Source organism: Melozone crissalis, unplaced genomic scaffold (assembly GCF_028551555.1).
Source record: "Melozone crissalis strain CALT ecotype California unplaced genomic scaffold, PUWL_Pcris_2 ptg000036l_1, whole genome shotgun sequence".
NCBI lineage: Eukaryota > Metazoa > Chordata > Aves > Passeriformes > Passerellidae > Melozone > Melozone crissalis.
The window spans coordinates 1,580,254-1,652,342 of NW_026535814.1; positions in this window are offsets into that span (position 1 = coordinate 1,580,254).

Here is a 72,089-nt window from a genome sequence, read left to right on the forward strand (position 1 = left end):
GACCTCTTCAGTCTCTCCAGCTGCTTAAAAGGAGGGTGTAGGTAGGTGAGGTCTGTTCTGCCAAGTAACAAGTGACAGGACAAGAGTTAATGGCTTCAGGTTGTGATAGGTGTGGTTTATCTGATCCACATTTTTCATGATTTTCATTATTTCAACCGCAGTAATAAACCCCTCTTGTTCATTGGTTGGGTGAACTTCATAGAGTAACCTTCTGTCAGAATATTCTGCTTTCTTTTCTCCTACAGGCAAATTATTATGGCACACAGATGAGTTAGTTCAACAAAATGCATACCAGACTTCTCTTCAGCCCAATAGTTGATACTCAAGACATTGTTGATGCTCTGCTATCATAGTTCAACCAAATCACCTGCAGGCAATGTCTTTCCGTCTCTGTCCCTGGAAGAAGAAAACAAAACCAAAAACCTTTTTTTTTACTATGCCAAGAAGTTTCTAAATCTTCAAATCTTGGACACAGCTCTCCTAGAAGAATAGCATCATATTTGTTGCTAATAAGTCAGAGTGAGCTATTTGTCCAGTGTTTAAAAATGCCACAGTGAAAATTATTGCAGTGGAAAAAAGGAGAAAATCCACCCTAAACCAAAGATCCGCTTAAGATAAATCGATCTGCTGAAGTCCTCTTTCAGATACGAGATGTTCAGCCTGAGGTGAGTGGCTATGTCATAGCTATTATAAATTTGGAGATCTGATACTCAAATGCAGTTTACTGATCTAAACTGGGAACAACAGGCGAAGTACAGGAAGCCTGAATTGCATACATTTAGATATTTAAACAAGATTTTGATTTTCAAAGTATTTTTGTAAAAAAAATTTCTACGTTTGAAGGCACCCAGATCTCCTACTGGCTCAATTTCTGGCAGTGCGTTTTGGTGTGACAAGACTAGGACATGCTCTTCTGGTTGTCAGGTATCACTCCAGGCAAGATCCAGATTTCCTTGAGTTTCTTCATTTAGTCATTATTTCAGTTCAGCTATTTACAGAAAACTTTCAGCAGGAAAGACAGCCTCTGCTCTGACCATCGGAGCATAACACAGTTATTTTATGCTCTCTCCATCACGCCACTGTTGATTGTACTGGGGTGGAGAGAGAAATACTCATTGGTCTTTACTTGATAAGCTTGTTGTTGATACCTTAAGCAATAGAGGCAAAAGTTACCATCTGCTGTTTGAGAATGAATCTGGCAACCTATCTCAATAACCATCAAGGGAATACAGAAGGGAAAAATGTGTAGTATATACAATTTATAGGGCCTCTCTCCATTAGCACTAGTCTTTTCCCTTTCCCTAAAACATGTAATTGCAAAAAATGGAGTCTTACTGCAACATTCAGGAACATGATTTTCACATGTACCTATGTAGGGTGTCCAGAATCAAGGTAGAATTTTGTAAATATCTTTCTATATATATTTTCTCTGCAGCTGACATAGTGCATAAGCTTTTGAAAGGATGGATAGTTGGTAGTATTTTTTTTTCTTATCTCCAATATGATACCTGAAGAGTGTATTTAAAATATGGGTTTCAATGTGAATGAGGAAGAAGAAGCTCAAAATCCTATACAGTCCTTAGATATAGCACATAGGGAACTCCAAGATACCCCTCCTTGTAGCTGGATTCAGTGTGTGCAATGAAACATCAAGTACTTAATATGTGTTAGGAACAGTTTAAGTTAATCATCCAGGGATGAAGGTCATGGGTTGGGACTTTGTCTCTGGACATTCAGTTCATTGTTTTCTCTGTCTGGAAATATACAGGAGTTCTCATGCACTGTTTTCCACTGGCTGATCTGAGCCTACTCAATCAAAATCTTCATGAGTGGTGTATGATGGGACTGTTATTTTTTGAATGGATTCCCATAACCACTTCAGAGCTGTGTTTTTTTCCAAAGAGCACAATTATCAGCCGATAATTCACTCAAACTCAACTGAAATGCAATTTTCACTAAACTTACTAAGAAACAAAGGGAGATATAATTCCTTGAAAATGAGGTAGTAGTTTACTTGGGACACACAGGACTGCAGAAACTTAATGTATATGGAAACGTGAATAATTTTTGCCTTTGCAATTCCATGCTTTCTATATTTAAGAAGGAACAAAATACTAGTCATCATCCTGCATCTCTGAGTAGCAAATGACTACAAAATTGTTTGAGGCCCCATAGGTAAAAGGCAACATAGAATCCCAACAAAATTATTGTGCCATTATTGTTTTATAGTGCATTATAGACAAGATAAGCGTTCATAATCTGAAGCTAACACAGAGTTATTATTTTTTTATAACTTAATAATGAGCATATGGCCAAAAAAGGAAATCAAAACAGTTTTCATGAAAACAAGGATCTGCAGATGCACAGAATAAAGTTAGTTGTAAAATGAAATGTGGGTCCCTGCAGTTTCTGAAGCACAAACTCCAGGATTCTATTTATTCATCTGGTGTTATTTACTCCTACTACATCAACCTGCTTTCACTCCTGCGTAAGGGTATGCCATTGCTATTGTATCTTCTGCATGGATGTTTAGTGTACAGAAATTCTGCAGATGAGACATTCGGCAAATATTTGTGTTTGGTCCTGAAAATGAGGTAAAAAGAAGCCTGATACCCCCTACAATATGCAACTATAGAAACAGAGTGCAGCTCAGGATTGAGATCTCCAATGTGACTGTTCTGTTTAGTAGATCACAAACTGCATCAGGCAGTGGCTCAACAGCACATCATCATGACAAGCAGTGCAACATGTCTTTCCAAAAAGTGAAAAACTCACCATGAATACTGTGTGACATGATCATGGTTGTCCTTAAGGAAACAGCCAATGAGATCCTTCATGACCTGATTCTGGCCTCCAAGGTCAAGGGTGTCTTCCCACTCTTCTTTCTCCTACTACTATATATTGAAAGAAAGTGGCAGCAGCCCTACAGTAGGTTCTTGCTGTGTTTAGAAATTCCTATTATGTTTTAGCCCTTAGAAGGATACATTTTGCTTGTAGTACAGGCTTGATACAGGCAGGCAGCTACTTACCCCTGAAAGATGGGAAAGACACCTACACTTAAATACATGGAGGAAGATTATGGTATTTCCATGAACTTTATATTTTGATATTTACAAATATTACAATGGCAGCTCCTTGCAGGCTTTTATTAGGTGTTATGTTCTTGCTGAAGCCTCTATAGGAGATTGTCATTTGGGAGGGTTACAGGCTGTTTTTTTCCCTATGTTTAACAGTATAATTGAAATTGTTCCATGTGTGTATGATTCTTTTAAAGGAGAAAAAATAGTTTGTTAGTATGGAGTGAAGATCTTTCTGGAAAAGCTTTTAAAGGTATGAAAAGACAACAGGTAAATGAAAGTGACCAAACATGCACCAGTTCCAGATATAAACTAATCACTTTCAAAGAATGGAGTTTTCAGAACTCATATTGGAGAAAACAGTTGCAGCCAACATTCTAACATCTGAACCTGGTGTTCATCATTGAGTGAGAGGAATGTTTCATTACCTGAGTAGTCCAAGCCTCAACACCAATGGGACCTGATGAAATTCAGTCTTTCTAGTGAGCTGTAGACTAGTTAGGATGGAATGTAATTTAGCCATCAGTGAGTGTTTAAACTATATAAGCTGCTCACATTTAACCACATGAGTGAGTTTGTGAGTTTTGAAATTTAAAAGAATAAGTACTTGAGTGATCCACCCAAACTATCTGGATACTCCTGATGTCATCATGATGGTGCCTGCTGCTGTGGACCCAGGAGAATTCTGTCTCTTTCTAAAAGATGTAAATATTTTTTGAGGAATGGAGAGAGAGATCTAGATACATGGGAGTGTACTGTATTTATACATTTACTACTTTTATGACAGGTTTGAAAACTATATGAAATGTCTGTGGAGAGATAATTTGCATTTTTTACTCCATTGCCACAGAAAAGAGAAAAAAGGATGAAGAGAAGAAAGAAGAAGAAGATCCCCTCTCCAGGCTGTTCTTTTTATCCTTCTATTTTCTTTTTAAATTCTAGATTAACTTCCAATTAAGGTAAGACTAGCTTTCCCTGTAGGAATAATTCATTAGTTTACAAAATCTATGTTATGCAGCAGCAGTTGAATTCTTCCATTTGTTTAAAAGGCTCTCAATGAACAAAAATGGATGCTCTTTGAATATTTGCTACTTTCAAAAGTTTAATTTATGTTATCTATGCATCACTTTCAAATCTGGCAAAATTGCTTCCTTTGTGAAAAGGAAGCAAGATTTCTCAATCTCTCTCACTTTTCTATATATTTATACCTCTGCATTTATCTAACTCCATTTTATTAAAAAATTATAAAAGTTTTAAACTTTGATACACATGTGCAGGCATTTGGACTGACTTCCTGCATGTCTGCAGTATTTGACTGCAGGGACTCTCCATTTGAAAATTCCTCTGATAGAAAATGTGTGGGTATGTGTAAGGGAAAGAAGAGAGGAGTTCTTTTGTTCTTTTTAATTGTACAAATGTGCTGGTTGATTAAAGCCAGGATGGAGCCTTAGTAATTTTAAAGCACACTTTTTCATAAAAAAAAAAAAGCCACAAAGAAAAATGTTGATTACTCAACAATTTAAACTACTTACTATTTAACATTAACGCAGTTTTAACTATTTACTGAAACATAAGTTTACGTCTATCTATATCTATCTACCTATCTAGTGTGTCTCTAACTGACTTTCTTAAACCTCAGATTTCCTACAATGTAAGCAAGGTATTATAACTGTACCTTATTTGGGCAAAGCAATGGTGATTTTGATTATTTCTTATGTATCTGATACAGCAACTTGACTAGTTACCTCTTATTCTCTTGATTCATGTCATGAAAGTGCATCTAATTTGGAGCTAATTCTCATTTTTCTCTTCATAAGTTAAATTCAGCAAATTGCCACAACCACAGATCTCATTCACTGGAATAATAACCAAGATAATCTTTTATTCTTAACATCTATAATTTAAAATATTATTTTCCCTTTTAATAATTTCTATGGATTTTTACTGAGGTTTGGATTTTGAAAAGACACTCTTGTGTTGCCCTGCAAATATACTAAGACATCATAAAATTCTCATCTCGAATTAAAATTTCTTGACTTCAAAGTTTGGTTAAAAACCTTAAATGTCTGTGGTAGTTAGCTGAGGTTCCATTGGATATCTTTATGAGCTCCTAAGCTTGACAGTTCCTTGATCTACCTTGATTAAAGATCTAAGGTATGATGGGCAGTGAGATCTGGCTGGATGTTCCTGACAGCCTCTTCAATCAAAATCTCACTTATCTGAGAGTGTCTCTGATATTCTTAATATTCTATATTATAAAATTTACAAAGATTCAAAGAGAGACATCTGGCTCATTAGAAGAGTGATGACTCTCAAGTGAACTGCAGCCAGAATCCTAAAAGGATCATGCTCTGTCAGCCCAGATGGCAAACGCCTGAAATCTTTGACTACAGGCCAGTCAAGTGAATAAACAGCTACCTCTGTATCCCTTCTGTATCACTAAACTGACAGTCCCACTCTCTGTTTTAGAACAAGACTTCAACGTACGAGCAATATGTGTGTCATATGCATGTGAGTTACTTCTCATCTACACCCACTCATACTTCCTTCCTAAAAGCAAGTTGTTCCAAAATACCATGTCAGCAGCCCCTTTCCTGCTGCTTCACAGGGGAAAAAAAAAATCCCTTGTCCATTAGTTCATTTTACCCTGTGAACTAAAAGTGTGTATTTTGCCCTTAACAAGGCTAGATCTTCTTCCTGATTGTGAGTGAAACACTCATCAGCACAATGTGATGTGACTTCATTCAGTAGTAGCAGCTGCAGAAGCAGTCAAGAATAGTTTTGGACACTCAGAGGACTGCAAAAATGTTTTGCTTTTGAGGTTTAGGAAGGGGAATTTTTTTTCTGGGAAAGTTTTAATTTTGGCATTATTTCATTTCTGTTCAGTTTTCTGCATCAAAGTAAATTTTAAATAACAGAAGAAAATATTTTGTCTCGGTTGAAAAAAAACCATAATTTGACTGACAGGTTACATTTTCTATTTTTAAATTTAAAGTAACTTAAAATGTAATTTAGTTACTTTTTATGGAAGTTCAAAGCAAAAACCTGATAGATGTAATTTTGAAAATATGCAGGTATCCTCAAATTCTGTTTTTTCTGTTTCATTCCATGAAATAAAAAATTGCTTATTCTTCAATACCACAGCAGTACTTCCATATACCACTGCATGATGCTATATAATGTTACATAATGTGAATTTTGAAACAAAACAATGGCATACTTTTAAAACTTGCAAAATTATACTATTCAAATAATGTACTGAATTAACATTCCAGTATTTTTATCCCGGGACTTCTTCACTTCAAATTCATCCTGTAATTACCCATTCTTTTCCTCTGCTTGCTTTCATGTATTTTTATTCTGAGCATATTTCTAATTCCTACTACCATTTCTAACTTAAATAACCCTATTATTCCTGTATCAACAAGTTAAACAACATATTCTGCCAAAATAACATTGTTTTTATTGGTTGCATCATGCTAGTATATCTGCCTCATCTGCCTAGAGTATATAGTCCTACTAATTAAACATACTTATGTGTTTAATCCTGTGACTTCAGTATGACTCAAATGCCTACATTCCTCAGTTCTTGTCTCTCAAGTTTTTGAATAAGGGTAATCTGAATGCCTTTAAAAATTCCTGCAGGAAAATTGCCTTCACTGGTCAAATGAAGAAAACAAATACTGAAATCTCATATTGGAAAAAGTTAGCTAATTTAGCCTTTCTTATAATCAGTAACATTGCACCATCATTCTTATTCAGACAACCTTGGCATCACATTGCTTCTGCCTAAATAAAACAAGCTTTATATTGTTCAAATAATGAAGTGAAACTAATATGTCAGGGGAAAAATAATTGTCATATTTATACCTTTTTCATAGGCTTACAGATTTTGCATACTGACCTTTTTCTGTATTTTTGCCATCCTGCATAAAAGCTTTGAAATTTCTACATTTTATGGGACAAAAAATAGCTCAATAAGTCACTGGGAAAGAGTCTGTTTCTAAAATTAAACTATCATGTAACTGAGCTTTTGTATTCTGGATATTTATTCAAAATCTGTTACAACCAATATGCTGAACAAGCATAGGTACAAAATTAAAGATAATTTTCTTCAAAAAGCTTTATAACAATGTTTAAAAAAGTCTATAAATCCACCTTGAATAAAAGAGCACAGCGTGGTCATATTCAGATATCCATGACTCTCATGACCAGTGCAATCCAACATCTGAGCTTCTGAGACACAGGGTCTCTCTCATTTTTGGTTGCACTACAGTTTCTCTCCTGGTGCCTGTGAGTTTTTAGCAGGCTGAGAAGCATCTGCTCTGATTGACTTTTTCCTCAGATGTATTCATCACATAATTGTAATCAGGAGAAACCAATTTGTGTTGTTCCTACTGAAGTAGAGCATTTACAGCATTGTAATTAAGAAGGCTTCATTGCTCATACACTGGGCATTTGTATTTTCTGCAGATTTAATGACATTTTGCAGCGTGATTGAGTTCAAGAAGATTATGGGACATCTCTCCAAAAACTTTAATACTTTTCTTCTTTAATATAAGGGGTTGTACATGCATGTTCCCGTGGCAAAATTTTGTGTCAGTTCTCTAATACAACCCTTTTCTTAAGCTACACAGTTTCAATAAGTTTTTACAGTCATCATGTCAAAAGCAAGATGTGTCATTTTCCTGTGTCACCTTCTTTGAAAGCACAAACACAGTTTTGCCAGCTAAATGTAAAAGTCCCTCTTCTACAAACTGACATTTTGAAAACTCCTTGCATCATAATTAATTTTATTAAGAGTAGAAAACTCTGGCAAGTACAGAATCAGGGGAAGGAGGGGGAAAATGAATTGTGAGCAGTGAGATCATTCATCTTGAACTTATTTTGTTTATTATTTTTCTATAATAACTTGTATTTCAAAAAAAGTTGCTCTAATTACTAAGAAAGTAATACTTGCTTTAAGAAAATAGTCTCTGAATCTTTTTGTGATATTTTTAATGGTTCTTCAATAGCATTTTAAACAGGAAATGTTGCTTGCCTGAAAACAGATTTATTTCAACAAGTTGTCAGTTTCCTTCCTCCCTAAAATTGTTAATTGAATGATGTTGCAAATGACCTTAGTTGTGCAATGTCTTTACATAAACAGGGAGAAACTTAAGGTTCCCTTACACTGAAAGGGAGCCCAGAGGTAGCTGGATGCTGGAGCTCCTGGTTGCACTGAAAAATGTTGCTGAGAGATTTAGCTTGCTGGCAGGATCACATACCAAGAATACAAAGGGTGACAAAATTGTCAATCAGATAAGTCAGATCCTGTTTAGAACTCAATTTCTTCACACTCTGCAGGGACATGTATGCATACAGCTGCAATAAATCTTTCTGTGTATACTTTCCGTCACATAGTAATGTCCCCAGAGAAGTTGAGCCATCTGAACCCAGGCTATTCAGGCATATTGACTACTTGATATTTGTCACTCCCACATAACTGCATAATTTCTAGGTGCTAAACTCATTTGTGAAGATAGAGGTATGGTGGAGATGACACCCACTAGAAGCAGCAAGTGGTAAAATCAAGAGCTTTCTTTTACTCATTTTACAGTGTGATGTATTGGGGTTATGTTAAGTTATTGATTGCCTCTTCTATTTTTAGAGTTGTTGAGGTTTTTTCCTCTGCTTCCATGTAGCTCGTTAGCCCTTCTCCAGACGATCTTTGTTCCTGTGACAAGCAAGTCAAGCAAACAGCGTAGTAAAAAAAGGCAGTTGGCACAAGTGCTGATTTCCTCCCACCTCCCTCAGCCTGAAGTTAAGTTCACTATGGGTCACCAAGGGAGTTCCAAGGAAAGGTGTTTGAGCAAAAATCAGCAGGCCTTGTGTGGCACTGGCTCATACTGCCATGTTCCCTCCGGAGTTACAAGTGGTCTTCAATTTAGGTAGAAATATGGTGTGTCCCACCTTGCAAAAATGAGACCCAGAATTTATTGCACCTGTTACTTGGTTTCAGCTTTCAGAGCTATATACAAAGCAAAAAAAAAAAAAAAAAAGCCAGAAGAAAAACATATAGGCAATCTGATATTTCTTTGTACTATAATTTTTTTTTAAATTATGTCACTTTATTTTACTGATACATTCTTGTCCAGAGTATCATGGGTGTTTGCTACTGATTGCTTGAGTTAAGCAGTAATTGCTAATAATTATACTATCTGCAATGAGCAGACCAGGGATTGAAGTAAAAATAAGGGATATTATATACAGAGGACTAGATTTAAGAAGAAATTATTTTGAAGTTTGATACAGCCAGAAGCACAGAGGGAAGTAGTGAGGAAAGTGAGTAGTACTTTTATAACAGCAGTGGTTATGAATTCACTACAGTTCATAACTCTGCTGTCATCTGATGTGATATAACTCGCTTTGTGTTCCCAAAATTCCTTGTTATAGGACCTTCTGCAACTCAAGACTATAGCACCCAACGACCATTTTTCTTCCGATTCACTATAGTGTGGAAACTTCCTGTATGCTTTGTAGATAAGGAATTCTGGTCAAAGCTTGGACTCAGTTATCTTAGAGGTCTTTTCTGACCTCATGGTTCTGTGATTATATGACTCCTGAATCACAGAGTACCTAAATGAAGCAAATGCACAAAAGGCAGTAAAAATTATCTTATCGTACCATTCTTAACATCACAACTTGGATACACAAACCTCCCACTCATCTTTGGGCAACTCACAAGGAATATAATCTTTTCTGACAGTAAAATCTGGGTATATTCACACCTGCCTAATGTTATGAACAAAAATTCAGTTGATTTTTTTCTGTGAGAAAAAGGTTACCACTACTGCTGGGCTGCTGGTTATGTTATGGTAATTACGGGTCGTTGTTGTTAATAGCTGTTTTTGTATCAGTAAAAGCCCTGGCTGGGGCGAGTTAATGGCCCTTCTCTCAGACAGTGAAGGGTGACACATCCCGAACAGTGAGGAGAAGAGACTTTGGAGGGGAGGGATATGCAAAATAAATCTAAGGACCAGCATGCTGTGTGGGACCCCTACTCCAAACGTGCAGGAAGAACCCCAAAAACAACGAGCCACCTAAGAGTTGAGAGACTGGAGTGATGTCTGCATGAGAGGAGCGGAGTGCTGGGCCTGCAGAGATGCTGAAAACCTTCGTTGTTCCTCACCCTGTCTTTGAGAGCCCCCGGGCCAGGTCTGGGAGGAAGCGAGAGTGAGACCAATTCAACATCGGATGGGATCACCACACCCTAAAGGCTCCCACGAGGACCTGATCCCCAGCTCTACCCCGGTGGACAAAGTTGCGCATATCCTCCTCCTCTGAGTTGCCCTGGGAGAAACAGTCTCCTGTCTGGAGCCCCGTCGAGCTGCCCAATCCTGAGCTGATCACTTATAATAAAGGCATTAAGAAGGAGAAGAAGTCTCCTTGCCCTGTGTATTTCACCTAATTCATAGTATTATTCAGCAACTGAAGATCCAACTCACTTCTCAACAAGAAATCTGTTTGGATATTTGTAGCGTTGTGTGTTTTATATAGGTTTTGTTGTAAAGTTGGTTATTTTTTATAAGTTAAGATTTTGGTTTGACCCTCGGTTCCCCCCATGTTCTCCCTCCCGCCAATTACCTAGCATTGTAACCAACCCCCTTTCATTTCGAGAAATTTCTATGTCAGTCTTCCCTTACTTAACATATGATTTGTCCCCTGAGCCTTCTCCCTCCCCTGTGCCATTCCTATTGGTTCAGTTGTGTCCCTCGCTCTTCCCCTGAGCTCTGTTCATTGGTTGCCTCGTGTCTCCTCATGTCACACCCTTCCCCTTTATCAGTGCCTCCCCTGCGGTTTTTCTTTGACACCGTTACTGGCCCCGCCCGGGTCAATAAAACGCCTTGGCACGCATACGTGTGTCCACTCCTTCCTTCACCTCAGCACTTCGCAGTCCTGCTCTTGCCTGCATCACTACGTCACAGATGGAGTCACTGCTCCGGGTTCTCGCAGTGAACCTGGGAGTGGCGGGATTCTTGGTCTCCACCGATCGCTCCGGGAGTGGCTAGCTGGCCCCCGTCAGCTCCAGTGGCCGCGGGACGAAACTACAGGTTTTTTTCTGGTTATCTCTCATGGTCCTATCCAATTAAAAGGTAGATAAACAATATCATTTTCTCAGTATGTTAGTGGTAAGATCATTCACCTACGTGAACTGGGGAGAAAAATAATAAAAATTGTAAAAAATTATAGAATTGTTACTTCTCTGGACATACTTTTTAAGAAAGGTCTGGGCCTGCCATGTTTTTTGAGGAGTAGGATCAAACCCAGAATTTTAATGAAAGACCACCACCTACTCATACTTAAAAAAGGAGCTAGTCCACTCTTCCAAAGTTTCTCTACTTGACACGCTCATTTTAGTAGAACTCATTCCTAGATACACTTCTACCAAAAGCATCTGATTCACTGTGGTAGCTTTCACCTTTCATCTAGACCAACTTCATTTTACAAATTGTCTTGCCCAAGGTTATGGAAGCCGGTTACAATGGATGTGAAAAATTAATGCAGCTCTTCCAAGTACAGTCCACCTTGAGCATCATCACTCTCTTTCTGCCTGAGTTAGAGCTGTGGTTACTTTGATTGCTCCAAGACAGCCTTAAGGATGATTTTGTCTTGGACTTTTCAGTGTAAAGAAATATGTTTTTAAAAGGCACAGGCAGGGCTTTAAGTATAGGCAGGAATTTTGAAATTTTGCCTGAAAAATGACATGAAACATGTCATTTTACTGGGAAAGGACACTGCCACTAAAATTTCTTAGTAAAACGGAAAAAAAATTTAAAAACTATTCCAGTGCAACAAAAAGCATTAGGACACAACAGCTAGTAAGTCAGTGGTTTTAATTATGTCAATGCTGTTACTGTTCAAAGTGTTTGTTGTTTTCAGAAAAAAATTCAGATTTTGAAAGACAAAAAATTTTTATTCGCAGTCACTTCTGGTTTGGACAAACACTGATGATCAGGTACATGTGTATTATACAACATGGGGGTTAACACAATCAAACCATAGATATGACTTTCAGAGATCTAAAAAACAAAGGTAAAAATGGAAAAGCATGTTGCAGGTTATCCTTATCTGCATGTATGTGGATGTATCTTGAAGCAGTTTTACAACAGGACTAGCAAAACACGAGATTCAAACCCCAAACCACTTTGGTTCTGAACAAAAGATATGAGATTCATGTAATTACATCACTTGTTGTATGCACAAATATGGTAGTTTCATATAATTCATATATATTTTAGCTTAATAAGATTTTGACTCCTTTAAAAGTTTTCAAGCTTTTTCATTTGATTGTTCCCTACTTTCCCATATTTGTAAACTGGCAAAAAGCAGATAAAAATTTGAGTCAATACTTTAACAGAATAAAGAGCTAGCCTTTGAGTACTTCTGTCAAATGCTAGAAATTCAGTTAAGGGCAGCAAAATTAACATGCTCCATGATGATGAATGAAGGCTTTGAAAAAAACCTTTTTTTCCAAAAAAGGAGAAGGCCATTTTCCAAGCTTTTTCTTTCCTTTTTTAACTTTTTTTTTCTATGAAAATAAGAGAGGTCATATCTTTCTAGTCTATATAGGCGTTTGTAGCAGTTATGATCTTGGCCATGAAATGGTTCTTGGGAAGTGTTTGTAAGCAAGAATGCTCACTCAGTTGCCATTGAAATGAGAATAGTTGAGCTTATGTTTGATATTTTGGTGTCCATCTTACTTCATATTTTTCATCTATCATGCCACATCACACCAATATGATAGAGTAGGCTCTCTGGGCACTTTTACTGTGCTATTGCAGTCTCTACACTCCACCACCCGCTCACTGGCAAACACTTTCTAGAGGTACCATAAGAAAGAAGTTTTTCAGATGTTGCTCATGATGCTATTTATAGAGAAAATTGTTAAAAAGCAGCTCTGGAGCTGAAACATTTCATAAATATTTTCTTCTCTAGGGTAGGAGATGACCTATCTCTCCCTGCATTGGTCTTGTAGTGAGCGGATCTAATGCTGGCCAAATTTCTATGCACCGACTAGAAATAATTTACTAATTTCCTAGTGTGAGATATGGACTAGGAGGCAGAGGAGGGCAAAATAGGCTCAAAACTTTAAAGGATACAAAGAAAACTTTAGTAACAGAAAAATGATAGAAAAATCAGCATAAACCTTACTGCCCCACACCCTCCCTTCCAACTGACAAAAGAGATTAAACCTGGAACTTTTGAGTCAGTTTACCACCCCTAAAATAATGTTCCTTCAGTCCACCTAGGGATAGCAGCCTCTCACTATGCCATAGAGACTTATCCACAGAAACAGTTCTCTTGTGACTTCAATGTCACAGCGAATCAGCTGTCTGGGAAAGGAAAATCTGTTGGCAGTGTGAAAAGTCCCTCTCATGCCTTGAAGCTTTCCAAAAACTTGGGCCATGTTAACTTATGGGTTATTACTTTAAGGATGAGCTGTTCTATCACAAAAACAAAAGTTTTCTTTTGTTTCTGGGAACAGGTTTTTCTTCTTCTACCCCTAGGGCAAAGCTTCTCACCGCTCTCTGACTCTGTTCAAGCTTCTCATTGGATTACAGCTTTTCAGCATCTACACCGTCCAGCACGAGTGACCCTTTCTCATAGGGTGTGGGTGAATGCTGCATTCTCCCATGCATGTCATGAATTACAGGGAAAAAGTGAAGTCTGATAGATCAAAAATATATCTCCATCATAGCTTCACAAAAGAATTTCAAGACTAAGGCATTTCCTCAATCCCCTCCCATCTAGAATCTGACTCCTTCTTTACCGGCCTCAGTGTCCACATTGTTTTCTCCACGTGTCTTCACCCTTTTTCTGACTCAGGAGAGAAGTAGTGTTTGTAGGATCATTTCTTCTCAAGCTTTATCAAACAGTTTTATAGAGTTCTGCAATGTTTAAAGGCTGATCTTGTCCAGGCTCCACAATCAAGGAATCCCTGTGTCTCTCACTGCTGATAACGTGGTCCCTGCTGGCACCATGAGAGTCACACTGGCTGCCAGCAACACTCCTGGGCCATTCTTTCATATGGGGCGCCTGAAGAAAGAAAAAAACCTGCTGCTGCTGCTTATGTGCTTCTGTCCACAGCATACCTGTCTAAAGCAGTTAAGTAAACAAAGTCCATTGTGATTTGTGACAAGATAGCTGCAGCCACACAGTGCTGCTGTGGTCACCCTAATTTCAGCGGCGCAGTCCTGGCCATGTGGCTGCTCCTGGTCCAGGAGAGTGGAAGCCACTCCCAGTCCCAGCTGCTTTTGGCCTCAGGGCTGCCCTCAGTCCTGACCATGGGGCCACTCCCAGCACTGGTCCTGGAGTAAACAAAGTTCATTTTCCAAGCCATGCCAAAATAGCTGCAGCTGTGTGGTGTCACTCAGCCGTGTGGCACTGCCCTGGCTGTGAGGCGTGGTGCTGCCTCAGTGCACTGTACTAATCGTGGCCACGTGGTTGCTCCTGGTGTAGGAATGGCCCCCAGTGGCACGGCCCAGCCACCTCGCCAGGATGGGGCCTGGTGGGCTCTACGGGGAAGGCCCAGTGCCACAGCACAGTTCGTGCAGGCTGACCTGGCTGCACAGCTGTGTGGGGCCAGTTACCTCTTCAAAAGCCAGAAGCCAGGAGCTTTCCTCAGCTTTGTTCACTTTTAAATGTGCTTTTTCAGGGAGACGTGTTCAACTCTTTTAAATGGTTTAAAATGGGTGTCATTCTTCAAACCTAGCCAGCTGATTGGCTGTACTAGGTCCGTCCCCTCAGGGAACCACGCCCCTCAACTGAAAGCCAGACTTCATTAAACCATGTCAGCTTTCTGTGATGATTCCCTAACTACTTCCATGTAGTGCAGTTCCTGAGTACTATTCCACATCTTTCTGTGACAAACACAAAAATGTATATTTACCCTCAATTATCATCTATGGGGCTTTTCTCACAATAGGTCGCTGCTTTTAATGGAGGCAGAACTGCTGTATGAAAGAGGAAATAGGATGTTTGTGACCGTAGTCTATGACTTACCCTGTTTATTTCTGCACCAAATAAATCCTAACTGCTTTGTACAAAGTCTCTTTATGAAAACTATTTCTGAATGGGTATAAAATAGTTATGAAAGAAGGAATTAGATCTGAAAAAAGATGCCTCAAAAAATAGACCTGAATAACTGGAAGGACATGCTGGGAAAAAGCAAGTCCTACTGTATTTTTTGCTTATTCCACTTGCATGGCCCTTACTGAGTGACTGTCTGAAGCTAAACATGGCATATTGTGCTGTATTCCATGCTTGAAATCCCATAGAGGATAAATGACTTCCTCTTCCTGATATTTTTACAAAGCATCTGAAAACCAGCAAAACAATTAATAGCAAAACATCTTCAGTGGAAAGTGTGCTAAATCCAGAGCATATTTTTTTCTGACGAACAGAGATTACAAACTATAGCTTCAGATCATACTGGTTTGTTTACATCTTAACTAGCACTTAGGAATAAATCCAAGGGACTCTTCAATGGGATAATACATTAAATTAGTCTAAGCTATGATATGGTTAATCATTGGTTGGTTTTTTTACTTTTTATTGCTTTCTTAGACAAAGATAGTCGTAGAAATGCTAGTTATATGAAACTTCTGAAGGTCACCCAGCCTCCCATTTGAAAGGGGAATATTGCTAACAAGATCAGGTCAGTGATAGATTTGCTTAGCTGAGTTTTGAAAACCTCTGAAGACAAGATTTCCTCAGCCTGTCTGGGTCACAGGTAACCTGCACTTGCCTTCTAGTGAAGAAGTTTTCCTGATGTCCAACATGAAGCCTCTGACTCACCACCTGTGGCCACTGCACTATCTGATATAGCCTTGCAATACCTAGAAGAGTTTGCTTGTGGGGTTCTTGTTATTGCTCTTCACATATTCCCTGGCAGTTGTTATACGGTCCAGTATATTTGCCTCTTCTTTCCCAGACCAAACTCAGACTCCCTAGTTTTTCCTCATGCATGATGACTCCTTTAGAGTCCTTGCACTGGAGCACTACAGTTTCTCCACAGTCTTTTTGAAGTTGGGACCAAACCAGACAGAGTACTCTGCAATCAACCTGCTGGCCACACTTCTTTCAAGGTACATCTGTATGAAAATAGTACTATTCATGACAAGGGCTCTGTCAGCTCACCTTTGTTCTGGCATCACCGCAATCTTCAAGTTCCCTTCAGCTTACAAGAGGAAATAGAATTTGCCCCTTCGTATGACACACAGAATAAACCCCCAAAAATTAAATAATCCAATGATCTTCCATAAGAGTTAGCATTTATCTCACTCTCACTTTAGCTCATTGATTTTCCTTCCCTCTGTATTGTGCACTACAACTTTTTCTTTGGTTTGTTTTTTTTTTTTCCATCCAGCAGCAATATGACTGTTGATGTATATTTCTGGTGTGCTATGAGAACAGCTAAGGCTGCCCTGGGTTCAGCACATGGAGGGACCATGCATAAGTGGACTGTGATAGAGAACTATATTCAGGTCTAGGGGAACTCAAGTAATGCCAATGAAATTCCAGGAAGGACCAGTTTGACATTTGTGACTGCAAGAAGCAAATTTCAGACACCAAGATAAATTAATGTTTTCTACAAGAGAATAAAGGGAGAACCAAATCCATTCAAAATTAATGAAGAGTCAAGTATACAGCAGAATATCTTCTTCTCTTCAAGTCTCAGAGAAGTGTTACATGCAGAATATATGTGTTCTCGGTATTTTTCATTTCTCTCTTTCTGTTCCACTTTACAACTACAAAATTAAGTAAAGATAGAAAATAGGGTTCATTTTACTGTGTATTACCTTTTAAGAATTCTAGCAGAAAGGCTTTCTGTATTTATGGTTCTATCAAAAAATGTGGCTAAAAAAATGAATAGTTCCCTCTCATCAGGAAGTGAATCTGCCAAATGTTATTGCTACAGGAAGTCTATGTCATATTGGATTACCACCTGGCACCGTCAAAGCTTAAACTACTGTCAACTTTAAAAGGAAAGAAAAAAGATCAAATTATCATGGGTTTATGAAATATGTTCATAATCAGCTTCAATTCAATCCTCTCATAATATAGCAAAAAAAGAAAGTTTACTCTTCAGCAGAGGAATTTATTGTCACTCAAAAGAAGTTAAAAATTAAAAAAATCAGAAAATACTGAGATGTACAACTCAAAGATCAATGAAGGAAAATAGCAATGGGATGAAAGGATGGAGTTAACTTTTTTTTTCAACGATAAAGCAAAGTGTTAATGTAATTTTGGGGTATGCTTAGGGACCAGTTTTTAAATTTACAGCTAATTGTATCATCAGATGAAATTTTGCAAGATCACTAGGCAATCTGGAAAAATATAAGACTACGAAACATAAAAGATCATTTTTAAGTGTCTTCTGATAGTCATAAGTAATTTGGTTGAATTGGAGCTTTTAAACAAATAATATACATAGAATAGATATCCAACTTGCTAGAAATCCTAATGACAGAAATTGCAATGCAAATATTTGAAATAACTTCCCATATAAACTTATATATATATATATATATGTATATATGTATGTGTGTGTCTGTGTGTCTGTGTGTCTGTGTGTCTGTGTGTCTGTGTGTGTCTGTGTGTGAGTGTGCATCCACACTAAACTTTGTTATAAAAGTTAAATCACTAGTTTTGAAAATAATTCCTCAGAACCAGTCTTAAGTTTTTAAATGTCCACCAAACCATATCCATGTGGTCTTCAATTCATTCCTCCAATTTCACCAAGATGTCTGCATTTGGCTAGAGATTAGGAGCAGTGTTTGCATTTTCTAAATGCTCAACATGCCTTTTTTTTTTATGTGGACCCTGTCTTGGCAGATGGAGGGACTGTCTCAACTATTAGGAGAATTTAACACAGGGAAGCTGGTGTGGGTGTCTTCATGACTTGTGAGGGGTAGTGCAGCTTGGAAATGTGGACAAAATTGTTTCAGGATTTGTAGATCTCACCATCTTACAGACTGCATCTACATATGAAATTTACAGGACTCTCAGATAGGAGCATGCATGAGTGACCAGGCAGCATCCTGGCAGCTAAACATGGCTACCAGTTTGACTTTCAGAATGGCATCACCTCGTGTCCAGCCTAGTAGTCCATAGAAGAGTAGTATTAAATGTAAAATGTCCTAATCACAGATTGCTGTTACCATCTCAGCAACACAGCATGAAGATTTGGAAAAGACTTGGATCTCTAATGCAACACCTGGATTTAATCCATGAAGCATCAGGACAAGAGAAAACAAGATGGCAAAGCACATCTTGTGCTGGTATCAGGCTGTGGTCCAAATTAAAAATTCATTTTTGTAATTTTTACTCCAGTAAATGTTTCTAATCAGTTGACTTGTTGCATGATGTATCCTGAATGAAAAAAAAATTAAATTTATTGAAAAAAAAATGTAAATATGTTGAAAAAAGACAGGATGTATGTAAATTAGTATTATAGTCAAGTTAGTTCCCTACAAATCTTTCTCAGAAGAATCCAATTGTAATTAAAAATGCAATGGTCTACTGTTAAGTTAGGTTAACAGTATTTCCTATAATTTTTATTCATTTTTTTCTTAGGTCATCAAGGGCAATGTGATGGTTTTCATTATGTTAAAAAAGAATCAACAATAGTATTTGCAGTGGTATTAAGGAACAGTAAAAAGTCAGTTGTCCTGTGTTTTCAATAAGGATCTTATTTGGTCAATAATGGCAGCCTTGATATGTATTGGTTTAGCTGCTAATAAAAATTAATGAAAACAGAGTATTTACTGTAGGTAAGTTCTGTTGAGCTTAAGTAGTGTATGTAGATTCCCAGTCTCTGTATGTCTAACTTTAATATTACTTTGGGACCAGTGCAGTGTATAAGCCTAAATTATTATACATTTGTAGCAATTGTATATTAGAAAATACAGACTCACACAAAAATAATGATCTTAACTGAGCCCATGCTTCATACAATTTTAGATTTATCAGGTCTTTCTCCTCATGCTGATGGAGTGCTCCCACTGTTAAGAGTGAAACCCCTACTGATGCTGCTAAGAACAAGAGAGATGTTTTGCTTTATGGGCAAGCATGGAGATAACTGGTTGATTTTTAAGGCCCTGACAAGAGAATTAACACAGCAAGAAAGTGGGGGAATCTTGACTGATATGCTCTGTGACAAGCATCTGCCTTACACATTGGGATAGCTGGATGCTCCTTTGCAGATCAATGCTTCCTTTGTAGATCAGTGCTTCCTTTCTCAGTGGATTCTGTTAAAGTGCGACATACTGGAGACAAGCAAAATACTAGCAAGCATAAAACACCTTGCTTTTAAGTATAGATCTTTTTTTCCTTCCAGTGATTATTCTGATCAAATCTGTGTTCTTCATTTTCCACAAGCTTTTATATTAGAATCCATAACATCTCTAAGTTTGCCAAAGAGCAAACTGTATCTCCAAGGGGTATTTGCCAGAGAGATCAAAACTCCTTCAGGTTTACTCATCCCAAAAGATGTCATGGTAAACCAAATGGAACCATGTTCACTAACCAATCATAATTTTCTTTACATTTCTAGTTACTTGCTACAGACAACTGTTAACAATACTTCCTTTGTAAATGAAACATGCTCTAAAATCAGTCCTGTGAGCTAAGGCTCTCACATTCTGTCCCTATTTCTGATGTTAGTCTAGTGCTGTGTGGACTTACGCAGAACACTTGAGGAAATTTTATAAGCTCTTATGCAATGTATTTGGCAGAAACTACTTCATAAACTATCTGTTATGATGATATATTTTGGAAATGTCAACCCCTATATTTCTTCTTAACTTTTTCCCTAAAAATTGTTTATTTAGCTACCTATGTAATAGCATATTTTAATGCTTGTTTTCAGATTTCCCACACTGAAATATGTTACCTTGTAGATGGAGAAGTAGTTTTTCTATATCAGTAGTTGGTCCAGGAAAATATTACCAAAGGAAAGTTTTCAAATTACAATGTTAAGCTGAGGTCTTTTTACTTCATTGGGACAAAAAAAATGTTATGATGGAAGCTGGCCTTCCCTCTTTTAGCTTCAGATTTTTATCTGGTCAGATTGGACAGGAATTTTAACCTTATTCTTGACATGTCTCTGGGAAAAATCTTACTAAACATTATAGCACTAAAGGGGCTAGGATTGGTGAGTTTTCATTCAAGCACAAACCCATAGAAAAGACTGTCTTGTAAACTGAGTCTAGCTGTGATGTATGAGTTAAGCATCAATAAAATTTTACATGAGTCAAAGTGTATCTGGAACAAGCAAAAGGTGGCATTTTTGGCTCCTGCCTGCACACTCTCATTTACTGAGTAGGAGAAGAGCATTTTTCAGTCAATCCCATGAGACTTTTGTTTTCCACTTTTGCATAGTTTTTGTTGCCTGGGAAGGTGAGGGGGAAGCCTGCAGTCTGCAGAACTGTGCCAGCTAGCACAGGCCTGTGAGTTAATATATACACACCTACAAAGCTACTGACAATAAAATTTTTAAATTATATCATTTGAGCCCTTTTACATGCTTATGCTTTACCAAATAATCCTCTGTGAATCAGAGGAGGCCCATCTTTCATTGCTCAGTGTACCCCTGCGGAATGCTGCTCACTCATTTTAGCACTACACTTTTAAATTTTGTTTTTAGCATCAGACTGGATAAGATCAAATGTCCTCCAACTCACAAGTGCTTTTCGAGCTGCTAGCTGGGTTTTCCTGCTGGAGCCACAGCCTGATGCACATTCTCAGACTTGCTGATGAGTCACCAGACATGAGAGGACTCTGGGACGGAGCCCAAGCCTGCCACTGGCCCGTGCAGCTGAAAACCAATACTGGTTGCTATTTAGAACAACAGTATAGATGCCAGTGTATTTGCAACATTTTAAAGGATAGCTCAGAAAGCTAGAAGTGAAAAAAATATTTCCCCAGTCCTAATGCTAGATTCACAGTGTTTACAAACAGCTGTTGTAACAGCTCCAAAGAAACTCCAGAGAAATATGTGACACATCTGAGAATCTGACTATCAAAGTATTTGTTTGAGTGCATCCCTTCTGTGGCTTGGTGTAACAGGAGACGTGGTCCTTCTAGTATTTGTCCCTGTGTCAGCTGTGTGCATGGCAGTGGCAGCAGTTATTTGCTCCTTTATTTACTGCAGCAAGTAGAAGGTAATCCTGCAGACAGGGGATTCAGACAGCAGAGAGAAGGGAGTAAAGCCCACTGGAAAAAAATTATATAAATAACTTATAAATAAAGGGATCCGGTAAGGGTTCATGGAACAACTTGGGTGTTAAAGGAAACCACACGACACTTGAAAACAAGTATTGCACAGCCTCATTTATCACTTCAGGGAGGTTTTAGGAAAACAGCAGTCCCACACGACTCCTACACTCCATTTCTTCCTCACTATGGCTGTTCCTACACCCACTTTCCATCTCACTCTGACATCCTACAGGGAGAACTGGCTTTTGTAAATCCTTCTGGGGCTGAAGGCAAAGAAAAGACTTCAGATCTCTTCCCTAGAGAAGTAATCTACAGTGTTAGGAGCAGAAAAATTCACAGAAGCAACATACTACAAAAATGATGCAGAGTGAACACAAAACTACATGCTGTTGTTTCATTAAGAAAAGCCTACTGAATTGTGGTCAGGCAAGGGACGTTTTTCAATGCAGAGAACATGTTAGGAGAGGAAGTGGCTGTACACAAAAAACATCACGTCTTACCTGTTCCCAGCAGCAACTACTGGGATCCTTGTATTTTAAACTGTTGTTCCTAAAGGGCATGTATCAATGGCAACGTCCTTGTGCAGGTAATTCTAATATTTATTGAACTTTTTGTTTTGTGCAGGGCTTTAAAATACCATATTTAGGTTACATTCTTTATATAACATAAATTGCTTATGTTTGCCCTACTAACAAAACCTCATAGCTTTTAAAATGCTAGAAAAAGAAATGCCTGGCATTTTTTACATAAGTAAAGTTTAGAAAAAATAGATGTCAGGACCCAGGGATATTTTCACTTTTATCCCGTTAAACTTTACAAGTTTTAACTGTGCTTCTGAATTCTTCAGAGAAGCTTTGAAATTCACAAGTTCATACAATTCACAGAGCATCTGTTGTGAAAAATAGAGATTGTGACTTCCAATTTAAATAACTAAGAATTCCACTATTAAAAACCTTCCTATTTAAAATAAAACTCAGAATAGTTTTCATGGCAGCAGCATTAAAAAAAAAATCTAACTTAGAAATTTCAGAATAAGATGGGAATTGTTATGAATTGGAGGAGTCTTTGTAGTTGATTGGGATTACCTCTATGTATCCCTGCAATGTAAAAATAAGAATTAGTTGTCTAGGTGCTGTTAATGCCATTTAGGAGCTATGCACCAAAACCTGGATCACTTAAGTACTGAAACACATAATAAAGTACCCTTTAAAGTTGCTTAATTTGGGTAAAAGTAAAACAACTAAAGCTTTTTCAAGAGCTGTGCCTCAGCAAACTTTTGGGATTCTGAAAATCTTCTGATTGTAAAGCCTTTAACTGGGTAACAGAAGACACTCTTTGATACATGGAGAGCATAAGGGGAAAAGAAGATGAAAAGGAGAACTTTGTGGGGGAGGACAGAGGACCTGCTTTTGGCAGAGGAGATTTCTGAAGAGGATGCTAAGAAGACTAAAGACGTGGGTGACAATAGGTGACATGAGGATGTTTCAATTGCATTTGAGGGGTGTTTAGCCCTCTGTGCACTGAAAACGAAGAATAAATTTACATGTATCAAGTTCAGTATGATTTTTACACAACCCTAGTTTTCAGTAGTCTAAGCTTGTTAAAAGCTTGCTTTTAAAGCTTTCTAAAGCTTGCTTTTGTTAACAACCTCATGTTGTTCTCCAGGCTTTATGAATGAAGCTCTGTGAGGCCAGCTTCCCTTGGTAGATTTCTAATGGGTACATAAAGTTATTTATTTTTGACCTTGACTTCCCCCAGATCTTCCAGATGGCAGTGGCACAGCTGGGACACTACCAATTCCAGTGTCTTACAGTTGTCTCACAAAATGCCACACCAGTATGGGCCTCAAAAATGCATATAAGGTAGTGTATTTTATTTACATATGCAAAACCAAGCCCAAAGTAAGGTAATAGTCTTATTAGAGGCAACACATCCTGAGGTGAGTCAGTAAGCAGGAAGTCCCTGTTACTGCACTATTCTTGTTCAGACAGATTATTTTGCCAGATTTCTTAGAGATAAGGAGAATTAGGCTTTTATAATGGCCTTGTCCTTAGCATTTTCATTTTCTTTTACATATTTTGTTATCAGTAGCTGCTTTAACTATGCTCAGAAAACTTCAATTCAAAATGTGGTGATAGTGAGGTCAAGAGATTCATCTTATTAAGGGAGGGACTGGTTTAATACCATGAAGGAAGTTTATAGGAAAGTGTTTTAAAAATATAATTGGGCTGAGGAAAACACCACCCTAGAAGAATGGGGGACAAGAAGTTTGTGGTCAGATTAAATAAGGCTCTTACTGCAGCCCAACCTTTTATAACAGAACACTTGGAATGATGAGGGGAGAGTTTCCTATTTTTTGAAGAAACAATTTTTAAACAAATATGCCAGGTTTTACTCCATTTTGCACTTCTGCATTGTGTATAAAATACTTTATCGACTATGTGAACAGCAAATTAGGAGAAGAATTTTGCCTAAAGTTTCAGGGAAATCTTTGTATCTCTACCAAAGCTTCCTGTAGTCAACCTGCAGTACTTTTTGCTACTGCAAGATTTTAATGTAAAGACAGGCCTCTGTGTCTCTATAAATGTCTTGGGGCCAAGTACCTGCAGAAGCACACTGTATGTATGAATACATACTTCAGTTTATGTATTTTCAGGTTAGAGAGATGAAGCTTAGCTTGCCAGGGCCTGGACTTTTTTCTTCATTATTGCTCCTTATGTTGTCATGGTTATCATCTGACGTCCTCTCTAAATGCTTTTCCTATTTAACAACTCTTGTACTCTCCTTTTTCAACCTGAATAAATGGGCTGCTTGAAACTGGAGTGGGAGAAGTGGGAAGTGAGCATTTGTGTGCAGAGGATAATGTTCACAAGGGGCTGAAAAACACTTTTGATGCACAAAAAAACCTCCATAGACAAACAGACAGTATACTGTGACCAAAATGTCACTATTTTAAAGGTATTTGGCTTCTATCTGCCTCACATAATGGTCACTCTGAAAAGGATTTTCAAAGTGCAGTTGGTTGGCCATTAATATATGAACTTGATTTTTCATATTATTTTTATTTGTTTTACATTGTGGTTAGGCTTTCAAACATTTACTGAGGAGTAAAAAAGAAAAAAAAAAGGCAGAGAGATGGAAAGAAAAAGAAATAACCCAAAGAGATGTGGAAAGATAGAAAGGACAATTTACACACTGAGAACCCACACAGGCCCGCCAAAGGTTTAAAAAAATTGGATTGCAGAGGATTCATAAATAGCCCCTGAAAACACAAGATCTCTTTCCCTTAGGAAAACACATCGTCCCTTTGAGCAGCATTCCAAGACAGAGTGCTGCAGATCTGCCATTACAAGGTGTGCTGGTATGATGGCTGTCCGCAAACTTGGCTCTGGCCTTGCTCAGCCTGGCTCCTCTCCCTGTTACCTCAGCAATTTCCCAGCGGTCAGTCTGTCTTGCCATAATCACACACTGGCGCCACAAGAATGTTTCTTAACTGAACACTGGTACCTTGTAATGAATACAGGCTAAAATACTCTAAATCACGTTGGTTCAGGAACAGCCATGACCTCAGGCTTGAGAGATCAACACCATATTTATTTATATGGAGTACCTGTTAAAAAGGATACCAGCTGTAATGAATACCACATTTTCTCTTTTTCTCACACTGTTAACTTGATGATACCTGGAATATGCATCATTCCACTCTTTCAGTGGATATAAACTGGAACCATCTCTGGGTAACCAATACCTCTGAGAAGATCTATGTGAACTGCAGCTGACCAGAGGAGACAAAGTGCAGAGAGGACTCACATTTTGGAAAGCATTTCACTTAGAGGTAGAGGACAAAAGTCAGTATTTCTATAGTTACATACTTGTTCTTCCAGCCTCCAATTAAGAATGAGTTATATTAAATTTAACATAAATAACTGATCTCTGTCAGACTTTGTTGTAACTCAGAAATAAAGGTATCCCAAGCTTTAGAGCACCCCAAAATGTAAATTAAGAATATTTTCAATTATTTTCAATTTAATAACTTCTAAGGTAATTAAAATTATTAAAAAGAGGTCTCTGCCCTCTTAAGTTAAGATGAAAACAAGGCCATAAAAAGTCAAGAGTATAGATTTTACTCAACAGAAAAAGCAAATTTTACAAATTTCCTTCAAGCTCAGCAGGGGTCTTTTTTCCCATTGCTTTAATGCCATCAGGTGCAAGGAATCACAGCTTCGGAGCCTCCATGATATGCAATGACTTAATCCCACCACCTTTCTCCCAGAAAAAGCATGCAAAATCTAAGATATGATGTGCAGTATGACTGGGATTTAATTCAGGTAGTTTTCTGCAGCTCTTGTATCATGTTTTGTATGCAGCTTACATGAGGAAACTTCGAATCCAAATTTCAAACTATTTATCTTTTTTTCCTTTTTTTTTTTTCCCTCTCTTCCATCTCAAAAGAGACATAATTCTCAAGAGAAGGTTCCTAAAAGTAGCTTACATTTTGGTAATATTAGCTAAAGCATCTACAGTGCTAGTTAGCAATTTGTCATTATTTAAAACAAAAAACGGTTAAAAGCCTTTACAAGTCAGCATTCACGTTATGTTTTACATGATAATTTTATCTAGCTTGGAAGCAATACTCAAAATACATTAAGCTATTTGGTTTGTCTTCACTTTGAAAATTAAAGATATTTTCCAAGTTATTTTAGAGGTCTTGAAAGGGACAGCATGTAGCACATCTTTTCAGAGTTTCCCATTTATGTGGGTCCATATATGTTGCCTCACATTGGTAGATAGTTTTGCTCTCAGTAAGAAATTCTTGACAAACTTTCTCCATTGGAAATTGCACAGCTAATTTTTGTGCCATTTTTCCTTAGTGAGACCTGTGGGTTTGCTGCCTGTCTTGTAGATGCATCAGAGGCAGCATTCTCCTCATGCAAAACTCATGTGAGATACCTGGACTACATTAAGCTGAATAGACAAGTGGGACATGACTCACGTAACTTTGCAAGAAAGGTTCATAGCAGAGGAATTGTACTTGATTTACAGTTGGGTAAGGGAGGGAGAGTTCCCTTTAGGGACCTTGATATGCTTTGGCATGACTACAAAGCATGAAGATGGGATGCCTTCTAATGGGATGATATTGCCTGTAGTCTGACTGCAATTTTTCAGAGTTGATAGATTTTCTTTTGGGGCCTTTGGGTGTCTGACTATAAGAGACAGCTGAAGTTGAGCCACCTCTTGCCTGGAAGCAGCCTGGTAGAGCAGGAAGGTGATAGTAATTATTTTTCTGTCCACCACTGCAGAGTTGCAGGAAATCTGAGATTACTTCAGAGCTTCTTTGTTTGTGGAGGCAGGTGATGGTAAAGAACCATTCTGTCAGTCTTTGTTTGTTCATTCAGCCTGCCTAGGTAAGTAGAAATCCTGTTCTGGCAAGCATAACTTAGGGCAGCCTCACCATGTAGGAAGTAATCTTAACATTGACCTTCCTTGCCTGGCTCCTTTGTGAAAGAGAGCTCATCTGTGTCTCATGAGCGATCGGAGCTTTTTTTCTTGCTTTCTTATTTAGATACTGAATTTAGGCAGCACAGCAGAGTGAATGACATTTATGCAAAGTGATATTATTTCTCATATTTTTCCCTAAGCTTGAAAATTCTGGCATTAATTCCTTGCTTACTTCCCACTGCACTAAACTGATACTTCTCAGATACTGACAGCTATGCACATAAGGTGAATGAAGATTGAGACAATTGTCAATCTATCTGGTAAAAGTGATGGTGTTTCAAAAGTTTTTTGTGCAGACTCTATTCTGAAACTGGTATGAATTGCTGTTACACTCAATTAAACATTTTCCTGACTGGCTGCTTTCATTTTGATTGCTTTCTATTTTGGGGGGGAATAAAGTAAAAATAATTATAAAGTATATTATTAAATGAACACAAGCAGCTTTATTTGCATGTGAAAATTTATATACGCAGGGGAATAATAGATTGAGGTTTGCATTGACAATCTATTTTGGCACAGATCTCAAAAATCACATGGAAGAAGTTTGTGTCTGTAAAACAGAATTTTATAGACACACTAAACTCAAGAAATTGAGTTCACTATCTACAGGAGAGATGCAGAAAAAGCTCAGTGAAAACACTGTCTAATTGGAACCTTTGAAGGACGCTGCAACTTCCACAACTGCAGGAACAGGAGTAGCACAAGGACATCATCAAAACCAGCAACACCAGACTTTTGAAATCCTGACTTTGGTCAACATTTTTAAAGTGGCAGGGTCTTGTTCAGCAATCTGGAATGGCTACAGCACCTCTAAAGATCCTGCAACATGCTATGCAGATGGATCTGCATGAAGTTAATGTTGAATTGAATTAATTTGCATAGCATTAGTTCTCACAGACTAGTGTGTGTTTTTCCATTACTTTGTACATTGTATTTCCAGCCAGACTTTTTTTATCTTTTTTTTTTTCCTTCTTTTTAACTACAACTTCTCTTCAACACAGCCATGGCTCCATGTCTAACTATTGCTCCATGTCTGACCATTGCTCTCTACTGGACATCAGTATGCACAATTTCTATTGAGTCAGAAGTCAGAATCAGAGCCCTTGACAAAATCTGGATTTTCTATATTATTTCGACTTCCTTTATCATGTACATCATACTGTATTGAGGATTACATTGTCCTTAATAAATATTCCTCTCAGCTTCATGTCAATGTGCTTTGAATAAGACACAGATTCAGCTGAGTCAATCTGTTGCAGGGGAGACGGAAGAGAAAAGGAAGAAGTCAGAAAAGATCAAGTGAAACTTTCTGTATAGCCCAGTAAGTTACTTCCCCTTCTAAAAATCACTGGAGAAGAGCCATAGCTGCCTATGCTACGCCACCAAGAATTAAATGAAAATAAAGAGAGACCCAAGTCTCTGAACAAAAAGCTCTTCCTATAGATGGGCATGGGATGGATAATTAGAGATGAGACATCTGAAATGGAAGCAACCAGTGCCAAATGGAAACATCAAGCTGGCAGGACTTGAGGACAGAAATGCAGATTCATTGAGGAGGTGAGGATGTCAACCACCTCCTCAACAGCAGAGGGAAAGTGAGAAAGCTGCTCTTAAGTCATGGAGATAATAGGAATATGTTTTTTTAAAAACCTTGCAAACAAACAGATGCTATTTTTCAAGGGCAATGGCTTTAGTATTTTCAACAATCACTCTGAAATGCTACATCTTTCCTTAGATACAAGAAATTTTTTTTTTTTTTTTTGTGGGCAGCCATTGTGTTTGTTAGTAGAAGGAAGAGGTTTTGAGTAAATACCCTGAGGTATATGTTGCAGGCTGTGAATTAGAGATGACTTAACATATTGGGAGGGCTTTAACAATACAGTGAGAAAGTGCATGCTTACCAAGCTTGACCAAAATGGATAGGATAACCTGTGTGAGGGATAATCAGCATCTAGGGAAAGACCTATACCCTCTTTGTGCTTCCTGAGGAGATGCTGCAGTCAAGGCTCTATAACTGCTTATAAAGATGCAAGACAGGTCAGTGAGAAAGCCTGGCTAGCAAAGTCTGTTACCAGAGTTGCAGAGAGCATCTGGCAGACATCGTATCTCCATGATACAGGAGATGATGGCCCCTATCTTCAAGAAAGGCAGGTATTTGAACACTGTGATCCCGCCACTCCTACCACCTCCAGGAGAAAATGAATTATGTGTGTGAAGTCAAGGAGTGAAAGTCAAATATAAAAAAAAGGAGAGAAACAGAAGGTTATACCAAGTGCCAAAGGGAAGAAAAGACTTAAGCCTTAAGCTAAGAAGGGGGAGAAAGCCAGGTCTGCATTCACAAGGAAGAGAAAGGAAAAAGGGTTGAGCACAAAATCAAAGGAAGGAAAAGGGCAAGCTGAAAGCCAGAGGGGAAGAGAGGGCAAAAATAAGTCAGAGAGAAGTACAGTATGTTAACAGAGTATGTTAAATAGAAAGCAGGATAATTCTCTCCAAAGTTGAAAAGCTGATCTCTCTGTGTTTTCAACATGTCCAAATACTTCTCTAGTTAAAAATGGGAACTGGGCTAAAATGCAGAGAACATGCATTCTACATGTATGCAACACAGAACCTGTTTAGTAAACTTGAAAGCAAAGTGACCATTTCTGTCATTTCCATTACATTAGTGATACCAAAGGACTTTTATTCAGAAGCAAATCTTAGCATGTCTTAGCTCTCACAACATGGATACAAAGAAAAAGAAACCTATTTGGACCGCAGACACCCTTAAGAGTGAGGAGGTATGTTCCAAGAAAAGTGTTAGATTAGTGATGTGCTCAAAGTAAAACAACAATTTGTCATAGTCAGTAAAATAAAATATACAAGTGTGACATATTTAAGTGACAACTTAGTTACAGGTGAAACAAGTAATAAAGATGAAGGCGTTGTCAGATCCAAAGATAAACAGTGAACTGACAATTTTAAGTAACTAACATAAAATTACAAGAGTAAATGCTCTATCTAAGAATTCTAAAGTCTAAATTAATCTGCTTCAAAGTCAGGAATATGCAAGTATTGCTGAATCTGCTTGTGAGGAGACTATTTATACCTAAAAAGATAGTCCAGTAATGTTCCTAGATACATGTTTTGTAGTGGTAGAAAATAGAAGGACATGTAGCTCCTGTAGATTTTTCCTCAGAATATGTCTTTTGAAATTGTTTGGTATGCTATCAATTTTATTTGCTCTCTGCTGTTGAACACAGTGGACAAGATACAGTGTTAGAGAGCAACATACAGTGGCATTACAAGAAGTGTGCCTTTATCTTCAAAGTAGCAGATTTATTGACTTTAATAAGCAGAAAATATCTACATGGACATTAGACAAACACAGACTCAACACAGACTGAGAAAAAGCTGATAATTGTATTAAACTGACTTTGTTTTTCTTACATGTGTTTGGGAAATTTCCAACAAAAAAGTGCCAAAAGGCCTGGTTGTGAGTCTGACAAAAATCCCACAGAACTGAAAAAGATAAATATTATATGGGTTTTTTAATAAAAATAGTATGTTTCTTTAACTTTGCTTGGACAGCGCAAGCCTTACCTGTATGTGCAGTTCTGTTATTACTGGGACTGTTGTCAATACAACTGACACTCAACCTGAACACTTGAGAACATACCCCATGTACAGATGTCTTAGGGTGACTTTATGATGCTCATACCCCCATTCATCTGTTTAGCCCAGAAATTAGTTTTGCATCTTTAAGACTGGTTCTGAGAGTGAAGGTGGGGTAGAGAAGAAGTGTGCAGTTTGTTTTCAGACACTGCATTCATTCCTCCACATTCCTGCTCCTGGACTGTGCTGTCTGTAGCATGGACAGACAGTGAGACAGAGCTCTCCTTTGCTTTTAGTTAGTTTTTAGCTAGATGAGGCAGAGAAGTTCCCTGGACTGTGTTTTTTCTTTTTCTTTGGACCTGTTTAAACCTGTTCTGGACGGAACACCCAGAAAAGCACTGCCAGCTCACACCTGTCGCCCACTGGGCAGGGTCTGGACTGTGGAATTTCCAGCACAGGAGGGGCTGATAACAGACCGGTGAGCCTAGCTAAAGCCCACAAAGGGGACTTTCTGAGTTTGTCATCTCTTTTGGAGCAGCAAGAGGTTTTACTGTTTAATAATGTTCAATTTTTGAGCTGGTGAATACTTTGCCTGTTAAACAAACAGTTTTTTCCACTTTTCTCCAATGAAATCTTTTTCCTGAACCTGTTGGGGGAGGGGCCCCTTGAATTTGCTTTCTAGAGGAAACCCCTTTGGAGGTTTTCTCCCAAATTTGCCCTAAACCAGGACAAGTACATTTTAATGAGTGCACCAGTGATTGGCCAGCACTGAACCCACTACGCTAAGGAGTGCATTGGCTGGGAAATCTCAAATTGGCAAACCAAAACCACTACACTTTTTTTTTTTTGCCCAGTTTCGAACTGAAACAACCACATTCTGGTGGAGAATGCAGGCCACTGATGAATGCTTTAAGATAGGGATTTATTGGGAGAAATGAATGGCAAGGTATGTATTACAACATAAGATTAAGCAGAATGATAGCGAAAAGTTTCTGTTGTAATTATGGTGGAAGTCGAAGGGTGGAGGTTAGTGTAAAATTTTTTTTCCTTCTGTTTATTTAGTAGTTTTTATTGTTTTTATTGTTCTACGTAGAGGCTGTATGTGGAATGTAGTTTTGATAATAATTTTTGATGTGTATTTCGCAGAGGTGAGGTGGAATGTGATGATTTTGCATGGGAGGCATTCATGGAAGTGATGCAAAGCGTCTGTGTGATTGACAATCTGTCTGAACCACTGGAAAGCTCTAAATGCCTCTGTGAAAAACACATGTTAAAGATGGAAGAAACCTGGGAATTTTCTCTTTCTTATTGGGTCGCCAAAGAGCCAACAGGGGCCAGGCCCTGGTTGGCCGGGCCTCTGCCACAGGCCTGGGCTCCCTTCCTGGGGCACCTTCGCTGCAGGCAGGGAGAGGAGAGGCTGCGGGCTGAGGCCAGGCTGGGCCATGGCTGTGATTTCTAACATCTTGCTGCTACTAAGCCCTGCCCTGCCACTATCCTGAGGCCGAGCTGGGTCCACCGGCCCCCAGGAGCAGCCCGGGGCCTGGCCGGCTCAGCCAAGATCCTACCACTGCTGAGATTTTTCCACAACGGCCGGGCAGGAGGAGGAGAAGCCATCGGCCGCCCCAGCCCCAGCTCCGACACCAAGCCACTGAGCCTGGCCGGAGTCAGGGGACCCTGCAGGCCCCGGGTGAGATATTAACTCTGTCAGTGCTTCAATCCTCCCACGAGTGAGAGAAAAGAACAAAATTCAGGCAATGTAAAGGAGCAGCATGAAGACACCAAGGTCAGTGATGAAGAAGTAAGTCGTAGATGGAGGGATGAGGAGATGCCTTGATCTTGGGGCTGAAGTCCTCTTGTAAAGCTATAGAGAAAGACCCTTTTTACCTATAATGCATGAAGGTATGGGGAGATAAAAGTGTGAAAATTATAGATACCGAGCAAAGGCCTCCAAGCTAAAGTAAATAGATGTTAAAGTAGCTGTGATCCTATGAGAAGTTTGAATAGAGAAGGTGAGAAGAATGATGAAGATCCTGTGCCGCCAAGTAGAGAAGACCTCTGTTCCTACAGAGGAAGATAATTTCAGAGATAGATTATGAGAACCTTTGCCTTTGAAAAACTCATCTTTAACACAGTACCCCATAAGCTGACATAGTCCATAAACACAGCTGTGGGAACAGCTTCTGGAAAATGGGAGGGATTTCACAATTGCAGATTTCCCCAGGTGGCTGCTATTCTTGAAGAAATTGAGAGCCATGAGAGAACTGTTATATTGTAGAGAAGTCTCCATAACATTAACAAGAAGGACTTCTCTCCTTAAGTGAACTGGAGAAAGACTATTCTAGAGGTGGTAAACTGACTGAAATTTTAAGTTTTGTTTCTTTACATTGTCATTGAGAAAGAAAAGGTTGTAGGGGGAGTGTCTCCTGAAGGGTTTATTCTGATTCTTATTACTCTTTCTTTTAGTAACTGTTAATAAATTTTTCTTTATACCCTTTTAAAATTGCGAGTCTGCTTTGCCTTTCTCTTAATCCTATATCACAGCAGGAAATAAGTAAGTACATTCTAGTGAGTGCATTGGTGATCGGCCAGCACTGAACCCACCACACTAATTGGTGCATTGGCTGGGAAATCTCAAACTGGTGAACCAAAACCACTACAACAGAATTGGGGAAAATGCTGTAAGGTTGTCCCAAAGGAACAATGAACAAGGCTGCAAGGTGTTTCTTTTAGGGTTCTAGCTCTGTGTCTAGAAGTAGACTTGGTAGAATTAGCGCATTGTAAAGATCTGTGAGGACAGATAATGAGGATTTCTGCTCATATTTCCAGTAAGTAATAAGAGTATAGCAAGATTTATGGAGTGGAATTTTAGAAGCTTTTGCTTTAGTGTATGACCAGATGGTGGTGAGAAGAAGAGCGGTTGGGCTTCCGCAGTTGAAATTGTGACTGACTGGGTGATGAAATAAAAGCATTTGGGAAAAGAAAGTGGGAAGGCACTGGACTGCGATAGCTCAGAGATGGAGGAGTAAGTCTGGGATAGAGTCTGCACCACTACAACAAATTTCGGGCAACTGCCATGTGTAGGAGCTTTATTTCAATGGTGGCACAGCTCAGCCAGAAAGTATGCACTGCAGAAAGCACAATTCTGAATTGTGGGAAGTCAGGGAGCATAAGGACACATAGATTAAGGGAAAAGCTAAACATCAAGAGGCTCATCCTTAAATAAGCATCCTTCCTCTGATTTAGTAAGTGAGGTGGAAGTCACATGAAAAAAAGTGTCCGTGACATTAAGTCAGTTCCATAGCATGCCTATATATATCTGCAAGGGGATTGAATTCAGTGTTCATAAGATGCCTAAATTATTCCAGCACCTTTTTTGATAATCATTCAGTATTTTAAACATTGTACTTTTTATGACACTTGGATGAATGCATGTACACGCATGTGTAATTAAATGTAAAGTATGATCTCCCAGAGGTACAGAGAGATTTCTGAGTACTGACCCCATGGCTCAGTTGATCTAATTCAAACCTAAGGGCTGATGCTGTTCCTCCAGAAATAAAAGGAAGTGCACACACATACTGGTATGGATGCACACTTACTGAAATACCTGCACATACCATTGGACTGGGGTGTCTCAGTCACTCAGGGCGTCGTCTGTATACCAAGGACCCTTCAGTTTTGGGGCAAATCCTGGTATATTTATCCCAAGATGTTTCAGAGACATGAAGATATGGTAGAAACAGAAGGAAGTTTAAAAACCAGACTCTCAAAGTGGAGGATGACCTTAACCTTAACTACTAGCTTTGATAGATGGAGGAGGCCAGATGGTGATTAAAGGGCATTTAGTGTCAAGGTCTTCTATTAACATAATTTTGCATTTCTTGAGCTGTTTCAGTTTTTGTTGTACTGTTAATGTTATTTAAAGTACATTTGTTTGTTTTTTGTTTGTTTTAGAAAAGAGACAAAGTTACAAATTTTGTAATATATCTGTATTACAGAAATATATCTAAATTCTTGCAGCATTGAAGGGATTCAAGATCTGCAGCTCTGAGTCAGCCTCTGAGGTGGCAAGGCCAGCAAGGCAGGCAGACTTGGTTACCAAGTTGTTGCTTTGACTTTCTACCTCCTCTTCTTGTTCCTCTCACATGATTAGTGGATAGGATTTTTTATCTTCCTCTTTTTTTTTATCCAGGTGTGTGAAAAAACAAGTGCTTAAATGTCAGCTAGTTATTTTCCAGGGCTTGCTCTTTCTAAACATTCTCTGTTTTGTACTTTAATGCATGCTGAAATGTTCAATAATTACTGCAAACCTTGACATAAACGAATGCACCTACAATTTGAGCATCTCATATTGCTTGTTATGAAAAGTAGGTTTTCAAGCTTTTGTTTGTTAGGCACTGGTAGCTTTTACCTTCATGATGATATATCAGTGTCAGTGTCAGCAATGATCAGTGTCCTCTGTGTGCGCCATCATGCCTGATGCAGTGGTCTTGTCTTTTGCAGGTGTTGAGGGTGTGACAAAATGCTGCCCACTGCAATCCACTCGTCCTGCTCACACCAGGAAACAAGTCTGTGGGTGGAAAGTGGAAAGGGTGGTCTTAGCAGTATAAAGGAAGTCTCACCAGAAGACTTTAACTGAAAGGAAGTGCATATGGAAATATGCCATCACCCACACCCAACTTCACCAAAACCTCATGCAGCTGAAGGGGGTTTATGGGATCTCTGAAGCATAGCCACCCACAACGGTCATCAGACCAATTTGTGTGAGGTTTTTTTAATAGTGCTTTGGGGTTTTTTTCCCCTCCTGTTTTGCTTTGCTTTGACTTGTAGTCATAAGCTCTAACCTTCATGTATATGTGTATATAAATGCATAAAGAGAGAGAGAAGGTATGTACATATTGTCCTTTATCCTGTCCCTGTTCTAAAATAAGATGTCCCACAAAACAATTTCATCCACACAAATACTGAATTAAAAGTCTGTCCTCCTCTAGGAGGAGTTGAGTCACAGTCATGGCTTGGCTAATACAGATACCATGATCTTGGTCCCTTGGTCCCAACCACAGCTGGCATCAGCAGAACTATAATCAAGACTGTATTTCACTTTTACAGTCTGGGGCCAAGTCCTCATTTGTTCTTGCTCTTTTTGTCGTAGTTTTTATTTAAAAGCTTATCATTGGATATCTGGATATGAGACTCAGAGGCTTAACTGCTCTAGCTGGATAATACATTTTCAGCTAAGTGTGTAGCTAGCCTGCTCTAAGTTTCATTAGAAGAACACTGCTCAGGTGCTGTTTTCAGATAACTATAAGACCACCTTTGATGAATTTCAATGCAGTAAGCTGAAAGCATGAGTTGTTGACATTTCTTTGAAAAAAATCTGTTTCACTCAATGTGTTCTGCCCTCTTCCTGTGTGATTTTTTCTGTGTATGTGCATTCAGTGCAGCTTTACTTACATAAGGTCCAGCTAAAAATGGATTTTAAAGTCATTTGTGGTAGAAACAGTTCAGTTTGAATGAGCAAGCAAGTGAATAAATGAAGTTCTTAATTCCAACAAGTCGTTACCTTCAGTGGCTTGTTAAAAGAACCGTGGACTCAAAAGCTCAGTTGCAAAGAAGATACATAGCATGTTTCCATCTACCCAGAGACCAGGAAAGCTGCCATCTGACAGCAATACCTAACATATGACAGCAACAGCTATCACTAACACAAGCCATCCTCTTCTTCCTATCCTTTCCAAGCCCCTCTGTCTGCCACTGCACATGAACAAACATAACCCAGCTTCTCAGTGCTGCGTGTGCTGGTTCCAAAGTCTTGCTCTGCTCAACATATATATACTGTGCTACATGGTTTAGACAATGAGGGAAGGCCAATAGAGTTATCTGTTAAGAAATGGAAATGCATCGTGTGCATAATGCGAATGGAAGCCAAGATTGTGCCTTAGAGATGAATGCAGAGATGTGCGGTCACCTGAGACTTCACAAATTATATCTGAAATCCTTATGATACAATGCAGTCCAGTTCACTCCTGGGAATGCAAGGGCCAAAAGATACCACCAAAGAAGATTCCTCTTCATTTATTTAAGGTCAAAACTATCCAGACCTTCCAATGTGCCGCATCACTGAAGTTAAGACAGAACACAAGAAAAGCAAGGGAATGCAGCGTTCATGCTGAGTCCCTGTTCTCCAATGCAACAGTCATTTTGCACCATAGAATCAAGCCCTGTTCATAGGAATGCATGTGAGCCTGACCCTCTGCCTTGCTGCTCACTTGTGTCTCCTCCCACAACCCACATGCATCTGTGCCAGGTACAACACTTACAATGGATCTGATGATCCAAACAGAATGGACAGGTTGATTGTTTGCAGGTGGGGGTGGGGGGGAATAAGAAAAGGAGAGAGAAAAGTCTTCCAATTCCTTATGATTTTCACTTACCAAGAGGTAAACAAAACCCCAGAGGCACTATAGCCTTTAAAATTGCCATTTTTATCTGTGCTGCTCCACCAAGCAGCTTGGAGTGGTCCCCACAGTCCCCTGACACGAAACCACAGGAGGGTGAGGTTCCTGCTTCTGCTGGGAGCAGAACAGGGAAGCTATTTATTTTGGGTGCATCTCTGAGCAATGAGTCATGTTTCGACTGGAAAGTTGGCCGCAGCTTTCTTGCAGATCTTTGTTGCCAGCAAAAGCTGGCATGCTACCCAATTCCTCCCTCTCTTCACCCCCTCCCCCTTCTTCAGTTTGGGCTGCCTTTATATTGTTAAAGCCCCCTTTTCATAATAGTCATTGTGCCATGTTGACCTTGAGAGTAAGGGAGAAAGGACAGTGAAGGGTGTAGCTCTGTGCTATAATGAGCATTTGGTGCTATAGCAGGTGGGAAAGGCTTTGGGGATCTGGGCAGATTAGAAAGAGAGGGGGCTCTAGCAGATGTTGAAGCAGGATGATGTATTGCTGCTCACTCTGGGATTCAGACAATACCAGCACAAAAGTAGAACAGAGAAATGGGGAAAAAATTGATCCCTTCTGATGCAAACTGGGCTGGAAACCAGACATACTTGAAAGTGAGCATTTAAAAAAGACAAATATGTTTCCAGGTCCAACATCTTCTCCTCTCTGTTACTGACAGGTTTCTCTTGTAAAACACCATCCCAGATTTGATTTATTTTACATTAATTTAATCCTTGAAGTGTTACACACAACTTCTTCCTTTCCCCTCCTCTCAGGCAGTAACTAAAAATACATGCATCTAAACTTCCTCCTCACCATCACACCTCAGAGAGAGCCCAGGCAGGACAGCAACTGTAAATAAAGTCTCACCTACACACCAAAGGTCAGCAGCACTTAGAAATTCAAACCACTTTTTCTTCAGCTTTTATTGCAACTCTTCCAAAATATTTTAATGATGTGATTCCCACCTAGCACAGTCAACTTCAAAGTAACTGACAGGTAATTGCTTATTAGCTACATATATATAGAGAGAGATATTTATATACATATGTCTCTGTGTGTATATATATATATCAAAATTATGTCAAGAGGACTAAAAAGCAGATTTAAATTATGAAAATTTGTCCTACAGAGGGCTAACACCTCAAGAGGCAATGGTGCATCTCTTGTAATAAATAGTCTGCAAAAGATGAAAGAAAGTCAGGCTTGGTTTTGACCTTGATTTTCTGGAATGCAAATCAAAGTGAGATACTAGGTGCACAGCAAATTGAAAAGCAATTTTTTTTAAAAACAAATACCTACATGTGAATATAGGACCTTAGTTTTCGAGTTCTTAGTTTGGAGTCCCACTAGAGTTGAAAATGTAGGCCTTATTTCTGTTCCTATTTGCAAAAATGTTGCCAAGGAACTCACATCTTTCTGAAGTTCATTAGATAATTAAAATTGTGCTCTGTAAAATAATTTCAGATCAGCAGATCACCCACTTTTGCATTTTGATATGTGAGTAATACACAAAATCTGGGTTACTTGTTCTTGAATGGAACAGATCTATACACTAACTGATGAATGTGTCTGAAATAGCTGTTGTAAAGGAGTTTATCTTCAGATTGTCCCACATTGAGATGTGGGTTGCTACACAATTTTTGAGAAGCATGTCAGCCAAAGCTTTCCAGCATCCTGGAAATTCTTAAACCAACCCAGATTTCTGATTTCAGAAGGCTGTCAAAAACCCCAGCAACAAACCTCTTCCCTATCAGAAAAACAAAATGGAATAGTACAGCACATGACTATATATATTATCTATTAATATATGTAAGTAGTATTGCACTGGAGCTGGTTGCCCAGAGAAGCTGTGGCTGCCCCATCCCTGGAAGTGTTAGAGATCAGTCTGGGTGGAGCTCTGAGCAAGCTAGTCTAGTAAAAGGTGTCCCTATGATGGCATGGGGTTGGAATAAAATGATCTTTAAGATCCCTTTCAACCAATCCATTCTATGATCCTATGATTTTATGATCTAGAAATTGTCTATCAAGACAGGGAAATATTCTGTTTCCTGGAAGTACCATTTCAAAATTTACATCGCCAAAAAATGGCAGATAATAGGAATACATAGAAACAAAATGAAAGTGGAAGAGTTGGTGATAGTTCATAGCAGTCTCAAGCATCTGTGAATGCAAAACTGAGCATGAGTTAGCAAGGACTTTTCTGATAACCGTCAGCCAAAGTCTTCTGCTTCCTGCAGGAGCTGTCTACTATCCACCTTCTCACCATCACGGTCAGAGATTGTGTTGATGGTCTGCTTACAGTTTCTGCCCCTGAGGCCTTGCAGGTGATGGTAGAGAGTATTCTCTGCTCCCATATTTCTCTTCTGGGGAAAAAGGGATGTAATGTCACTCTTCAGTGGGAGCAGGGGGTGAATATATGAGTGAGGCTTTCTCCCTTGTTATATAGTTATAAGTTATAAAGTTATAACTTTAAATAAAATATCTCTTATAAGTTTACTCAGCAATGGCATTCTTTTGCCTGAATTATTGGATTCCAATTAATTTAAAAAAAAAAACCTTCAGAGAATCTCAGTACTACATTCACATTGAGCATCCTTTTCACCCTCTGTACACTCTGGCAAGTGCTAATGCAGGGAAAAACCAAATCTTTTTCTGGCACTCATCTCCTTTTTGGTACAGGACCCGGACCTCTTCACATCCACTTGTATTCTCTGATTTTATATGTGGTGTTTTTTGTTTATGTCTTTTTTGGGGAAAAATACCCAATCATGGAAGTAAATGAATAATGTTTAATAATGCTTTATTTGTAATCATGCTTTTTATGAGCAATTGCATTACTGACACATCATGTCGACATGATGACTGACACCCAAAGGCGCAGTCTCTATAAGATTCTGGTTTTTCCCTGTGTCCCTGGCCCCACACAAGCCCCAAAATAACATATGGAACACACATGGGGTACTTTGAAACAGCTGAGTATTTATGACAAATTTTAATTTGTGTCTTCTTTTAGCATCTAGAGGCCTCAAGTTTGGGCTGTGGGTTTTGCTAGTATACAGCAAAATTATGAAATTCAGAGTAAAATGGAAATTATGTGGCTTCAAGAACATCACTGCATTTTGGTTTAGGCACCAAAATAGAATCTACAATTTTGTGTTATCCTATATCCTGACCATCAGCCTCAAGAGCAGTGTCTAAAGCCAAATGCCTCCTTCCTTCTGTACCAGATGACCATCACTGCTGGACTGCAGAAGATAGGACACATCACTCACAGGCACTCATGGATATGGGTGGGCAAACAAAACTAGGAATTCTGAAAAAAATACAAGAGGAGAATTATGGACTCCATTGCCATGGCTGACATATGTACAGATTCCTCCGGAGGCAGTGATCCTTGGACATCAGTAGAAGCTGTGATTTAAGAAAGTGAAAGGAAAAGGGGAAAAGGAGGCTAATGGTGCTAAGTAATTAGATCTGTGGACACAGCTAAAATATAAGAAAAAATATTTGAAATATGGTTTGGTTTATTAGTATGCAGGATAAGCTTTGAGCCAAAAAAACCACCAAAACTCTGAAATGAAAGGGAAATATGTTTCACAATGGAAAAAACCCACAAAACAATCTAGAAGTGCTGACTGGGAATAACAACAAAAGCCAGATGGCATAAAACGGCATCTTTAGGGATTAAGAGGCATAAGGAGCTGTGCAGAAAAGCATGCTCTGAGTCCTTAACAATCTAACACCACTTACTGGGCATGCTCAGTCTCCTTAGATAGCCACATTAACTTACTTAATGTGCTCTGGCCTTAAAAGCTAGACAATCATCTCTAATATTTAAGCTCCCTGCCCTTAGTTATCCCCAACCTTTCATCAAGTTTTGTCTGCTGTGCTGTTATGTATCCTCAGGAATCCGGGATATTCAGCATTATCAGAAACTTGAAAGAGGATCCTTTATCACAGTTAACAGCACAAGTCACCCCTCCACACTCTGCCATATGCATAAGACTCCTCCCGCTCTTTTGTTAATTTATTTGGAATGGTAATGAAGCTTTAAGGTCCTCACTTAAGTTTCTTCTAGACAGATCTGCAATATCACTGAAATGTTCTCCCATCATAAGAATATAAAGGGACAGGAAATCTATGTTCATCTACACACCCAAAATTATGCTCTACTGGTTGTGAGTGTGAGATTGACTTATTAGAGAAATGTCAACTTAAATAATTCATTAACTTAATACCATAGCCGGTATTGAACTTCATATTTGTCAAAACTTAAAGTTCTCTGCATTTTATTCCAAGAAGGCCTTGCCTACTCCTTTTCATCTTTCCATCAACAAGGACATATTCTAACTGCAATCAAAACTGAGTCCAGTATCATTTACATTACAATCGTTAAAACTGCCGTCAGTAGTTGAGATATCTAGACACCATATTCCATTTCTTTATGGAGATTTACAGAAACAGCAAAGAAGATTTTCTTCTTAACAGCAAAGAAGATTTTTCTCCATAGACTATCAGCTTCTAAACTCAGCCTTTTCTCCTTTCTTTAGTGATGGATTTATGCAAATAAAAAGAAGTAAATGAATCAGCTTTTTCTAGTTACACAGTAACCTGATGCTTATTTGGCTAAAATCTATAATAGGAATACCATCCTGTGGAAAACCTCTGCAATAAGCCTGTTGTATTTGCAGCTCTTTTCTTTAAACATGAGACAATATCTTACTTGTAACAGTGAATCTGTAATACTAATTTCAGGACTGAGACTTTTATTTCTCACTCTTGAACAAAAGACATGTAAATATGATGATCTGGAACAATATACAATTTTCTTCCAGATGGTTTGGATCCTATTGGACTGTAAACCACAATATTCAAGGATGAATAAGAAGTTCCCAGCCTCACTGGAATTCTAGACATCCTGCTGAACCCAATTTTAATTAAAATTTAAGCTGTGCTGGCCTTATTTTGAAAAGCTTAGTTCACTGTTAAACATTACAGTACTTTTTTATTTTTAAATAGTGTGTGAATTTTGTTACTCATTAAATGTGCCAGATTGACAGTCCTCAACCCTCCTGTACCCACAGAATGAGTGGAACAGTAACATAATCTCCCAAATGTTGTCTGGCATTGATGGGAATAATTTCACTTGGCTTCTAATTTTGATAGAAATAGAGTCACTGCATTGAGCAGGAAATGAACGTTCACAAGATAAAGACTCCCAAAGTACTGTTGAAAGATATTTATTTTATTGACTGTGTGACAGGTAGGAAAAGTATCTGGGGGTGAGGGAAGGGGAAAATAAGTACTCATATTTTCTGTACAAATCTGAAAGGTGTAAAATCATTACGTATCTGTCTGAGATTTCCAGTGTGAATTTTCCCAGTGTGAGACAACACCTAATATAACAGTATATCCCATTTCTAGTTATCTCCTATGGGTTTTGGAACACAGGGTACATTATTAATAAAAAAGAACATGGTTCTTCTCTGCTGTTATCTGTGAGTGGAAGATGAACCTGTAGAGCAATGGTAATTTTGTTCCATTTGCGAACAACCCAGAACTCTGTATTGCCTTAGAGTGGCAAACAGTTGACCTGGAAATCACCTCTGCTGGAAAAATAGCTATTACTAAGTTTCTTGTACCTTTTTCTTGAGAATCAAGAACAACTGAAACATGAAAAAATTTTAGATGGGGATTTATGGATTCAGAGATGTCCTGATTAAGTTGTATGGAAAAAGAGCAGGGAAATTGTGAGGCAGTTAATAAAAATGTCAGTTAAGAAAAATGTGGTTGAGCCTAGGCAAAATGTGGTGCTAAATATTGCCTTTTTCTTCAGTGGATCTGTCTGACACAGCAGATTTAGCAGTAGCCATATATGCCATTATACGCTGAGTCCTTTACCATAAGGATGGCCCTTTTAACATTTTGAAGACAAAACAGTTTAAGTGAATATCCATAAGAACGTGATTACCAGAGGGAAATGATTTTAGTGCAAGTTAATGGAAACCACATTACATGAGTAAATTATTTTACTGCAAGCCTCTGAAAACCACATTACAATAGTCAAACAATCTCATTTCAAGTCCACTGAGACCACATTAATAAAGCCATTATCAAAGTAAACCAATTTCAAGTGAACTCTGTTGGGATTTAGTTTTAAATGGCAACAAGATTTCAATGCATGAGAAAAGCCCCTTGAAATGCTATTATGGTGTAATGTCAAACATGCAATCAAAGTTACAGGGGCCAGCTACGAGATTATTTAAAAAATAGTAGCAGTTTTTTCCAAATTCTGCTAATTTGACTAACAATTTGCTATTAATTACCATTTTCGTTCTATTTATTTCTTCATTTCCAACATGTGACATGAGTTTGTTAGAAAGCAGTACATGGAAAATGAATTTTAAAACATTTCAATAAGCCATTATGACAACCCAAAAGGCAGTAACCTCATTCAGCCACTTGTAACAAGCCTGCATAAAATATTTTGGGATAGAAAAGCTGTAGTAAGTCCTTATCCCATGTGCCAGGATCAACAACCACCACACACTGAGAAGAGCACAGGGCTTGTGACTGAATTAATTGCAAAGTAGACTACGTAATGAGGAAGGAGGAGAATGGAGAGCCTGAATGCTTCCTTTGAAACTGGGAAAATATGTTGAAACTGCACTTACATTAAAGGAGATGATATTAATCAGTTATACATACATCTAGAGGCAAAACCTGTACCACATAGAAATGCCTTTAGATGATTCTTTCACTTTTCTCCTTCAATTTTTTTCCTCCAACTTCCTTTGTTGTAACTGCTTCTATAGAAAAATAATCTTAAGCCATCAAAAGCTGAAGAAAACATTTCTTTATGTGTTTTAGAGATGGTTCCAGACACTCATCTTTGATGGATCAGTCTCAGTATTTGTGGGCCCTTTTCACTTTGTAGATTGACCAGCCACGAAGCTTAAACTGCAAAATGCATTTCTGTGAGTCTACAGTCAAACTTAACAGATATCAGCTTAGCACCTCAGCTCTGCCTAACTAAATTCAAACTTTCCTGATGCAGAAGTCAAAATATTTAGGTATGAGAAGAATTCTGGCTTAAATCATAGATACCTCTAGATTTAACACATTTATAATTTTTGGTATTGGGGTGAAGTATTTTCTCTGCAACTTCAGAAATACATTCTAATTTAACTTCAACAGCCAATTTTTTTTCTGCCTGCTATACATAGAAATGTTTTACAAATGGTAAATAATTTCAATGTGTACCTTTAGATATTCTTCTTAAGTATTAAAACTTTTAAAGCATACAATAATAATAAATTATTATATGCTTTAAAAATTTTAATACTTTAAAAATCTTTAATACTTTTAATACTCCTGTTTTTCTCTCAGCTGTCTCTGTTGGCAGAGAAAACCAGGAGTTCAGGTACTGTGTAGATACGGATAAATTAGTAAAGTGCTAACAATTGGAAAACATTTTCTATTCAGATGAGGAAACAAATCATCATTCCTAACATATCACTGATTGCCAAGATGTAGATGAAGATCTTGAAAAAAAATACAATAGAGAGTATTTTAATAGAACAATCTGCTCAAAACCACTACATTCATGGATTGTAGCGGTGGATCTTTCATCTGTTCACTAAGTTTGATTAGGAAGAAGAAGAAAAAGAAGGGTCTCTTGGATACTCCTGAATGACATATTACTAATAGCCAGCACAAGAATTAACCAATCAGATTAACTAACAATGTATATCATGAAAATAACCCATTCGGACAACCCTATCTCAAAGAATTTTAAAACTGTAAGATTTGTTGAAGCCAATATAAATTGTGTCCATCCTTAGAAACATACAAGTATTTAAGTTATTCATAAACTTTTCCTGCTTTGCATTGTGACTTAGGTATATTAAAAAGGTGAAAAAATAATAGTTGTTGAAAATCATAATTTTCCTGCTGATTTGCCAGCTGTTTCTATAACCCCCCCCAAACATACCAGCTGGTAAATCTGAGTGCAATCCACATCAGTGAAGTTCTAGGTTTAGATTCCGCTGATCTCACGTACAAAAATCTCTTTAATAAATATATGATTTTCTATCAAGTATAGGCTAGTTTTGGGGTAAGTTTGTTTGTGTTTTGGTTTTTTTTAGTTTTTCCTAAGTGATATCAAAGCAAGTACACACTGTACATTTACTTATGAAAATCCAAATATCTCTGACAGAGAATTGACACCTCTGCTTGCACTTCTCCTTTTTATGTTACTGTGACTATTGCTGATGGACCAAACAATTATTATTTAATGTTATTTCATTTAAAAGTGATATTAAGATTTAAATTTGAACATGTATTTTCATCCCTTCTTTACTGCAGTAGATCAAGCTGACGTGAGGATTTCAAATGCAATACAAAATAAAATCGGAGCAAAAGAAAAATTATAGAAAGAAAGTTGATTTCTCAAAATTCTTTTGTGACAAAGAAAAAAATGAAATTAATACAGCCCACGGTCTTGCACAGAATGTAGATGTATCACAGGACAGAGTTCTAATTCTTTTGCCATTTTCATGCAAATCTTAATCTGGAGTGTGCATATTTTCATTACTTCTAAAAGTTGAAAGAAACAAGAAATCAAGTCCAGTAACAACAGCAAGAACACAGCTATATTAAGTTCAGTGAGACATGAATACTTATGAGTTTATATTTAGAACCAGTTACTTCTAACCACAGAAAATTCATCACTGTTGATTTGTTGCAGGAAGAAATTTCTCCATAACAATGTTGACTCACCACGTTTCTACAAAAAGAAAAAAAATCCCCTTACTAATACAAATTAAAGAGTGTGGATTTGCTTTTCAGAAACTTGTTTTCTTGTAGTCCATAATGCATGTATTTCAGTGTACTGGATAAAAGCAATCACATTGGTGGGTGTTACTGTTGAAAACTTCTGGTATGCATTCTGTCTTTTTTTGTTTCCCACTGATGCACAAAAACTTAACAGCTTTGTGACAGTGTGCAAAAGTTGCAAGGGATGCTGCAACGTAAAAAAAAAAAAAAAATCAAAATGGTAGAATTTCAGCACTGAAAACCCTTCTGTCTGAACAGAAGGAGAGAATTTTGAGTTAGAAGCATTAGGTGTTGGATTGTCTCACTAGTAGAGGAAACACACTAAGCCAGTAGTGCAGAAGAATCAGTCTTGAAACAGTCATCTGTGGAAAGCAGTTTACTGAAGTACTAACGTGATCCGGAAGCATTTGTAGGTTACTGTTGGTAGCTGAGCTCTGTATTGGAAAGGAATATACAAAAGCAGCTTCTCTGGAATTTAGTATTTTCAAGCTGTCATTGAACAGAATAGAGACACAGATTAATTTGTGTTAAAAGCAGTCCTCAGGCCATTTGAAGATACATGTTAGCCTTGAAGATTGCAAGACTGCAAAGACTGCTTTAAGCATGGGTGGGCAAGCCTCTGAAGCATGTAGGACCCTGCACACCCAGTCTTCTTCTGACTAACTTCTACTAACTTCTGAGTTAGTACACTGGGTTGACTCCACAATCTCTGAGGTGGACAGAAGGCAGATGGAAATGATACCAACTATGTTTATGGTCAATCTTAATGCTATTTCTGAGAGTGTCTCTGATGCATTCAAAGAAAGGGGGGAATTTGATAATATTGAGAAGATGGAGGAAAAGCTTGGATTCAATGTTCATGTAGACATAAATCTTAGTCTGAATCTCACTAAGATCTTTATTACTATCAGTTGTAATTAGAAATTGGGATATATTTATTTCTCTTGATTTCAATTTCTGACTTTGGAAGTCAAAAATTCTCCACTCAAGGCAGGGAAGTATTTTTAGCAGCTTTGATGTATTTGCACGTTTGCAGGTGCTGTGATCACTGTGTGTGCCACATAACCTAATTGAGTCATAAGCTGTGGCTGTGACAGTTGTCATGAGCTAAACAAACATAAATCAAAGGGTGGCAATAACACAAGTGAATGGAGGTTTGTCAGGATAGGAATAACATGCAAAATTGCATCCTACCCAGGAACCAGTATGAATCATTTACTTAGGCCACGTTTTGGAGTGGTTGAATAAAAAAGAAAGATGAATGTGGTGGAAACAATAAGAATTTGAGAAAACTTTAGCACAACTGTAGCATTCCATGGTAGTCTAAATCAGCAGTGGTGTCACTGGAAATTGTCTTTGCTAAAGATGTAAGCAAAGAATCCTTTAATGGGAGTGTCTCTGAACTAAAAATTGAATTTTTGAGGATGGGCTAAAGAAATTTCCATCAGCTCTGATCTACTGCTGTAATTGGAATTTTAGAAGCATCATATTTGAAAAGTTGAAAGAACATATATGAAGATAATTAAACATTTTAGAGTGGAGTGTGTTGTAGAACAATGTGTTTAATGATAGTGAGCAAAACTGACATCAAGTGCATTAGATAATTCCTCAAACTTTGTGGAATTAATTTAATACTCTTCAATTGTGATGATAAAAATGATTAATTTCCTTAGAAGGGAAGAATATAGCTTTTTGAGAGGCATCAGATATTTTGAAATAAAACAAAGCATTATATTTTCAGTAAATGGAAGATATCATATATGTTGGAATTATATAGGTGCACATGTCAGCTGCAGCACCTTCTATCCAAATGTGGACACCTTCAGGCAGAGTTGTGATGTAATCTGAAATTGTTTTGAAAGTCACTCAAACATTCAAGCCAAAGCATGCAAGCCAGGCAACCATAGACCGATCAAGGTTGGAAAAGTCCTGTAAGATCATTGAGTCCAACTATTAACACAGCACTCCCACCATGTCCAGTGCTAAATCATGTCTCAATTGTATTCACATTTTTTGAACACATACAGGGATGGTGAACACACCCTTCCCCCATTTCTTCTCTTTCTAGGCACTGCAATTCAGAACTTCATTCACCAAAATGGTATGAAAAGACAATGTTCAGGTCTGTAAAAAAATAGTACCTGTTTTCTGATTTGGTGTCCTTATCTCAGCCTGACACCTTTAAGATCACTAGAATCATGAATTTCATTCCACAGCACTCCCATGTCTATTTTTTTAGTGCAGCTGCTCGGAGAATAGTACATAGATGCAATAATTCTTCTCAAGCTTTGTTTCAACCTTAAATGCCCCACTAGGATTCACAATGCCTTTGTCCTCCTGCCCTGGGATAAAGACAGGCAAAACAAACATTTGGTGTTTCCCCAATTGTTCTTCATTCCATTAAATGAATTAAAAAAAAATTGAAGTTGAACCCTTCAAGAGATAAATTTTAGACATCAATTTCAATTTCAGATGAATGAAGCTGCAGGGTATATTTAAACCACAATAATTTCACCTATGCAGTAGTAAAAAAGAAAAAGTGAAAAGAAAAACTATGTTTAATACTACTGATGTAGAAAAGCATACTGTGTATTTATATGGTACCCAAGATCAGAATTAACAGAGAGCAAAATCTGATCTGCATTTGACTTCAAAGCACAACGACTATGTGTTACTATGTTCAGGTTATTTCAACTCTGCTTACTATGAATTTTATAAAACACCATATGCTACCAAGCTGCCTCTACACTGAATGCATCACTAAAAGAAATATGATAAAATATGTAATTACCTGCCTAGTAAATTTTTTAAAACTAATTCCTTGTCAGAAACAGGTAGAAACTTATGTAATGGAAAGCATATATTGTCTGTATTCTCCATATTTAAATATCTGAGAATTTAGATGTGTAACCTAAAGAAGTTTACAGCTTTTAAACAATGTGATGTATAGATTCAGGTTAATTGCAAATGGGTGAAATACTGCAACAAAATTCACAAAGTCCACCACTGAAGTCTCTTTCAAGCTTGAACTTGGCAACATTTCATAGTTCCTGGGTTTTTTTCCACATGTGCTTTTATCTGTTCATCTTAACCCATACTTTTTTTTTAATTAAAAAAAACCCAACCAACCAAACAAAACAAACAAACAAACAAACAAACAAACCCTAGTGTAAACTCCTGTTTTCCTTTAGTGACCACTCCAGCACTCCTACTATTTGGACAGAAAATTCTTCTTTCCTTTGTCTTCAATATTTTACAAATCCCAATCTATTTAAAGATATGATGGCTGTAGATTGTGCCAAGATATTTGTGCCTTCATGACGTTTACTTAGTGTCTTTGGAAATAGATTACTGATGGTTCTTATTGTAGACTAGGAATCTAAGTTTCTCTAAACAAAGACTAAATCTTTGTCTGGATGTTCAGGGCAAAGCATCATCCCACTCCAGTATCCTGTTTCTCTCTATGTCTGCATGCAAGTGGTTTCAGACTGTGCAACATGGTTGTTGCCATTTCTCCTTCGCTAGCTATTCACTAGCATAGAAACCACCTATGCTTCTACTGAGCCTGTGCCTTTTGCTCCCTGATGAAGTGAATGCCTGAGAAATACACCCTGTCTTTAAAAATGCACATACAAGAATTCTTATCCAAACAAAACATACCTTTTTTTGATTTTTCCTTTAGCCTGGAAAGGAGAGCTTCTTCTTAAATAATAGTCATGAATCATACCTACTTAGAGGTTAGTTATCTGTTCACTGAAGTTTTTCATCATAAAAGAAAAAAAATATATATATAATATGTTCTGACCCAAATATACAAGAGGGAAAAATGTTATTTTATATATGCTAAAATTTGACATGAGAAATGTCCTCACCACTGAGGCATTTTATGAAGTATAAGCACTTCTTGTTCAACATTTGGTTAGGGTTTTTTGTTTAATTGTACACGTATCAGCTAGCTATCTGTGGCTGTTAGTAATGTGATATTTATGATTAATGTGACTTATTATGATTTGTGCATTAGAAATTACCTGGAATTTTGTCAGGATTCTTATTTCATTCTTGAATGAAATGGCTATTATGAAATGGCTTTCATAATATGTAAAAAAAAGGAGAAAAAATAAAAATATAAATGTATCTGATCACATCTATATAGAAATTTGTACTCATATTTATATAGAAATTTGTACTCATGTTTAAGCATATACTTAATTATAAATGATAAATTTCTTGTAGATAAGGACAAAAAATTGAGCTATCACTTATGTATCAGCTTAGAACAAGGATTGGTGCCAACTGCTTTTGTTTCCACTCTCAGAAACAAGAGAAAGAAACTTGCTAATGTACATAGCATGTCTCATGCTGAAGCTCAGAGTCCTGCTTTTAGCTGCAGACAGAATTGCTGGATCAGATGAAGAGAAAAAAAGAAAAAAAGAAGGATGTTTCTCCAATAGTTCATAATCTCCAAAAATACTGGTTCCAGAGAAGATCTGCAAATGAGGTTTGTGAGTTACACCCCAATAAAAAAATTTACAAAGTGAGAATTCATCAGTACAGTTACAGATTGCTGCCCTTTCACTTCACACAAGCCATGTGCTTATGGAGAACGGATCCTTCAGAAAATGTTTCCTACCTTGCCTCCACCAGCAGGGATTAAGGGACTAAGGCTCATTAAACAGCTCATTAAGGGACTAAGGCTCCTTCCTACAAGCCAATATTTTCAGAAATGGAACCTGTACAGAGACAGCTTGACAAGCATTGGAAGTTGTTTCCTCTTTTGATTGAGTACATTTTCTTCATTATACAAGGAAGGAATTTGTTCTCAAGCATTTTTATGTAGTGCAGACATTGAGATACTCTATCACAGATTTCAAGGTTTGGACAGATTGAAACCTTGATAGAAAAAAGGCAGTTACAAGCACCTAGCTATGGAAATGTATACCCCATCTCAAGAGTCGGAATTAAAAACTTAATTACTTTTTAAAAGATGCAGTGGTATTTCTCTGCTCAAGAAGACAATTTAGGAAATACTTTGGGATCATTACTCTAGTTTTCACTTCATCCCAGGAGCATTTTGGTGGGGGCATTGATCAGAGCAGATTTTGGGCAAGTGCAACTCTATTCACAGTGGACATCAGTAATCAGGTGGACCTGAAGGTAGGCAAGGAGAGATTTTCATTCAAGACTTCTGCGACTTCAGAAAGGATGTGTCTTGGAAAGATGATCAATAAAAATGCCGAGCTCTTCGGGGAGGAAACTGGTGTGGTGCTTAGCAAGAGGTAGATGACTTTGTCCTGTACTAGCATGAGGACCTGTAAATGCTACATTTCTCACTTGACAGTGTCTCCAAATCTGTTTGTCAAGTCACTGGCTAACAAAACCTAATTCCCAGACCTATTTCAGATTGTTTTTTCTCCAATACTTTAGGATTAAGAACACATATTTGTGGACTCTGCAATTTTAAATTCTTTTATATCTACTTCTAAGTGTACAGTTATTAACGCAGGCGGTGTATAGAGTTAAATCAATACTGCAAGAAGCATGAATTTTATGTTGTATTTTAAACTTCATGTTTGTGAATTGTTCTCTTCTGAGTGGGTGAATAGTGCTATAAAAAAATACATTATGTTTCAAGGCCTGTCTCTGCTTGGAAAAATATGTATTTATTTACTGTATATAAACATTAAAAATGTCTTGAAAAAAAGGAAAGGGGATAATATTACCACAAGAATATTTCTCTAGAGGACAATATTGAACATTATTGAAATAAATTGTTCATGGTGAAAAAAAATGTGAAGCTTTGTTTCATACAAAACTATTTTTTCTGTTACGACATGTTAATATCAGTCCCACTGTTTTCCTTATGATATCTGTGTTGGGCACAAGCTACCCTGTCTGAACTGAAGTGGCTGCTAACCAGGCCACTAGCACTCATGTGTTGACTTTAGATTGGCAAAGTTGTGCAAAAATATTTTTTAGGTTTGTGGAGTTGCAGAAAAGCATTTTTTGTTCTGGGCTATATATTAAACAAAAGTTGTTTCTTCAGTCCAGCAAAAGAAGCCTGGATCTCTTTGACCACTACAGTACGCCTGCTGTCTTGCTTTCCATTTAGTGGTTTTTATTTTTGTGTTACTATATTTAGAGTAGTTTTCAAGATATGTTGGGTGCATGTTTTCATCCCAACTTATTTGAATTCATGCCATAAAAAGATACACAGTGGTGTGTAAGTACTGTTCTGTTACATGATAGAGCAATTTGGTTGGGTTTTTTCCTAACATCAAAAAATCCTTGAAAAATTTTAGCCCTCAAATACAATCCTTTCACTTTGCAAAGGTAAAAATCTCAGAATTAAAAAGGAAAACCAGAATGAAACAAGCCTCATTTAAAACAAAACAAAACAAAACAAAATTTTAAAATGTGAAATGTTAAATGTTTCATCATCATAGTTTATTAAAATTTATTCTTGCATTTTTTATGGACAGGCTTGAAACTTTAGCTCTATCGGGAAAAGAGAATATCATTTACAAAAGTCTTATCCCCCAAAACAAGCCAGTTCCATCCTCCAGTTCCTACTGCTGCTGTAAGATTTGGCCTCTACTCACAAGTCTTGCAGAGCATCCTCACCTCTGTAAACCAGACTTCCTGAGGAAATGTTCCAATGTTCCTGGGCACAGAATCTCAAATATTTGTACTTCAAAAGCAGTGGGTTTGGTTTCCCAGACAATAGCTGGGGACTGCTGCTGAGTTAGATGGGAAAGGAAAAATGTTAGGAAGCAATTTTTACACAATTTCCCTGCTTTGAAGGCTTGGAGAGTTTAAGCAAATGGATAAAGATTTTATTCTTCTTCCTGGCTGCAGTGGTAGATGCTGGTCCCAACCATTTTAAACCTGCAAAATAAATCTACAGTATTCATCTGACCCCACAGCATGGTCATTTGACACATTTCTTGGTGTCACAAAAGGTTTCTATGGATAGGAATCCAGTTTTTTCCACTTCCAGTCTGGTGCTTTTGCCTCCTGCATCAATCAACCTCCGTTAAAAAAAAAAAACCAAACAAAAAAACCCAACCAAACAAACAGAAAAACTCAACCAAAATAACAAAAAAAATCCCCAACCAAACAAGCAAAAAATTAAACCAAACAAATACCTGAAAAATTGTTTTTGTAAACCTTTTGACATTGGTATAATTACAGTCCCTGAGGCATGAATAATATTTTTCTATGTAGGTTCTGACAGCAGAAATAGAAATTTCCCCACCAGCAGTTTCATGTAAAGAGCAATATTTAGCACAATTCTTATGAAAATGATACATTTCCACTGTACAGATCATACTGAGATGCTTGCAAAACATGTCTTCTAAATCTTTCTTGACAGTCATAAATATTTCACATGATCCTCCAAAGGGTCTGAGTAGAACATAAATTGCTGAGATTGTAACAAACAAAGTGATGCACTGAATGGGAGATAAAAGTAATCTGTGGAATGGTGTTATTGGACATTTGGGATATCAGAAATGGCTGTTTCTTTCAATCACCCCTTGGCAAGCTGCTTAGGACTATCTGCTCTATGAGATATGTGCTTGGGCAAGAAAATAAGTGAAGGATTTGCCGTGCTCTGGATGTCAGCTGGGCAGCAGGATTCACCCTTCAGCGCACAGCAGCATGCCTTGTCCTTGTCTTGGGCAGTGGGAAGACCACTGTGCTCTTCTGCCAAGCGCTGTATATAAGGTTTTAACATGTTTTAAAATAAGGAGCAAACACACAAAACTGCCTGTGATGATCAGGCTTCAATCTGTGTTTTCCATGCGATCTCTAGCCAGAGAGGGCTGCCACTGTAGACAGTTTCCGCTCAGAAACAGGTCAAATAATTCTGTATTCATCTCCTCCAACAGCAAAACAGTGGTATTTAAGTCAAAGGATTTGTGTTTATTTTATTAACATCAACTTTTTTTTTATTTATTCCATTTTTTTCTTTTAGATTTGTGTTGTAATCACACTTTGTTGTAAACATTTAGGAATGCAACTGATAACCAAACTACTAGCACAAAATTTATAAAATCAGTGTGATAAGCTCTGAATATTTTATTGCAAAATAGCCATAGGCTTTCTGGAGAAGAGAACAGTAGTTCAAGATGTAAAACAAACAGTACCATAGTCAAAACTGCTCACTTGAGAAAGTAAGATATGGAGAAACAAAAATGAAATACAGCCAATATCTAGTCCAGTAAAAATTACCATAAGCTATTATATAGACTGTGAAGCTGATCAACAATGCACAGAACATGTACAGTAACATTTATGGCTACTAATGTAAGAGGACTACTAATGTAAGAAAAAAAAAACAAGAGGAAGAAGAAAGATATGGACAGATACAAGAAAAGGCAATTTCTGCAAATTAATGAATTTGAATTAAATGAATCTCAGAAGGCCAAGGAAATTGGATATTAGTCATCTGAAATCTGACTGGTGGTTTTGAGAAGTTGCAGAGAAAAGAGAAATGACAGAAAAATGGAATAAAAAAGGTATAATTTCATCCATTCTTAAAAGTCTACAGGTAGCTGAGTAATATTAAAAGGGAAAAACCTGTGGGAGGTTGAAATACATGTTATGATTGGTATCTTCTCCACATGTATTTTTGCCTCTGCACATACAGGTGAACATAGAAAAGATATCCAGTGTAATTTTTTGTCCACTTTTGCGGCCCTTGAGTACCTGTTTCTGTAGACCCTGATAATGGGCCAGCCTATACATCCAAATGGATGACCAAATTTTTTCATTTGTGGGGCGTACACAATGTCACAGGTATTCCACATTGCCCTATGGGTCAAGCGATTGTTGAACAGGCCCACTGCATTCTCAAGCCCATGTTGCTAGAACAGAAAAGGGGCAGTGCAAAGATAGGATATACCCCCATGAAAGATTGTAAAAGGCCTTATATGTTCTTCATTTTTTTAATTGGGTTCAGAATGACCTAACCCCCATCCAACAACATTTTAGTGAATCACAGGCTCACTTAGACAAAGCTCAGGTAATTGGGAAATGGGAAGAACCCTTCCTATTGCTAACCTGCAGGCAAGGATATGCTTGTGTTTCCACAGATTCCCATCCATGATGGCTACCTGCAAGAGTAGTCCAACCAGCCTTGGTTACTCTAGCTTCATCATCTGCTTGTGGCGAAGCTGAGTTAAAAAAATATGGATCTTGTTTGGTTCAGGTGGTGGGTCAAACATATTGTAATGTTGGGAGTGTTTTGCCTTGTGATTCTTGTTTGTATAGTTGATAAGGGTTGAAAAAGGTTCTAGTAGTACCGTTTCAAAACAAAAAAGGTGGAATTGTAGACAGAAATAAGATAGAGTTGAGCTACAGGCTGTGGTACACACCTGTGGGGAGCCTGCCAGAAGCTGCCAGACACCTGAAGAGCGTGTGGCCACCCCTCTAAGGACATTAGCAAGCGTGTTGCTGACATGGCAATGTGTGATAGGGTCACTTAGTGAAAAATACCATATAAGGAAATACTGTTTCTTGAAGAAATGTATAAAACCAGCTGATTTCTCTCAATTAGTGTCTCAGTATCCCTGCTGCTCTGAGTATCTGTTGGTCATCACACTTCTGCTCTGAGGACTGAAAGTGTAAAGGATCTTGATTTCTGTTCTATAGCACCTGACTGGGAGCATCCAGTCTTGAAACCAAACCCCTAGCATAATTAAAACTGCTCCTGGCTTTCATCTCTTTGTCATTTTAAGTTGCTTATGCACTTTTAAAGCCAGAAATACAGTCCATTCTTCTCCATTCAGCTAGGATTCTAATTATCTATTCCGTCTTCAAGAACAATAATTTTAGACATACCTAGTCTAACTTACAGACTATGAAAATTTTACATAGACTTTTACAGATGCTTCAATAAAAGCATATTACATTGTCAGTTTTCTTGTGGGTTTTTCTCTTTATTATTCCATCTTGTTTATTGTCAAAGGAGAATTTCATGTCACTTGCCTCATCAGTGCAGAGAAAAGTCTAAACCCACAGTATTTATGTAATTTATTCCATATTCAAAATGCTTTCAACTTATTGGCTATTTTATAGAACATTTCTGTGCAGTGCAATAGTCAAGAGAAGTGATCTGATTATGGCTATGCAGAAACTTGCTGGCAAGAAAAGGCCTGAAAATAGAAGATTGGTATCCACAACTCTGCAGTCATTACACTACACAACATCTTTTACTAAAATTAAAAGAGAAAATGAAGAATATTACTGAACTAATGGACATCAAGCTCATATCCGCTAATGTAGACAAGGCTTCTAAAAACTACTGTAACTCCATCCAGTGAGTCTTTGTACATTTAAGACATTATAAACAGTACCAGGATACTGTGACACTCAAAAATTGACGTTTACAAGTATGCATCTGCTGAAACAAACTTTGTAGGCTAACTTCAGAAAGACTTTGCTTGTTGATAGGGAACTTAGAACAAAACCTTGGGTCCTAATCCATGTAGCTTTCACAAGTACTTTCAAATAGCCTTTGGAAGAGCTCATGGACATCCTCATGGCTGAAACAGATCCTGACATGCCCAGCTTTGCTCTAGATGACACTCACTGTGGTCTTTGAAGGCAAAAGATAATGGAGACCAGGACGTAGTTTTTCAGGCAGAGACAGGATCACAAATACCCTGAAACATCTCCTTGTCCTGAGGAAAAACTAAATGTAGCAGAAAAGAATATGTACTCCTGCCATATTTTCTGGCTGCAATCCCTCAGATAATATCTACTACTTAGTATAACCCTTTGTCATGAAAGCAGTCTCTGTGAGGACAAGGGGATCCACCTTGAAATTACAGCTATTATCTTTGGATAGATACTGTATAATTTTATGGCATTCTCATCTCTGTCGTTTCCTCAGCAATATGGATGGCATGTCTCCTCTCAATAGATTTCAAAATCAAACCATTTTTCTTCTGTCTGGAGTGCCTAGGTTATTATTGAGAGGGAAATGTCCTCTGGGGACCATGCAAAAATAATCCCAAACCCTCTTTCTTCTAACCTCATAATCTTACTGAGGAGTCACTATTGCCAAGCACCCCTTTTTCCCATTCTAAAAAGTTTTTTTTTAAAGGAAGTTTTTTTCAGTTTTGGGATTTTTAAATTTAGCTTAGCTTCCAAGTTAATCTCCTAACTGTTTCTAATCACCAGTATTATTAAAACATGTTTTATATTTAAGACTGTCAGCAAATTTAATGTAATCCAGTTAATACAAAAAAAATTCCATTAATACTGCTTGCTGAAGAGGGGGGTGCAATTGACTACGAAGAGGGGAAGCTGGCATCCTGAGATGTAGAAACAAGAACAGTCAGGTAAAATAAAGAAAAAAAGCAATAAAAAGCATATCATGGCTTATGGAAGGACATACAGAGAGCTGTTAGAAGTAAAACTGTATGTTTTCCTCTCTTTTTCTTAATGCATACCTCTTAAAAATAGTATTTGTTGGCATGTATTTGTTTCCTGGTAGATATGCAATTCATTGCCAGGTTCACATTTATGTTTATCAATTGTATTTCTAACTTTCCAGCCTAGCTTAGTTCTCAGAAGCAAGAAGAAAAAAAACATGCTCAGAATTTACATATTGCGCTTATGAATTAGGGTATCTGAGAAATGCTCAAGGGAGCTGAAAGACACATATATACACATAATGCAGCAAGAATTTTAAGCTGATATATCTGTTCCCCTCTTTTACAGAGACATATTCTGCTTTCAGTTAAGACCTCTTATTAAAGAATACTCAAATATGTGAAAGTGAAGATAAAGTCTGACAGACCTTCAATAGGTTGTGGTGCATTCATACGGTACTGTCTATATCTCTTTTTAATTAGCAGTCCAAATGCAGTGAGCAGATTGTACAGTGTACTACATCAGCCTGGCTCCTATATTTTCTATTTACTCATATTCATGTTTAAGGATCTTCTTCCAAGTAGGGTTAACCTCCTCTCTCTATTCTCCCCAAAACTCAGATCATTAAGTAAATATAATTTCATTGACTGGCACCTTTGCCAGGTAACTGAAAGGACACTCAAGTCTACTGTTTCATGTATTTTTCTATATTTGGGATGAGAAATCAAATTGCTGCTAGCCTTAGTCATTAACCAAAATGTTTAAAAGCATTCAATTTATACACCCAGTGGGAAATTTCAGACTTTACTAGTGCCTTTTGAATCTCTGTTAGAAGTACCTAAATACAAAAATCCTAAGTACTAAAATCCTAGGACAAAGGGCTTGCTTAATATATCACATTTTATTAACTAGACACTATTCCTTGTGTTGAAGTGAACAAGAGGGAAAAGTATTTAATTTATCATCAAGATACTGAGAGTAAACTTTGCTTGGTTCTGAATTCAATATTAAAACAAACAAAAAATGTCTGTTATTGCCTATTTCTGACTTGCTTAAAAATGAATGAGTTGATGCACTGCTTTTTCACAGAACAGAAGAAGGGCAAATATTCCTCAAAAGTATTAGTCAAACTATTTTTTCCTGGTGAGAAGAGGACGGTTAATTGTGTGATCCTTTGTTGTTATCCAGTAAAAATTTCTATGACATTCAACAGCCCAATTTTACCCAAAAGATTTACAGTTTGATTTATGATATATTGGAACAGTTGCAGCTGAGAAGTTCAGAATATTTTGAAAATCTCTTCAGAAGACTACTTTTATTATGTTTATGTCTTTGAGCTTAGTTTTTTTAAGGTAATTTAACCTACATAAATTTTGTAAGAATTTTAAAAGAAAAATCAAATTAGATGTATTTAGGGTTAGAAAAGTCAGACTGAGTAATTCCATTTCTCTCCCTAATCCTCAACAGGTTTTCAGACTTGCCGCATCTCATTAGATCTGGAAATTGGCTGATGGGAGTTGGAAAATTACATTATAACTTAAGCATATATCCCTTTATTACCTTCTATGGAATCACACTCCCCAAGAGAAACCCATGAAGGATTTATGAATTATAGGAGTCATGGTCCCTCTGTATTTCTGATGGAATTGAGAACATTTAGGCTGCTCTGTCTTCTTCAAGGTCCATCGGTTTCAGTGAGAACTGCCTGTTCAGAAGTAGATACAAATGTCACCCATTTCTAGGGCTGAGTTTCATCCTCATTTAAAATTGCATCCCTTGGGCTTACCAGTAACAGCATCAATAAAGTGAATCCAGTTATCCCTAACTAATTAGCTATCAAACAGCCTTCTCAGTAGGATGGAATTGCAAACCCAGTTCCACAAAAATCCTTCCTAATATTTTTTCACACATATTGTGTTCCTTTGCCCACTTTGGGACAAAAAAAAAAAATCAACAGATTCCTTTTATTTGCTATGAAGGATGTAAATATGTCAAAACACATGTAAGAGAGCAATATACTATTCTAGTATCATTAATTCAGTGAAATGTAAGAGTTAATCTGTACTAGATGCCAGGAATGAGTATTTTTTTTCAAAACTGTGTTATGACATTCTCTTAATTTGAGTTTTTTTAATAAAAGCTGGGTAAGCTGATATTTCAGAACATCATGTTACCTACTAAGGTGACATTTCTATGTTTTACCTCTTGTTTACCATAGTGCTTACTTTCTAAAAGATGTAGGAATTGTTATGTGTTTCCAGGAAGGCATGGACTATGTTCAACACAGCTGACAGTGATTATACATATGGCCAACAATGACAAAAACATAATTAAAAAAATGCAACTACCAATTGTCACCCTGACAACTAGCATTGTATGCTTCCATTCTGTGTGTGCCCGCATTTGATCTGTCCTGTGACTCTGCATTGAGAAGGGAAGGCCTATGTCAAATTACAATTGGAGAGTTGGCAAGCACATTTCTGGTGCTTTGTACAGTTAAGCAGGTGGAAATGGGGAAAGATGGTAAGGTTTTGTGGTGAAAAGGGATTCAAAATATCACAAAAAAAAAAAAGTGTCACCGTACCAGTCAAAAGCACGTAAAAAGGGCTTTGATCCAAGACTGAAAAAGTAGGTCCCCTGGATCTGAAATACATCTAAAAGGTGGCATCCTCTGAAGCTAGCTCTAGGAAGCCCCTGAGGCTACAAAGATAGAAAACCAGATTGCAGTGGTGCTTGCACTTCAGTCCTGTAGCAAAGGAAGACATAAGCAACTGATAGAAATTCAGCAACTACCCCAGCAAGCTCTTTGAAAAGCCACCCAAAAATTGCATAATTCGTTAATACAGCATTCTTTTCCCCAGAAATATTTAAAAATACCTCAAATACTGGTGATAGGCAGAAATATCTTAGGAGAAAGCAGAACTCCATACTGGGGTTTAGAGACTACAGAGACAAATACATGAATTCCTATGACTTACATTAGGATATTGTACAACTGAGTCTAAAGGAGGATTTTGTAAAATCACTCCAGTGGAATTCCAAAACCAAGATCTTTTTGTTAAACATCTGTACAAGCCCATTCACATGCCTAGGCAGGGGATTCTTTGTTAGCTGTTGTAATCAGGGCAGTGTAGTTGCACTGCACTGTATGCACTCACTGGTGAAATCTCAGGGAAATTTACTTCAAAAAGAAAGAAGATAGTAAATCTGCACACAGAGTAGGGATTAGAAATTGGTCAATCTTCTAATTTGGTAATATATATAATTAATAATTTATGAGTTCTGACAAAAACATTTAGAACTGTGCATATCAGAAAGTAAAGCTACTGCAATAGCACTTAGTGACCTTTTACAAATCAGATCAAACCAAGTGCCATGTCTTTAAGGCAGGTAAGTCTAAAATCAGAGTGCAGTTTTTTAGTATATTAAATGAGCAAATAAAAGTTATTTGGGGGGGGCGAGTAATTAATTAATTGGTCAATTCCCTCAATTGACTTCTGCTGTCCTATAAATCTTCTTTGCAAACAGCCATTTCAAAAAAATTGCTTAGGCTTAATGCTTTTCACAGCTTAATACAAACATTATAAGATCTTCCTGCATGCTGTCATTACATTAAAAAGCAGGAATTAAATGTATTGCACCAATTGCAAGCAAATTCTTCCCTTTGGTCACAGTAAATACACCTTCTTATTGATCATTCACCATGCTAATGTAAAGTCAAATGCAAATAGAAGGTGCAAATCTGGTATTCTTCCTTACAATTCAACTTCTCAAACAAGTGCAGATGATGGAAAAGACCAGGAGGGTAACCCTGCTAAAAGAGGATTCCAAGCCATATAACAAAGTCTGAGTGTTGATAAGCTATTACAGCTTCCTGGGGTGACAGAGTATTCTTGAAGGGACTGTGGGGAAGGACAAGTCCTGCCTGTCCTGCCTCTTGACAGAGGAAATAAATCACCCTGCACACTTGAGGATACCTTTCCAGGCTGCATGCTGGGAACTTCATTACACAAGCTGTGCCACATATTACTATGCATATTGCCACTGATTGGACATTGCCTCAAACCCATAGCCTATTTCTGTCATAGTCTTAGGGGGAAGAATCTGTTTCCTGCTTAAACACTTGGAAAGGATAGGGGAAGAAAAAGACACTGAGCAGCCAAGAGTTCTCAGTGGAAAAAGATCCCCTTGACTAATGATATGTCTAATCTACACTAACCTGCCTCATGGTGCATGAAATATAGCAATATTGTCATGGTTTTCATATCCCCTTTGATCTTAATGCAATTGTTGTCAAAGTGAATAGCTACTTGCAGCAATCCTAGCTTCATTAGAAAGATAGAAAGTGCTTCCTCCAAGAGACCTAATTTGGCCCTTTTTTCATACTTTTATAAGATTATAGAGCTTCTGCATGCCTGTCAATAACTACAGCAAAATATTAAAATACACTTGCTAACAAGGAGTTCATTAGCATTACGTGTGCCTCAACATATAATCCTAATACTAATATAACTTGAAGGTGTTGAGTTAAATTTCCCAATATACATGAGGGTGAAGCTGAGACAGGAATATATGACTGTGATTTACATATTGAAGAGAGAGAAAGGCTGCCAACAAACCAAATAACAGAAGAAGATAAAGAGATATTTCCTTGTAATACCTGCCTGTTAAGTCATTGATTCACCTGCTGCAATGGACTAAGCTGAAAAATATGAGGGAGCTCTCATTACCAGCTGCCTTTGTAGCCCTTTTTGTGATGGTTACTCCCTTGTCAAAATCAAAGTGTCTTATGTGAGGCAATTCTGACAGGTCAGTTTACATCCCCATCTGATGTTCCTCCTCACTTAGACACTAAATACCAGCCAACACATCTACCTTCCTCCTTGCTCACCATCTCACCCTCCTGCTTCACAAATCAAATTAGAAGTGATTTTACTATGAGGAATTTTTATCTCTTATTAAGCATTCAACAATTTTGGTCCACTCTGTTAATGGAAAGGAATTTAAATAGCTGTCAATTATCAATGAGCTGGAATCACAGTGGTTGCTATAATGTGATCTGTATAGCCACAAGGTAAAAATAATGAACTAAAGGCAAAAAAATCAATGAAGTAGACATCCTGTGGACTGAACACAAGTATATTAAAAGTGAGATTTCACTAATTTGGGATACATAAAGAAAATGGGAAAAATAATAAGTAGTAAATAAATCATGATGTTTCTTCCATGATAAAATAAACCATGTCTTTTTTTCCCTATAATAAGGGTGCTTCTACTGAAAAAGTAGAAGCTCAACACAAGTTGAGCTCACACTGGAACAACTCAATACAAGTTGTACCAGTGTGACTGGTGTTAAAACATGTTTATGATGTATATGTTACAGTGTGTAATATATGTACACATATTCATTCCTTCTGTAGGCTTACCTAGAACACAGGCTAGGTGAAGTGAAAGTAGGTATTTATTAAAAGGCCTCAATGGGTATGCCTTGAGCAGTACCAGAGCCCAGCCAGGGCTACACCCAAGATGAACCCAAAATGGTCACAAAATGGACCACTGGTCACATGCCTCTCACTTTTAAAAGTTCTGGTCCATTAGCATATTGGAGTTAACTGTCCTGTTAAACCTAGCTTTAGGTTATGAAGTCCCATCCTTCTTGTTTTTCTCTCTTCAGCCCACATTATTTATGCTCTTGGGCCTGTATTTGTGTGGTTTTCCTTGGTCCCAAGCTTGTCTACCAACTCTGTGAAGAGAGTTTACCATCCCTTAATATGAAGATCAGAACTACACACTAAAGCAGTAGAAAATCTGAAAATATAAAAGCTAAAACCCAAGCATCAATATTTTTGAAAATTATTTGGTATTGATAAAACCTCATTTTCACAAAAAAAAATTTCCATCAAGAGCAAGCGTCCAGATAAGTAGGATTCTCTTCTACATTAACCCAGAAGTAATATTTACCATATCTTGCAGCAGAGTAAGAATTTAAATAAAATATTGTTAATGTTTTCATTTACTGCACAACAAAATAATCATAAATTATTTTAAGTTTTGTGTGGGACTCCTGCAAATAATGGCACAGATATGTTAAATATAGCATAATTTTTCCTTCCTTCTAAAAAAGTTATAGTAATTATGCCCAAGACAGCTTTGATGAATCTTTTGGTAAATACCAGAGAAATCTGCAATATCGTGGGAGGTTTTCAGGGTATTACCATGATATCCTGGCACATGTTCAGAACCTCTGCATTAAAATAGACCAAGTCTGTCAATAGAAATAAAAGAAAAATCAAATCTAGAAAATTATTTATATTGTTAATACAAGGTGACTTATAAATCATGCACATTTGCTAGGAGATTGCTGCAATCTTTCCTACTAAAGAAAGGGTGGAGTTCTAAGCGTCATTAACTATGTAATGTAAAAGCTTCCTCTTTACCAAGTCATCACAGACTAATAATAGCTAAAAACACATAAATCAATTTGCATCCTCTACTTAAGAGGAAGAATTAATTAAGTTAGCCTTATAACAGTTTGTTAAACAGAAAGGTTTGTAGGCAGAAATGTTACATTTTTTCTTGTTTCCTTAAATAAAGATATCTTTTTAAAGATAATTCTCTATTGTTGATGAGTAGGGCATATTTTGAATATCTTAGGTGCTGTTACAAAATTCTGCCCAAAATGTTCATCATTTCACTGATGTCTATGGATGCTTTTCCTATGTTATTCACAAGACTAAAGAAGACCTAAATTCTGCAGTACACTCTTTCCTTATTAGCATCAAAAGATAGATGTTCTAAGAAGCCTCTTCTGTATCACACAATATTCCACTCATTGCAATCTGCCTCTCAAGAAAAACAGCCATCCTTCTTTGATATGTTGATATGTTTGATAAGGAAAACAGCAGAGCACAGGTAATTCCACCAGGTTATAAATACATGTTAAGCACTAAAAAAGGTGATTTATGTTAACTTTCTCTGACTGCCAAAAAGTCAAAAATCTTCCGATTCAAAAGTGACATTTGTTTCACTGGCTTGTCATAATTCCCAGCCACACATGTTCTCCTTGATGAACTGAGAATTGATTATCTAGAAGGTGGTGATGGACTGAGAGTTGATGATCTGAGGGATGGATGTATTGGAAATTTGGTGGGGGGGAGTAGGAATGTTTTTGGAAGGTTTTCATTCTGAGCTCTGTGTGTGTTTGTTTCTATATATAGTTGTAGGTCAATAAAGTTTTTCTTCTTCGTTCCTAAGTTGAAACCTGCTTCGCTCTATTCCTGGTCACATCTCCCAGCAGACAGCAGGGAGCACATATTTTCATGGGGGCACTGGCACTGCACCAGCGTCAAACCATGACAGTTTTACTCACCTATGTATGACAGCTTAGGAAAGGTTATTGAGTTATCTTTAAAGACTGCTCAAAGAGCCCTTCCTTGTGTTTTCCAGTTCATTTAGACATATTGACCCTCTTCTGTTTTCAACTGAAAGCATTTTCTATCTCATAAGTACTAAGTGCTTGACATTAACAAAAAATAGGGAAGGAAATTAAATTAATTAAGTGTTGTATGACTAATTTTTTTGTTAAAAACAGGATTGATTTAATTTTCTCAGCATAACACAAATATATTGTCATTGCCTAAGACACAGCTTTCACAATTTTGGCTAATAGAGTTAAGAAAATCTTCTGGTGATGTTTTTTCTATAACTAAATGGGGGTGTGACTAAACCCCTCCAAAATACTGGAAAATGCTGACATTTATAAAATCCTCTAATAAATGTTATTCAAATTATTCAAATATATCACCAAGATAAAATATTTCAAATATATCACCAAGATAAAATATTTCATTGCAATATTATAGGAATATTTCCTTTATACATGTAAAATATTATAAAATTCATTCTCCTTGCACAGTTTGAGTGCTGAAGTACATAAAATAAGGCGTTAAATATTATCTTGATTGTGCTGAAAAATCTATTTCACTATTTATATAAGCATGCTGAAACCCGTGGACGAAAACTTTTGTCCATGAAAGAGAGAGACCTCTAGGACAAAAAAAGCAAAAACCCAAACCCAAGAAATCACAACAACAACAAACCCCACACAACCCTCCTTCCCCCTCTCATAAAACAAAAATCACCCAAAAGCCCCTTAAGTCTAATCAATAAAAACCATAATGGAGTAAAGTAATTAGTTATTTAAATATGTTAGTCTTCAGAGTTGGAGCATGCACCAAATGCCGTCTTCCTCTAAAAATACAAAAAACAAAAAGTCTGAGATACATTTCACACATTGACTTTTGACTGACCTATTAACAGTCCCATACCTTTACCTTGGTGGTGCACTCCAAAGAAAACTCATTTCTCTTTGTACAATGCTCATCCAGAGTGTAGACTGGAATTTCTCCATGAGTAAATTGACATGGCTAGAGAAGATGACCCACTTCGCCACATCTGATGATCTATTTCAGATGTGATTATCCTCATTGTTGGCACTCTCTATAGCCCTTCTTCCTCATAACACATGTCCAGTGGTATCAATATTTGCCAGCGTCGTACTGTGGTCCACACTAATACCCAGACTGGGATGCAAAACTAGAGTTTTGTACTCATTTTTGTAACTCATTTAGAGAAATTTCCACCTAATCCACCCCTCACTGTCCTTTTTAATTTACTTCAAAAAAACCCCAAAACTTTAAAGATTGTGGCATGATGGTTTTTACTCCCAAATCTGCCAAAAAATGACACGGAGCAAGGGGAAATCAGGATTTTCTAGGAAGTGTAAGAAACTATGTTCCTGGCCCTTTGAAATAAGAAGTAGAAGTTCAGACTGAATGTTTTTAAATAATTGTGGATTATTTGATTCTTTTTATGCATCTGTTGCTGTGACACAACCTGCTATAAGAAACGCACAACACCTCTCAGGATACTAATCCATCCAGGCATCAGAAACAATAGCACAAGAAAAAGTTGTTAAGATAATCAGTTTGACTTCTGTTCATCTCCTGTGTTCTTCCTAGAATAGTCCAGAAGGGGAAAAGAAAAGATCATACCAACCAAATGTTTTTGCTACTGTGTGCAGGGCTCTTGGAGATCCACACAAGCAAATCCCACCCTTGCTGTTGACTTGAAAAGTAATAGTTGGGTGGACTACAATAACCACCCTGTTAGGGCATGGTCTGTTTTAAACTGAAATTTTTCTAGCTCAGACCCCTGAACGACACCCCTCCCCCCTCAAAAGTGTGACAAAACAACAATAGTAAATATATGACTTGTGCTGATGCCTAAAGATTTGTGATTTTTATATAACTGTAGCTTTATAGATTTTAATATACAGTTGCATAGTTTCTAACACTTTGTCACTTTAGCATAGTAGTTGCACTTTCTCGCATATTGTTCTACCCTCTTGGGATTCCGTTCAATCTTACTGTTTAGTCTAGCAAAGACACTTTGTTTTGCACCACACATTATAGACATAATGAAATGTAGGGCTAAAAGATATGGGGGGCTCCAATAAGGTAGAACCTAGAGGAAATTACCTAACTGCTCCTCTACTTGGACAATATTTGTTAGATATAATAATTAATTAACCTTATAAAAAATTGTACAAATCTGATTCCACATGTGCTCATAGTCATGGGGACACCTGGAAGCTTCCATTAAAGAACTGCTTTTTGTATTTTCTAGATTAATATTATCTGGAAAGTGCTTTTTCTTTCTCGATTCAGGCAACAGTACCTTTCTCAGTTAAATTATTATTATTATTTTTATTATTTGTATTATTTTTATTACTTACAATATAGCATATAATGATTAATAAATTATTATTATTCAGAGCCTTGTGACAATATTTCTGCACATCATGGCAGGGTCTATTAGTAAATATATTTATTTCATTTTTCACCTCAGCAATTAATACTGCTCCAATTCCTTTCTAGATAAGAGTAATAACCTATAGAGAATTAATAATTTTCAGTTGCTGTGACTGATACCATAATTAAGCGGGAGGTAACCAAGCTTTAAATGTGAGTTAATAATTAAAGGTTACTGTTATAAAAAATGACTGTGTCATCATATAGGTGCAAAAATTTTGATTCTTATAAAAAAAGAGTACCTTCTGGATCTGACTTTCAATGATGATTGTCATGTATGATTGCAACGTGACAGAAAATGGTCCACCATTTCCTGCATTTCCGATAGCTGACTGTAAAATACCTAGAAGATTAGGAAGAGTTTAAGGCAACCACATCAATTAAAAGATATTTTTTAAGATTCTTGGATACTCTGATAGGCTACAGTATCTGTGAAGCGCTTTGCATCCATATTCTTGTTTCTAAATAGAATTATCCTTAGCATCAGAACCAAAGCACCAAAAGGCAGCTCTTTGGTAGACACATGCAGCCACGAATGCATTTTTTTCTCAGAAAGACTGAAAGCTTTAGTAAAGGCAGCTATAGTGAGCCTGTCACTTCATTTCATTGTAAATTAACTTAGTATAAAGTGTGGGAATGCAGCTTGCAGGGATGAATAGTGGCTTAGCCTCTGTAGCATATACAGGAAGCATCAACCTGAAACCATGGGAAAGGGAGATATCTGGTCAAGTCATGGTGAGAAGAGTGTGGTAAAGGGTAAGTTAATGGCATTATTTTGTAATAAGTCATGTTTCTGGTTCTTGTTCTCAGTTGGTTTGGGACCTGCCACATATAAGGTCATGTTCCGAGTTCATGTTTGTGATTGGACCCTTACCCTCAGAATATCTCTATATCTTGTTACGTTGCCACACCCTCATCTTTGGATCTTGCCCCTCAGATTGTGCAGTTTCTGCATTTGTTATTTCACTATTATAGTTCTCTATTTTTTGGGTAATTCCATTGTTCCCATCTGCCTATTTTGCCATGCTCCCCCTGACTAGACAAGGCTTGGGGTTGCAGCGACCCGGACTGCAACAATTGACTATCACACTTTGAAGTTGCACAAAAATTACTTCTAGGTAAAGCAAACACATAAGCATTTTAGAGAGAGTTACTTTAACAAAAGTGGCAAGTATGATTTCAGAAAGAAGGCTACACATCAGCAAGAGAGGAACTAGTCTGCTGACTCCTAAATTGAAGCAGGAATCCACTGAACCTAATTACCTAAGAAAATGTTTGTGAGAACAGATAGGTCAGTTAGTACTCAGTAATGTTTTCCTGACTTAGGGCCTCTTTGGACATCAGATAACTGGAAAATTCTCTTAAATAACACTGGATAGTTCCCTAAATCAGTTCTCTCAATAAATTTATGTCAGGTAAACATTGGCACTATGGTTAAGCTATTATGGTAGATAAGAACAAAGCATGGAAGAACACATTTTTTGCTGCAAGTGCAACACTCACTTCAGTGTTTTATTTTAGGAAAATCAGGTACCCTAGTGAGAATTTTTTGATTATAAGACTGAGTGCACCTTCACAATCAAAGTTAAAGATCTAAGTTTTCCACTGTTCTAGTCAGGAATATTGGTAACACTTTATCATGTCAAAATTACCAGCAGTAATTCCGTATATATTACCTCATACCTTCCAGGCATTGTGAAAAAAAATAAAGAAATCCATTGACAATCACCAAAATAGTGATTGACATGAAAGTAACAAGATTAATTAGCATATCAACATTTAACCAAAGAGTTTCATTGCAGAACTAGATATCAACAGTTTTTTTAAGATGTCAGCTCCCCCACAAAAGCATTCTTGTGTGCTGTATGTGAGCCTCATTCATCAGAGCTAAGCAGACTTTCAGCATTCAAACAGTTGCTATGATCAGAGAATGGCCCTAAACCTCATTGGCAATCGCAAAAAAACCCCACCACACACTGCTTCCATATTCCTCAGGGATATTCTTCAGGGTCTCCTTTTACAGCTGAAAGTCTAGCCAATATTTTACAACTAATGAACTGGATATTCTAGCTGGGATGGTGCTCCTGAATTTATTAGCCAGTGGTGGATCATCAGCGCTGAGTTCCAAAGAAAAGCATTGTAGACCTGCAAGATTTAGTGAAAGAGGTGTAGAAATCCCTTGATCCTAAGACAGGATGGAAACTGGACCTCCACCAGATTGCCTTCCCAGAGCTTGCTGCTGCACTCTCTGTACATGATGCTCAGAGCAGGCTCTTTGAGGATCACACAGCATATTTAAGACAGCCAGCACTGTGCTGGAGAGCTTTATACCTGTTAGAATATAAAGTACTGCCAGATTTAATTTTGGAGAAACATGCTAAAATCCAACTTGGGATTCTTTTTCTTAAAGAAAGTAAGTTTTGCATGGGATGAACTCTTTATGTAAACCAGGAGGCCGAAGGGACCAGTCTGTTTATTGACACAGAAGGAGTTTCTTCTTATTTCCATGTTCTTATTCTTATCCCTGAAATGGCTTGGATTTTTGTTCCTGCTAATGTATAAAAAACAGTCAAAAGTTATACAGTGATATGTGAAGAGCAACTGCTTTGTGCTGAAGCATGCTGGAATCTGTTAACTTTCTAGAACGAATCATCTTTCTGCCACAGTACTGTGTAAAAGCACTAAAATGACCATTTAAAGAAAATAAATGGATGAGACTAATATTTACTTTAAATATGTAAAGAAGAAAATTCTTTAAAATGAGGAGCAGGTACTTATTTCCTCAATTGTACTTAAAATGGTCAACAACAGAATTACTTCCTTTCATTGATTTTGTAGCAAAACATCCAGATATGGACTTTACAAATCAAGGCATAAAAGACTATACAAGGGATTTTATTTGATAAGATAGTTCCCTTGGTGATTTAAAATCTGGGATTATAAAATATCCCTTGGAAATATTCTAAGAATAAGGGCAGATATAGTATTTGGTGAAAATCTAAAATCCAATGTGAAACAATCTACATTGTTGATGACCAGATGAATTTTTTTCATTACAATCTGGAGAGAAAGGAGAGATTAACAAAATGAAGAAAGGAAATATAATTTCCTGAGGGATACTCCCAGACCATTAATTAGCAAATATTACTTTGTCTCCAAAACACACAGTCTGGAATCTCAGAGTCTTTTCAGATTTTTTGCCAAGCTTTATGAGTTTGCAGGAAGAATCACATACAGCCAAGCACTTTATGACTTTTAAAAAGATGCAAAAATGTTCTCATAACTGGACACCCAATTTGTAATTTGGCAATGATCTATTTCTGCCTCACATCTTCTTGGATGACAAAATCTTCCAGGTTGTTACTCTGAAAGGCATGGTGAAGTCATTTGCCAAATGGATAATATCTTGGTCAACAGAAAGTACAAGGCAATTAAGCATTTCTGCAGCTTTAGAAACTGACAAGTTTAACTCTCAAATAATGTCTAAAATGGTTAGGGCTAGCAGTAAAATTTTCCAAAAGCCTATGTTTCTCTATTATCTTTACCCTCTTATCCAATATTTACTGGTATCCAATCCAGCTCTAGAAGCATTGCTAAAACTGTAGGTACAGTAGGTACAGGCCTGACTTAATTGGCTCAAAACTCCTCTTTTTTCTTTCCCCCCCCCCCCCCCCCCATACATTTGGCTTTTATTTATCTGGATTTATAATATTACAGTTCACTGTCCCTGGCTGTATCACCAAGTTTTCCTACTTCATGCTTATATGTAAGAGCAGACTTGCAAAGAGAAATAAGCCATTCAGAAACCAGTCTGCAAACATGCTTTTCTTTGGAAATAAGATGCACAGTGTTAAGTATATTAGGAGCTATAACATGTGATGCAGCTTACATTTAGATAAAAATTCATTTAAAGAAACCTGGAACATGCATGTAGAAGCGTGCAAAATCAACTAGGGATTCTAAATAAAATTTTCAAGACAATTTTAAAAATCTTTGCCCTATAATCAATGTGACAGAATTCAGAGAACCCACAAAATAAATAGAAAACAAATGCTAAGATTTTTGCTATTAATTTGTAGGCTGTGTTTCATACAAACATATTTTTTGGGTATCACTGATCAGGTGAATCCACAGACTTGCCCTGAAGGCATTTGAGGTCCCTATCCAGAGACAGAAACTTCACAGCCTCTTCTACCTGTTATCTGGAATTATTTCAAATGTCCTCTAGAAATGTCCTCAGACTATTCACTCACTGAAAGACATTCCTCAAGGTTCCTGGAGAACTGTGTCATGTGTTAATAACTTTAAGAAAGTAGAAGGAGATGGGCATTTTTTGCTGGCAAAACACTATATTCACACACCACAGTGGCTTGGGCAGTAACAATAATCAAGGAGACCACAAATTTGTGCTGTTAAGAAATGTACCTAATTTTTTCCAACCACCGCCATGGACACAGGCATATTTCACATGGTAAGCAAATTATATTTGAGCAGGCTTAAGTCGTATTCCTGAAGATTTCATATTGTCAAAATATTACTAATATTAGAGGTACACACTATAAAATGTCTGCGAGTTACAAAATTATGTATGTCTTGCAGCACATATATTGATTGCTGGATGTAATAATCTCTAACAAAATTTGATAGGAGATTATCATGGACTATCTGTGCCAGATTATTCTGAATAACCAAAATGGTAGTAACACTGGTAGTAAACTGGAAAATACTTCCTGTAATTTTTAACCTATGCTTATTTTTTCCATCTTGCCTGTTTCTGACTAAATTAGATTACTAAAGCATTATAATAATTTTTCCCACTATCTGTGAATCTGGGCAGTAACACTCATTGATGAAAGCCAGATTCTGCCTTCAAGCACAGGTGTGAGCAAATACCAAGACAAACCTTTCCATCCAAAAGTAGACATTAGAAGGGGTGTAATTTGTATCTCTTATTTACAGATCCTTCCTTGAAGGTTCTCCATTTCTCTGGGCCAACTCTTTGCTGACCTTTTCTTTTATATTCGGGCTTTATAGTATCACTTCTTTCCCCCTCTCCTTCACACAGATACAGGGTGCTTGAGAGTCCAACCCCAAAGCAGTGTAGGGCAATGGAACTGATA